At 34.7% G+C, this 72,089-nt stretch overlaps 4 protein-coding genes across 5 annotated transcripts; 1 reads left to right on the forward strand and 3 right to left on the reverse strand.

Moving 5' to 3' along the window:
* Positions 1-1,064: 1,064 nt before the first annotated feature.
* Positions 1,065-3,494, reverse strand: LOC137839049 (uncharacterized). Its single transcript, XM_068648177.2, has 2 exons — positions 3,475-3,494; positions 1,065-1,815 (listed from the first exon to the last, which is right to left on the reverse strand). The coding sequence occupies exons 1-2, from the start codon at positions 3,492-3,494 to the stop codon at positions 1,065-1,067; spliced, it is 771 nt and encodes a 256-aa protein (XP_068504278.2).
* A 21,836-nt stretch (positions 3,495-25,330) lies between these two features.
* LOC137806533 (uncharacterized) lies at positions 25,331-28,951 on the reverse strand. 2 transcript variants are annotated; one of them, XM_068606723.2, is made up of 9 exons: positions 28,820-28,951; positions 28,260-28,317; positions 27,326-28,108; positions 26,662-26,715; positions 26,506-26,534; positions 26,143-26,217; positions 25,965-26,055; positions 25,772-25,858; positions 25,331-25,643 (listed from the first exon to the last, which is right to left on the reverse strand). In XM_068606723.2, exons 2-9 carry the CDS (start codon positions 28,305-28,307, stop codon positions 25,617-25,619), a joined length of 1,194 nt encoding a protein of 397 aa, XP_068462824.1. In that variant the 5' UTR covers positions 28,308-28,317; positions 28,820-28,951; the 3' UTR covers positions 25,331-25,616. The 2 variants fall into 2 exon arrangements, with proteins under 2 accessions (XP_068462824.1, XP_068462823.1); XM_068606722.2 differs by having other exon boundaries at positions 25,345-25,643; positions 28,260-28,332; positions 28,820-28,941.
* A 16,442-nt stretch (positions 28,952-45,393) lies between these two features.
* On the forward strand, positions 45,394-58,658 carry LOC137839050 (uncharacterized). Its single transcript, XM_090300046.1, has 15 exons — positions 45,394-45,446; positions 48,151-48,178; positions 48,547-48,604; positions 49,354-49,464; positions 49,563-49,810; positions 49,903-49,968; positions 50,477-50,645; positions 55,376-55,446; positions 55,607-56,722; positions 57,112-57,165; positions 57,355-57,383; positions 57,527-57,601; positions 57,711-57,801; positions 57,898-57,984; positions 58,081-58,658. Exons 1-15 carry the CDS (start codon positions 45,394-45,396, stop codon positions 58,105-58,107), a joined length of 2,283 nt encoding a protein of 760 aa, XP_090156172.1. The 3' UTR covers positions 58,108-58,658.
* Positions 58,659-65,775: 7,117 nt separating this feature from the next.
* On the reverse strand, positions 65,776-66,495 carry LOC137839051 (uncharacterized). The gene has a single exon (XM_068648179.2). It carries the CDS (start codon positions 66,493-66,495, stop codon positions 65,776-65,778), a length of 720 nt encoding a protein of 239 aa, XP_068504280.2.
* Positions 66,496-72,089: the final 5,594 nt, after the last annotated feature.

Genomic DNA, 72,089 nt, shown 5'->3' on the forward strand with positions numbered 1-72,089 from the left:
AGACTCACTTAAGGGGTGGTTTAACTCTCTCACAGAGTAAGAGAGGCAAGAATACCTTTTTCCATACACAAACAAAAACCCAAAAAAAGATCGCTTACTGCCTACCCCAACATTACCAATTAAAGTGAACAAAAAGATCAAGAACCAACCTCGTCGTCCTATTAGTAACATTAAATCGAATGCATACATATAAGGGATTTTAGACACCATCCAGAGAATGAGAAACTCATTGACGGTACCTTTGAGGAGATCCAAAACCAAATCTTAACTCTGTCAGGGAAAAAACTTCAGAATGATCAATCACTCCTCCTTTAAATAAACAATTATTCACCGGTCTCTAAATCTCGCTAACCAACGTGAGCCAAACATTACCATAATAAGATTAATTGAAGTAGACGCATCAAGAATTTTGAATTGCTCGAAGTGTGATCCAGAGACAAGAAGATCAATCGAACTCACTCCTAACCAATCGTAACAAAGATTCCAAACTAGCCAAGCGATTCTACATCCAAAGAACAAATGACTTGTTGACTCCTCTGACACCCTGCACAAGCAACAAAGGTTGCTCTCGATCCCTACCCCTCGTCTCTCCAGATTTACCTTAGAAGCAATCTTGTTTTCAATCACCCTCCAAGTTGTGACATGAGCTGAAGGGAGAACCTTAATGCTCCAACAAAAATTATATAGTCGCGAAATTTCCTTGACTCCCTCTCCCCTTAATAAACCGTATGTAGACTTGACTGAAAACACTACTGACTCGTTATCCTTCCAAACCCATCTGTCCTTAGTCTCCAACTCAAGCCTCTTACTAGAAATCACCTAAAAAAGCTGGTTTATCTAATTCTCCTCCTAAGCAAAAAGACACCTTCTATTCCAATTTCTGAGAAAAAAAAAAAACCACAGAATTCAGGTGCGACATAGTGTGTCCACAATATAGCTATTGGTCTTTCATTCAATGAAACTTGAGCAAGTCCAAAATCACATATAAAATATTGTTTGGCTTCAAATCACAATGAAACAAACTGTAAGAAAGAATTTGATAATGTTAAAGGCTAAGATCATCATTAGCCAATTATTAGGAATTTTTTGCCAATATGGGTGTCAACTGCAGAACTACCACCATCGTGACTCCCTTTTCCAATTACTTCTAGGATTTCATACCTAATTTCCTTTTCATATCCGATAGAAAAAACTCTATCCTCTACTTGTGATTTCAACAAGCCTCTAATGACCATTTCACGAAGAAATGCCTCAGCCTTATCAGTCTCATTCTTTTCAAAGAGTGCACAAATAATTATTTCAAAAGTTATAGCATTGGGCACACAACCATTGTCTTCCATCATGGACCACAACGTCAATGCCTCATCAAGTAAACCCCTTTTACATAGACCATTAATCATAACATTATATATGGATACATTGAAACAGTAGCCTTTAATCAACAAATCTCGAAAAGTCTCTTGGACATTCTTAATTTTACCCACTTTACACATTCCATCAATAAGTATCATAGAAATGTACATATTCGACATCATTTTATTGAATAATTCAATTGCCTTGTCTAGACGATGGTTTTTGAATAATGCATCCAATAAGATATTGTAAGTGATTACATTTGGTTGTTGATTTCTATCACCCATCTCATCAATCAGAACCCAAACACAAGAGATTCTCCCAAATTTGCATAAACCATCAATAAGAGAATTGCAAGTCGTTGTATCAGGAACCACATTCCTCGTATGCATTTTCTGAAAGAGATTCATAACCTCATCCGCCATTTTACTCTTACATAATCCATTAATCATGATATTGTAGCTGTAATATTTTGTTATATGTATTTTTTTATTTTTAATCTAAAATTATATTTTATAACATATTATCAACATTATAATTCTATCTTACCAAGCTAGTTATAAACATGTCAACTTTTGCAAAATTTGAATTTGTGGCTCTTGATATTATAAAAAAGAATTCTTTATCTTAGATATTAAATTTTGAAATAAATTTATATGTAATATCATTAAATAAATAAAGTATTAGAGATATAAGATTAAAGTTGTGATTTTTCTTTGTTCCATGAAATGTTAAAATTTGAATATCATAGAATAATTTAAAGAAAGATGTTATTACCGGATTTGGCGTTAGGTTTTTTGAAGTGTTGAATCTGAGTTGTTGGTGAAGACCGACTATCTCCTTGTAGGATTGTCGAGCTTTATCACCAAATGTCGAGTGAGAGTCCATTTATTGAAGACTCTACGACGCTCAAGTCAGTAAGAGTATATTGATATCAGAGTAGTAAGTGAATATCAAGTATTAAGTGAGTGAAAGTACTCCCTGGAGTTTGTATTTATAGGTAGAGTTTGACTTCTATAACCGTATAGATAGTATGTCGAGTTTTATGGAGTCATCTTGAGATTTATGATATATCTCTATCTTTAAGTAGTTACAAAGTTTATTATTCTAATATGCAAGTGATTAATATAGGATAAATATTAATAGTCCAGTTTTTACGGGAATAAATATTACCAACCCAACTTTTACGGGTTGGAAGATATCCATGATATTAATTGGATATCAATAACCCAGGTTTCTTGGGTTGGGTAGTACATAAGTCCCCAAACTCAACAATCCAATTAGTAATATGTTTTAAGGTTGAGCTTTGCAATTGTTACAAGTATTCGATTATTCAAACCGAACTTTTCGACTATGTTTCTAAATGCAATAATAATTGGTACTACATAAATATTTGAGCCCATTAATGAAGGGTTTCTAGTTAATGATGGGTTATACCTTTTCGAGGTAGGTCTGACAGTTGGAAACTATGACGTTTCATTTGAAGATTTTCCATTTTTTTAAAAGTTTTAAACCTTATAACCTTTCAATTTTCCTTGATACATGTACTACCTTGTCCAGGAAATCTGGGTTATTGATATCCAGTTAATATCATGTATATCTTTCAACCAGTAATAATCGAGTTATTAATATTTATTCCGTAAAGACATGATCGTTAATATTTATTCTATATTAACCACCTACAGATTAGAATAATAAACATTATAACCACTTAAAGATAGAGATATATCATAAATCTCAAGATGACTCCGTAAAACTCAACATATCTATAGGGTTATAGAGACACATGTCAAATTCTTACCATCTATAAATATAAACCCTAGGGAGTACTTTCACTCATTCAATACTTGATATTCACTTACTACTCTGATATCAATATACTTTTACTGACTTGAGAGTCTTCTGCAGGTGGACTCCCACTCAAAATTTGGTGATAAAGCTCACAATCCTTCAAGGACAAGGACGATTTTCACCAACAACTCGAATTCAACACCTCGGAAGACCTAACGCCAAATTCAGTAAGAACATTTGGTGCCCACCGTGGGGTCCTAGTAAAAAATTCCCAGGACCACCAATCGTATGGTTTTCACTCAAAGACAAACAATAGCTAGTACCACTCACCCTTCAATGGAATCTTCCATCCTTGATGTTATCAAAACTCACATAGATATAATTGTGTAGAAACAAAGGCACGATACAACAAGTCATCAATTTGGTTAAAAATAAAGAAGCCACAATGCAAACGACCCTCATGGGGATATGGAAGGACATGTAGACAATGCAGGCTCTACACCAAACAGAGCTTCAGAATATGCACGAGCAACATCGTGAGGAGATTCATGCTATTCGGCATGAAATTCAAAACAAATCAATACAAAGATCCGAGCATCGACCTATCCCTAAGCAAGAGGGTGCTTTTCATCCTACCAGACAGAATGAACCTAAGAAAATTTCACATGCACCTAGCCCAAATCAACAACATGCCACACTAGGTGCTCGGACGCCCACTTATGGCACCCAACCTCACAGGAAATACCACCAACACAAGGATCATCTGATATATGAGTGTTGAATGCGTTTCACCCTTTCACAAAGGAGATTATGCAAGTTTAGTTCCACGATTATTTGAGATGGTCGAATGTGGAGAAATTTTGATGGAACATCTGATCCAAATGCATATGTGAAAGCTTATTTCACACAGGCCAACCTTCTCACAGGAGATAAGAGAATCCCATGTAGGTTATTCCCACTTCTCTAAAGGGTGCAACTTTGAAATGGTACTATTCACTACCAGCCAACTCAATCAATTCATTTGCCATCTTCTGTGTGAGGTTCATAACTCGATTTTCAAACATCAGACTTGTTGATGCAATCTAAGCTCCAGGTTGGGTGAAGATATGCACCAAATATGAGAGGAAAATGTGAGGTTTGGAGCGAGTTTGAGGTGCAATGAAATGAAGAAGAAAGAGGTGTGACCAACTTTCTTAAGGTTTTACTAGGTCAATAAGGCTCTCTAGCAAGGGAGATTTGGGAGAGAATGAGCTTCAAAATTTGAATACTTCATTCAGTAATGGAAAATCTGAATACATGAGGTTTATTTGAGGTATTTATAGATGAAGAGAGTGAGGGTAGCTTGCTCCTTAAGCTACCATAACCCTAGTTAAGTAGACTTAACTATGGTGCGATTGGTGAGTTAAGGAGGGTCGTGTACGTCCTCTTGAGAATCGCTAAAGACTCTTGCTTGGTGACAACTGAGGGTTTCTAGAGTGTCTTTGATTCCTCTATAAAATACTCTTGAAAGTAAATCAATATATAGTAAAAGTTGATGATGCTTTTGTATAAAATATAACAAGAATGTCATGAATGACACTAAGGATCAAGAACCAGTATCCATTGAAGATTGTCAAAAAGAAATGATTGGGAAATGTGGAAAGATGTAAGTAAAGCAGAACTATATTCACTTACTAAGTGAAAGATTTCTTGACCTATAGTACAAACACCTAAGGACATAAAACCAGTTGGGGGGCATAAATGGGTTTTTGTGCAAAAACAAAATGAGAATGATGAAATTGTTATATACAAAGCAATATTAGACGCTCGAGGTTTTTCACAAAGAAATGACATTGATTTTGAAGAAAAATACTCACCTATATTTGATGACACTATGTTTTGATATTTGATTATATGGTTTCAAAGGAAAATATATGAGTTTACATCTAATGGATATTGTCACAACCTACTTGTATGAACCTCCTGAAAATGATATCTATATGAAACTTCTCGAAGGATTTAATTTTCCCAACAATGCAAATCCTGGAAAGGATTATTCAATCAAATTGAACAAGTCCATTTATGGAATAAAGTAATTAGGACGCATGTGGTGAGCATTTGTTAAAAGAATGGTATAAAAATGATCACATTTACATTTATGTTTTTGTATTTATATGAAAAGATCAGAAAATGAATTTTCCATAATTATTGTTTTTGTAGATGACATAAACATCATCAGAACTTTGAAAAAGCTTACAAAGACAATTGATTGCTTAAAGGATAATGAAAATACTTAAGAAGTTCTACATGGCTGAATCACATATATTATGCACTACAATGGTTGTAAGATCTTTAGATATAAATAAATATCCTTTTACACTTTAAGAGAAGGATGAAGAATTGCTTGGTCTTGAAGTGTCCTATCTTAGTGTTATTGGAGTGACAATATATCTTGCTAGCTATACCCGACCTGATATAACATTTTCTGTAAATTTATTAGAAACATGTAATTCCATGATGATCTATTAAATAGAAAATGACAACAACATTGTCAAATCATGCACAAATCTTAGCATTACACAAGGAAAGTCATGAATGTGTTTGATTGAGATTTGTAATTCAACATTTGTGAGACACTTGTGGTCTATCCTTAGGTAGAATGACATCAACGGTCATATATAAAGACAATATTACATGCATTGTTGAATTGAAAGAATGTTATACTAAAAGGGCTAGAACATAACATATTCTTTCAATATTATTTTTCACTCATTATCTTCGAGAGAATGGTGATATATAAATCTAGAAGGTTCATTCATATACAAATATTTTTCAAGGAATTTTGAGTAGGGATGACAAAACAAGTCGGGTCACCCTGCCATCCTTTAAGCGAGGCGGATTCACCTTTTGAACTCGCCAACCTGTATTGGCCTGACACGCCTAACCTAGTGGGCCACAGGCGGGGAGGGTGCAGACTGACTTTATATTTTTGGCACTTTTAAAGAGGGATCTCATGCCTTGGAATAAAAATTGGTGGTGGTCAATGTTTTATATAGAACTTTATCTACATTAATTTATTTATACATCATTTAATTCATTGAAGTATTGTTGATATTTACTTTATTTTGTTAGGTATTAAACATTCTTTCATTAGAATATTAAAATTTTATTTAATTTTATTGCTCTTTCTTGTAGTTTATTGTCCAAAAAGTGATATAAATTATTATAACCAAGTAAATAGACGGGACGGGTTAACTATTTTCAATCTGCACAATCTTGACGGATTGGGTCAAAATAAGTCTCACTGTCTCATTTTACCACATCTAATTTTGAGCAATTAATTCACAAGATTAAATTTCATTATCTTAATAATGGTACTTTACACTAGGAGAAGAAATAAATACATTTTTCACTTTATTCAATAATGATATAATTTTTTTCCCTTAGTAGATTCTTACCGAAAATTAATGATAATATAAGGAAGACTAATTTGAATGATTTTTATGGTGTTATAAATAATTTTTGTGAATATTCATTAACCTTCAATATCTTGTACTCATTAATATGGAGTATTTTTTTAGTTATATTTTATATTTATAAATAATATATTCTACTATGAGAATAAATATATGAAAATATTTTATATTTTATTATGGTAGTTTTAATTGTTACTCTAATTTAACTAGTTTTTATAAATTATTATTATATATTAGTTAAAAATTACATAAATTAGAATTGTTATTAAAAAATTATCAAATAGAAACTAAATCTTAAAAAAAATATTAATTACTATATGAATTAAATTAGATACTATTTTAGAGATAAAAAATAATTAGTTATTATATTTACCAATAATATTTTAGTTTTTAACATAATATCTAGTTTAATCGATATAATAAGTAATATTTTTTTTCTCTAAAATTAAATTTTTATTTAATAATTCTTTGATAGTGAGTAATTATTTATTTTTTAACGAATTAATATTAATGGATTGAAAAATTATCATATTATTACGTTTTTTAAAATTAAGAAATATGATTAACCTTTTATTAATATTGGAACTAAATAAAATAAATGATAAAAACAGAAAAATAATTAAGATATTTAGATTGACTATGGGTTTAGTCACTTATTTTACCTATTATTTTTTATAGGTTTGATTACGAGGGATTCAACTTGTTCTTTTAATCCTAACCTTATATATGTTTTAGCTCTTAAAATGTAATTATTTTTTATTCTAAAAAAATTATTTATTAATTTCTATATTTAATAAAATACACAATTTTAGTCTTCTATTAAAAACTAAAAAAAAATGTGAGACTAAAATTATATCAATTTATTAAAATAATCAACCAAAAATAGAATAGAAATAAATGAAAAAAATTTATAAAAAAAAATAAAATTCTTTAGTTTGACGTGAAATAAGAGAAGATATTTCTCTTTTTCCTTTTTAGTTTTGAAAAACTAAATAACTTTTTTTATAAAAGATTTTGTATTAGACATTATTATACAACTTAATATCTCATTTCAGCAAACACTTAAAATAATAATAATCATCTTTCATCACATAAAAAATATTATTAAAAAAATAAAAAAAATATGACTAAAATTTATGTTAAAAAAAATATACATAAGTAAACTATTATACCAATGAAATAATTTTCTATAAATAAATTATAAATTAACCAACTTATCAACAGATATTTCCTTCACAGAAAATCCCTAAATCTCATTTTCCCACAATAATTTTAATATCATAAAGTTTTACAAAATTTAATAATTTTATGTTATGAAAAACAATGAAGCAGAATATTAATTTTTGGATTACAAGAATATTCTTCTTTCAGCTCACTTTTTTGGCCTTTTTGGCCTTCCACTTTCACAAAGATACCTCTGCTTAAGCTTTTGTTGGTTCTTCTTTTGTAATCCTTTTTTGTCATGGTGTGGTCTCTTCCATTTTATTCTTCGTTCACAATAATTTTATTTACCTAGTAATTCTGATTTCATGACAAGTTCTAAGATTCAATGGATAATAATATTTTTATTCCTAAAGAAGGAAAAAAATTAACATTGTTTTTTATATAAGGTATCTTTATTACTTCCTGACACATATTTTATAATTTTATCAATACCTAAATGTTTTTAGAATTAACATTATGTAGCAGACACATTATAATTACATTAGTATTTAAAAAACTCATTATTATTTAATCAATAAAATATAAAATATCTTAAATGATTTATTAATAAAACAAATCGTTTTCTAAAAATTTGTATATATTATTATAAATGTTTATTTGAATCAAATTTGTTTGAATTCCTATAAAATCAAATTTTTCGATTGATTTAAATTTAAAGTTTTTTCATGTATAAATTTTAGTTTAATTTTTATATTTATATTTTTTAATAATATTTTTTATATAACGAAAAAAATATCACTCAACTAAATTTCTGTGATCAATGATAAGTAAATTACCATCTATCACGCTATGATACTAAGTAATAGAATTAGCGTTAATTAAAATAAAAAGACTAAACAAAATTAATTAAAGAATTAAAAATCCCAAAATAAAAACATAATTAAGAATTAATAAAATTATATATTTAGAAAATAACTAGCTAAAGTAGAAATGATATATTTTAAACTACACGTGAATATTGTATTATTAAAATAAAAAAAAGTTTATAAATAGTTTCATCTTACAATAATCACTATTTTTCTTAATTTTTTTTTTCTTTTCTTTCACTTCATTTCTTTTTAAAATATTGACATCCTAGCTCGTCAGTTTAACGACCCGATTATGCCATTAAACTTCTTACAACAAAAACTACAAGAATGTCTGATCAAAATCTCTGATAGAGTAAGTTCATTTTTTATCCTCTCTGAGTCAAATTTTGAACTTGTTAAGTTTGTCTCAGTCTAGGTTTTGCATGTGACTTTTTTAGTTTTATGATTAGTTTCTGTTAACTCAAAGTCCTAGTGATATAGTTAGATTTTTATCAGGACTTTATGGTGCAGGTTAAGCCACCCTTGAGCTTTTGGTAGGTTTGGAGCTCTTAGTGAGCATTTACTAAAGTTCAGGAAAGGAAAGCTAGTTTTAAATTTCCAATAGAACCCTAGGCTAGAAGATTTGGATACCAGTCTCAAGTTTTCTTTCAAGATTTCTTCTTTGAGTAGATTAAAATTTGATTGAGATTGGAAATGTGAAATTGTAGATATGGTCGATGTTGTAGAATGTATATGAGTTTGAAATTGAATGAGTCAATGGTGTTGGGTCTATTAGTGTCTAAGTTCAAGAGGGGAGGGGTGAATTGAGCTTATAAAATTTTAGCAAGAACACACAATTTTTCAGTATTCCAGAGGCAAAAAGTGTTGAAGATGGTTGCTGCCCCTTCAAGATTGTGCTTGATGAAGACTTGTATGTTGTGTTTGATGAAGACATTTATGTGCTTTCCATGTATTTGTGCTTTGCTTTAAGAATGTCTTAGTTAGTGCTTAGAGGTTGTCTAAGAGTAGCTTTTTGCTGAGTAACTCACCTCATAACCACTGGCCATGTGTTAAGAACAAGCATAAGTTTTCTAAAACTGTTTTGCACATGTTTTACACAAAAACACGTTTTACTGCATAAAAATAAATTTATTCTTTTCTAAATAAACAGATTCATTTTCTTCACTGATGCCTTGGCTAAAGTCTTGTAAAAATTGGATTTTGTGCATCAGGTATTTTGACTAAGTCTTCTTCTTTTCAAAACGACTGAGTTTCAAATAGTTAAACTTCCTCTGTTTTCGTTTTGAAAAATAAATCTGTTCATCTGTAAATGAATAGATTCTTTTTGCCTCTGGTGCCATGTCAAGCTTAAACGTTTTTCAGTTTTATCTCAGCACCAGAATGGTTGACTAATTCTCCTCACTTAACAGATTCTCTAACTGCTTTTGAAAATAAATCAGTTCATTTTATTTTCAATCTGTTCATTTTATAACAGCTTTAACTGTTTTTCAAAATTCTGTTATAAGCTGGCTTTCTATAAAATGCAAACTTGCTTCTGAGTTAAAAAAAACGATTCAAACAGTTTATACATTTGCAAAAAACAAGTTTTAACAGAAGAGAGTTAAGTGTTTTCAAGGATTAGCATTTGTTCTTCAAAGATTTCAAAAATCACAAAGTGCTTGTTCTTGGTTTGGTTCCAAAAGCTTGGTGTGAGGTGCAGCTACTGTTCTAGCAATCTTGCCTACTGGTTTAAGGCTGATCTTTGTTACCTCAATCAGGTGTAGTCGTTTCATTTCTTATTACTTGTAATAGTTTGGTTGAATCCTCTTCTTGATAGGTGTTCTTGGAGAGTGGATGTGTGTGTATGAGTGCTGAAATAGGTTTTTTCAGCAAGAGTACCTAAGTTCTTGTAGGTTTCAAGAACAGTGGGAAGTGTACTTGATTGTACTGTGTGTTAGTGAATTCCACCTGTTGTTGGTGAAGACTGGATGTAGCTCAGGTTGAGTGAACCAGTATAATTGTTTGTGTTCATTCTCTCCCTCACTCTGCAATTTCGTTTCTGCATAATTGATAAAACAGCAAAGAAATAAATCTGTTCAATTGAAAATAAATCTGTTCTTTCTGGGCACAGTGCATACTGTTCTTGATTTCTGAAAAAACTGTTTTAATCTGATAAGAACATATAAAATCTGCTAAAAGCCACTGGAACAGATTGACTGTGATAGGTTGCTCAAGAAACTGTCAACGCCATTAATTGAACCTTAAACAATTGCTTAAAGTTGTAGCTTGCTGTTCTGTGATTAAGTGTTCTTAATTTCTGGAAAATTGCTTAACATCAAGAAGAACATTCATAGTCTGTTAAAAGCCACTGGAACAGCTTGTTTGCAAAGATCACTCAATTAATTAGCATGCTATCAATTGAACCTTAATTACTTGCTTGAAATTGAAGCTTGCAGTTTTGTGTTTCACTGTTTTTTCAAATCTGATATTTGTGTGTGTGCTGCTGGAAATTTTCACTGCATAATCTTGTGATTAATCTTGCTGAATTAAAAGCTTTTCAAACAAAAACAGTGCTGAAATAAATCTGTTCATTTTCACATAAATCGATTTATTTTCTGTAAAACTGGGTTAAACACTGTTTCTGCGAAGAAGTTTTAAAAGGTCAATTCACCCCCCCTCTTGAACTTTGGCACTATTAAACCCAACAATTGGTATCAAGAGCTAGGACTTGTATTTTAATCAAGTTTGTTTGTAATAATGTCTGAGTTCAATGTGCTTTTTGCTGAAGGTTCTGCTGTTAATAGACCACCTATGTTTAATGGAATGAATTATGCATTTTGGAAAGTTAGAATGAGAATTTTTATGGAATCCATTGATGCATTAATTTGGGAAGCTGTGGTCAATGGACCTTATGTGCCAATGCAGGTTGTCAAGGATGAACAAGTTGAAAAGCCAAGATCAGAATGGAATGAGACCGAAAGGAAGAAGGCTCAACATGATCTTGTGGCCAAGAACATCATAACCTCTGCATTGACCATGGATGAGTTCTTCAGGATATCTCAATGTAAGTCAGCTAAGGAGATGTGGGAAATCTTAGAAGTGACTCATGAAGGTACTGAAGATGTGAAAAGGTCAAGGAAACATGCACTTATCCAAGAATATGAGCTGTTCAGAATGCAACCCGAGGAGAGCATTGCTGATGTGCAGAAGAGATTCACCCACATTGTGAATCACCTCACTGGCTTGGGAAAAGAATTTGACAGAGAAGAGCTCAACACAAAGATATTGAAGTGCCTCGACAGAAGCTGGCAACCAAAGGTGACAGCTATCTCTGAAAGCCGTGATCTGTCAAAACTGGAAACTGCTGCATTGTTTGGAAAGCTGATGGAGCATGAGCTAGAGCTTAAAAGACTTAAAGAGCAGGAAACAACAGAGAGAAAACCCAAAGGTCTTGCACTGAAAGCAACTGAATTGGATGAGATCAAGGAAGAAAAAGAAGATGCTGAAGATGATGATACAATCAGCCTTCTTACAAAAAGATTCAGCAAATTCCTGAGGAAGAAAAGCAAAAACAGGAACCAGCAGAAAAGAAGGTATCCTAAACCCAATGATTCAAATTCCTCTAAATATACTTGCTTTGGATGTGGCAAAACAGGGCATATCAAAACAGATTGTCCAGACAATCAAACAAGGGACAAATCTGCCAGCAAGAAGTTTGAAAGGAAGAAGAGCCTACATCTCATGGGAGGAAAATGAAGTATCCTCAACTAGCAGCTCTTCAACAGAAGATGAGGAGAACAATCTGTGTTTCATGATGAAGGATGAGGAGTCAAGCTCTGAATCAGTAAGTAATTTTTCTGCTGATTCTGATAACTATGATGATTTGCTTGCTGCCTTCAAGGAAACACACGAGGAAGCCAATAGGCTAGCTGTAATATGCAATAAGCTGCAAAAGGTAAATAATGTGCTTGCACCTAAAGTAAAAACACTTGAGGAAGAATTGCATAAGGCCAAAACAGATTTGGTAAGCCTTGAACTGACTTGCTTGCATGCCTCTATTAAATCCTGTGAAAACTGCAAAAAATTGGAAAAACAAGTGGAGTATTTGCTGAAAACCCTTTCCAATTTCACCAAGGGAAGAGAAAACCTTGAGTCTCTCCTTGGATCACAGAATGCTGTTTTCAATAAGAATGGACTTGGTTATACCCCTGGAAATACAACCAATGTCAAAAAGCTTTCAAGTTTTTTTTTTCCAGCAAAATCAGTTTTTTCAGCTTTTAATAGTGGCAAAAAGGCATCTCATGTAACCTGTTTTTACTGCATGAAATCTGGTCATACATCTAGGTCTTGCATTGCTAGAAGACATCTTGTGCCTAAGAACTTAGCTAAATGGCTACCAAAGAGAAGGTGTTAATCTGTGCTGGACCCTATACTGAAAAGGGTACCATTTGTAAATTTTTTATTCTGTTTTGCAGATTGGAAGCAAGAAAAACCAGTGGTACTTGGACAGTGGCTGTTCCAAGCATATGACTGGAGATCTTACAAAGTTCACCAGCTTAAGGCTCAAAGCAGAAGGACATGTGACCTATGGTGACAATAACCGAGGGAGAATTTTGGGCAGAGGAACTGTTGGAACAGGAAATTCAACAACCATTGAGAATGTGTTGTATGTAGAAGGACTTAAGCATAGTCTTCTCAGCATAAGTCAGCTTTGTGACAAAGGATACAAAGTGAATTTTGAGTCAAGTGGCTGCACAATCTCAAGTAATTCATCTAGTAAGGCATTGTTTACTGGTAAGAGAGTGAATAACATTTACTTGTTGAATATCATGGAAACTAACTCTTCAAATGAGTGCTTGCTGTCCAGAAGTGATGAGTCTTGGTTGTGGCACAGGAGGTTAGCTCACATACACACAAATCACTTGAATAAATTGAAATCTAAAGATTTAGTTTCTGGTTTACCTAACATTAAATTTCAGGATAACAGGCTTTGTGATGCTTGTGTGAAAGGTAAACAAATCAAATCCTCTTTCAAGTTAAAGGATATTGTCTCTACAAAAAATCCATTGGATGTGTTGCATATGGACTTATTTGGTCCATCTAGAGTTGCTAGCTTGGTTGGAAATTTGTATGCTTTAGTTGTTGTGGATGATTACTCTAGATTTACATGGACTTTATTTCTTGCACATAAACATGATGCTTATTCTGCCTTTAAGAGATTAGCAAAAATTCTGCAAAATGAAAATGGTTGCTGCATTAAATCAATTCGAAGTGATCATGGGAGAGAGTTTCAAAATGCTAAGTTTGAGAGGTTCTGTGAGAAGCATGGGATAGCTCATACCTTTTCAGACCCTAGGACACCCCAACAAAATGGTGTAGTTGAAAGGAAAAATAGATCACTAGAGGAACTTGCTAGAACTATGTTAAATGAATCTAAGCTTCCTAAGTATTTTTGGGCTGATGCTGTTTATACTGCAGGTTATGTCTTAAATAGGACCTTAATAAGACCAATTCTTAAGAAAACCCCATATGAATTGTATAAGGGCAGAAAACCTAGTGTGAGTCACCTTAGAGTATTTGGGTGTAAATGTTTTGTATTGAATAATGGCAAAGAAAATCTTGGTAAGTTTGATGCTAAATCTGATGAAGGTGTGCACATTGGTTATGCTTTGAATGGTCATGCATATAGAGTCTTCAATAAAAGGTTGCTCATAGTAGAAGAATCAATGCATGTTGTGTTTGATGAAACTGATCATAGTATATCTAAAGCTGCTGATGAACCTGACAGTAATGAATTTAAATCTGTTTTAAATCAAAATGAATCGATTCATTTTGATACTGCTGATACACATGCTATACAAGAATCTACTGCAGCTGCAGGTTTGCCAAAAGAGTGGAAAACCCCAAGAGACTTTACCCTTGATAATGTCATTGGGAACATTGAGAAAGGAGTGTCAACTAGAAAATCCTTGAACAATTTCTGTGAAGCAATGGCCTTTGTATCTCAAGTTGAACCCAAGAATTTGAAGGAAGCTCTCAAGGACAGTAACTGGATTTTAGCTATGCAAGAGGAACTGAATCAGTTTGCTCTTAATGAGGTCTGGACTCTTGTTCCTAGAATACCAGAGATGAATGTAATTGGAACAAAATGGGTATTTAGAAACAAAATGGATGAGCATGGAGTGATCACCAGAAACAAGGCTAGGCTTGTAGCTAAAGGGTACAATCAAGAAGAAGGAATAGACTATGATGAGACATATGCACCAGTGGCTCGGTTAGAAGCTGTTAGACTGCTGCTTGCCTTTTCTTGCATCAAAGGGTTCAAGCTATTCCAAATGGACGTGAAGAGTGCCTTTCTAAATGGCTATATAAATGAAGAGGTATTTGTCTCACAACCACCAGGTTTTGAAGACCATCAACATCCAGAATATGTGTTCAAACTCCAAAAGGCTCTCTATGGACTCAAGCAAGCTCCTAGGCAATGGTATGAGAGGCTAAGTGATTTTCTCACCTCACAAGGCTATGACAGAGGCACATCAGATAAGACCTTGTTCATTAAGAAGAAAGGAGATGACTCAATTCTAGTCCAAGTATATGTGGATGACATCATTTTTGGATCAAACAATGGAGAATTGTGTGAAGCTTTCGTGAAAGTCATGAAGAGTGAGTTTGAAATGTCAATGATGGGTGAGTTGAACTATTTTCTAGGCTTGCAGGTCAAACAACTCAAGGATGGCATTTTCCTAAGTCAAGCTAAGTATTGCAAGGATCTGCTGAAGAAATTTGAAATGGACAAGTGTAAACCAATCAGCACACCCTTCTCAACAAGCTGTCATTTGGATCATGATGAAGCTGGAATTTCTGTTGATGAAACCAAATACAGAGGACTCATAGGATCACTGTTGTATCTTACTGCTAGCAGGCCAGATATAATGTTTGCAGTGTGCATGTGTGCAAGGTTTCAATCTGCTCCTAAAGAATCACACTACAATGCTGTCAAAAGGATTTTGAAGTATTTGCAAGGAACTAAAGAAGTTGGCTTGTGGTATCCAGGTAACATTTCATTAAGCTTAACTGGGTATTCTGATTCAGATTTTGCAGGTTGCAAAATTGATAGGAAGAGCACAAGTGGAACCTGTCATTTGCTTGGATCAAGTTTGATCTCATGGCAATGCAAAAAGCAGGCTTGTGTAGCTCTTTCCACTGCTGAAGCAGAATACATTGCAGCAGGGAGTTGCTGTGCTCAAACTATATGGCTAAGACAACAATTGAATGATTTTGGTATCTTACTTAACCATATACCTCTGCTATGTGATAATACAAGTGCAATCAACTTAACCAAAAATCCTGTCATGCATTCAAGAACCAAACACATTGAAATTAGGCATCATTTTCTAAGAGAACACATATCTAATGGAACATGTGATATTAAGTTCATTGGTACTGATTTACAACTTGCTGATTTGTTCACAAAACCATTAGCCAAAGATAGGTTTAATTTTCTGCTTAATGAATTGGGTATTTTAAATGTAAATTGTACCTAGCAGTGAAAAATTAAATCTGTTTATTCGCAATTAAATGTGTTTATTTTCTGCACTGATACGCATTGATGACTAGGAAAGAGAAATTCTGATCTTTGACTGCTTTACTGACTTAGTGGGCATTAACCTCTGTACCTTTGACGGTTTTGGTCATGGTTATGTAACCGATTTGATGGTTTGGGTGCTCAATAAGAATTTGAGTGTATGCATCGTGACCCTAAAGATTTGGTGCTTATTTTCAAAGATACTCTGCACAAAATTCAGAAGCATAAAATCTTCATGCATATCTTCTCATAACTGCCATACCAATCCATTTATTCTGCTATAAATCTGTGTGAATACTTGCTACCCACATTGGCCATTCTCTTTCTATTCTCACCATTTGAAATCAAGAAAAGAATTCAGGTTACCATGGCTTCGTCTTCAAGACAAAAACAGAAAGGTAAGGGAAATCAAACCACTTCTCAAGGTGTGTTAGAAGGATGGTTCGCTGGAAATGAAGAAGGCATCAATGCCTACATTCATGAAACAAGCAGGAAGCAGATCAACATACCCAAGGTGCTGGATTTCAACAGGCTGAAATCTGAAAAACTGGTAGAAACAAGGGCTGTGTTGAAGCACCAGAAACTGAAAAAGATGCTGGAATTAACGGGTAATGTCTATCCTGACTTGGTTAAGGTGTTTTATACTAACCTCACATTGGATGGGAAGAATGTTGTCTCTTATGTGAAAGGGACAAAGATGAAGATCACAAGTGAGGTGTGGAATTCTGTGGCTGGAATAAAATATGCTGGACTGAAAGTAGGGAAAGGGAACACCAGTGGAATTTCAGAATTCAACAAGCTGCAATATTACAAAAGTTGCATGAGGAATCCTACAGAAAGCATAAACAGATTCCATGCAGGGCATTTGAACCTCACTCCACGTCTAGTTGCATACATCATAGCTTGGCAACTGATTCCTAGAGGGACAAACCATGCTGTCCTACATGAAGAGGATCTCATTCTCCTATATTGCATCATGAACCAGATTAAGGTAAACTGGGTGTTCATTGTCAACGAACACATGCTCAAGTCAAAAAGGTTGGCTGATTACAGATTTCCCTATGCTATTCTTGTTTCCAAATTAATTGATTACTTTGGTATTGATGTTACAAATGAGAGAAATGACCCTATCAAAGCTGTAAGTGAGATTGACACTTCAACTCTCACCAAAATGGGTTTTCACAAAATTGAAAACAAGTGGGTGGTTCTCAAGGAGAAGGACACTCAAGCAGAACATGAAGATGAGGATGAAGCTATTCCTATGGATGATGACTCTCCTGCTGCCCAATCTGAACATGAGGAAGTTGCTGCAAATGCCATAGTTGCCTATCAAAGTCCAGAATACCGTGGAGAACCAATGTCTATGTTTGAGAGGCAAGTGCTGTACCGTCTTGATGTCATGTCTGCAGAACAAAGGGCACACTTTGAGGCTACTCATGCAAGGTTCCAACACCTTGATAATCAGATTGAAGGAGTTCAGGCACAACTTGCAGAGCTTTACTACAAGGATTAGTAGTTTTCTGTTTTTAATGCTTTCTTTATCTGTTTTAAAGTTTCTGTAATGTTGAACAATTTGGTTTTCTGTTTCTGAACTATTATGATTGTGGTTTCTGCTTTATACCCCTGTATTTCCCTATGCTTATATGCTGTTTGATGAATCCAAAGGGGGAGAAAAATAGCTCACCATGCTAGGTGATGCTAGCTGTAACAGGGAGTTAATTTTGCATCTTTAAATCAATTCATATGCTATGCAATACTGCTGTTTTTTTTCTGGTTTAAAATCTGGTGCAGTGCAGGTGCTTTTTTAGTTTAAAATCTGGTGCAGTACAAGTGCTTAAAGCAACAAAGCTATGAGGTTTAGCTATGGGGATTTGTCTCCATCAAACAGGGGGAGATTGTTGAAGATGGTTGCTGCCCCTTCAAGATTGTGCTTGATGAAGACTTGTATGTTGTGTTTGATGAAGACATTTATGTGCTTTCCATGTATTTGTGCTTTGCTTTAAGAATGTCTTAGTTAGTGCTTAGAGGTTGTCTAAGAGTAGCTTTTTGCTGAGTAACTCACCTCATAACCACTGGCCATGTGTTAAGAACAAGCATAAGTTTTCTAAAACTGTTTTGCACATGTTTTACACAAAAACACGTTTTACTGCATAAAAATAAATCTGTTCTTTTCTAAATAAACAGATTCATTTTCTTCACTGATGCCTTGGCTAAAGTCTTGTAAAAATTGGATTTTGTGCATCAGGTATTTTGACTAAGTCTTCTTCTTTTCAAAACGACTGAGTTTCAAATAGTTAAACTTCCTCTGTTTTCGTTTTGAAAAATAAATCTGTTCATCTGTAAATGAATAGATTCTTTTTGCCTCTGGTGCCATGTCAAGCTTAAACGTTTTTCAGTTTTATCTCAGCACCAGAATGGTTGACTAATTCTCCTCACTTAACAGATTCTCTAACTGCTTTTGAAAATAAATCAGTTCATTTTATTTTCAATCTGTTCATTTTATAACAGCTTTAACTGTTTTTCAAAATTCTGTTATAAGCTGGCTTTCTATAAAATGCAAACTTGCTTCTGAGTTAAAAAAAACGATTCAAACAGTTTATACATTTGCAAAAAACAAGTTTTAACAGAAGAGAGTTAAGTGTTTTCAAGGATTAGCATTTGTTCTTCAAAGATTTCAAAAATCACAAAGTGCTTGTTCTTGGTTTGGTTCCAAAAGCTTGGTGTGAGGTGCAGCTACTGTTCTAGCAATCTTGCCTACTGGTTTAAGGCTGATCTTTGTTACCTCAATCAGGTGTAGTCGTTTCATTTCTTATTACTTGTAATAGTTTGGTTGAATCCTCTTCTTGATAGGTGTTCTTGGAGAGTGGATGTGTGTGTATGAGTGCTGAAATAGGTTTTTTCAGCAAGAGTACCTAAGTTCTTGTAGGTTTCAAGAACAGTGGGAAGTGTACTTGATTGTACTGTGTGTTAGTGAATTCCACCTGTTGTTGGTGAAGACTGGATGTAGCTCAGGTTGAGTGAACCAGTATAATTGTTTGTGTTCATTCTCTCCCTCACTCTGCAATTTCGTTTCTGCATAATTGATAAAACAGCAAAGAAATAAATCTGTTCAATTGAAAATAAATCTGTTCTTTCTGGGCACAGTGCATACTGTTCTTGATTTCTGAAAAAACTGTTTTAATCTGATAAGAACATATAAAATCTGCTAAAAGCCACTGGAACAGATTGACTGTGATAGGTTGCTCAAGAAACTGTCAACGCCATTAATTGAACCTTAAACAATTGCTTAAAGTTGTAGCTTGCTGTTCTGTGATTAAGTGTTCTTAATTTCTGGAAAATTGCTTAACATCAAGAAGAACATTCATAGTCTGTTAAAAGCCACTGGAACAGCTTGTTTGCAAAGATCACTCAATTAATTAGCATGCTATCAATTGAACCTTAATTACTTGCTTGAAATTGAAGCTTGCAGTTTTGTGTTTCACTGTTTTTTCAAATCTGATATTTGTGTGTGTGCTGCTGGAAATTTTCACTGCATAATCTTGTGATTAATCTTGCTGAATTAAAAGCTTTTCAAACAAAAACAGTGCTGAAATAAATCTGTTCATTTTCACATAAATCGATTTATTTTCTGTAAAACTGGGTTAAACACTGTTTCTGCGAAGAAGTTTTAAAAGGTCAATTCACCCTCCCTCTTGAACTTTGGCACTATTAAACCCAACAAAAAGAACAGATTGTTTTTACATGAAACAGATTGATTCTTCAGAGCAGTCTTGGCACAATTTGAATTTTGTTCAATTTAAAATTGTGATCAACAGAGAATTATGACAGAACCAGATCAGCTTAATATAGTGAGGATGAAGGATACAGCTGTGCTTAGAAATCAATCAAAAGCTACACAACACAAGATTTCAAGAAGTATGATCCTTTCTCAGGTTTTAATGAATGATCAGTTTGTTCACAATTCACTTAAACCATTATATGCAGCAACCTTGTTTATGATCAGAAAACTTCAACAAATCAGGAAGAACAATTTTCACTTAACCCAGAATTAACAGATTCAATTTAAAAAGAACAGATTTAGTTCTTGACAGAATTAAGCAAAAACCAGAAAAGAGTGCAGGGATGAGAATACAAGATACACACGTTTTTATACTGGTTCACTCATACAGAGCTACATCCAGTCTCACCTTACCCCAAGGTGGAATTCACTAAAAACAGTACCAATCACTTACAAAACCAGCAGTTCTTGAACACTACAAGAACAACACACACAATGCTGAAAAACCCTATTTCAGCACACCTTGCACTCCAAGAAACCCTATCAAGGAGTGACTAACACTTACACCTTTACAAAACAGAATAAAGGAAAGATTACACCTGAAAAGAAGATGCAAGAACTCAAAACCAGTAGTTCAATTTGCTGCAGAAACTGCACCAGCACCTTCACCAAGATTCAAGGTTTCCTAGAACAAGCACACTTGAAAATCTCTTTGGAAAACCTTTCAAAAACTCTTTCAATCCTTCTTCTCACATGGAAATTGTTTGATCTCTGTCAAAAGCGTAATTCCTCAGCACTTGTTCATGTGAGAGAGACATTGTTTATATAGAAAACAGTTTCTAACTTCTTTTCAAAAAACAGTTGAAAAGCAGTTAAGAAAACAACATATTCATTTTTGAACTTAACAGATTTATTTTGTGAAAACTGCCAACTCAGCTTAACAGAAATAACTGTCTGAGTGGTACCTTTGGTGCCCTAACTAACTTGTGAAAAACCTTTCAGCAGACCAAAGAATAAACCTGTTCTTTCACAGTAAAACAGATTAAAGTATCACACACAAGCCAGCTCAGCTTAACTGAAATAACGAACTGAGCTTTCCCTTGGTGCCTTAACAGAAATTTAGAAAAGCCTTTTAACAGAGAAGAAATAAACAGATTCTTTCTCCATAAAACAGATTTATTTGTGTACTGTTTTAAAACTGTTAAAAACATTTTAAAAAGCTTTTCAAAAACTATTTAACGAAAGCCTTTTTAACAGAGAAGAAATAAACAGATTCTTTCTCCATAAAACAGATTTATTTGTGTACTGTTTTAAAACTGTTAAAAACATTTCAAAAGCTTTTCAAAAACCATTTAACCACATCATGTGCTTGATCTAGACTTGGTTAGGCATCTAGGATAGGTTACACAGCAAAAGGCAATCATACACACTTACAAGCCTAATTACAAATGAATCTAAAAACCTATTACACTCTTCAAAGCACTTAAGCCATTTTCTTCATCAAACACACATCAAGCCTTGGTAGGGAAGAAGCTTCCTCCAGCTTCAACAAATGGATGTATTTGAATAGTTTGTTGAATCAATTTAAATGTAATTGTTAGTGAGAATTGGGTGTTTGATTTTACATGATTTTTGTTTAGAGAGCATAAATATGTATAGATTGACATAATAACTCAATGAAAGTGCTTGAATAATTATGAGTAAGAACTGTCATTATAATGTGTAGATTAATAAAATATGTGTTGAATGTAACTTTGGTTCATAAATATAACAGGTTTATGCAGATTTTTCTGCATATCAAACAAGAATATAATAAAAATTGAGGTGCTCTCGAATCTGTTTTCACTCAAACAAGAGAAGAAATCTTGCTCAGGTGAGACCTGAAATGAAATTATGAATGCTCTCGATTTCAATCTCGCTTAAGTAAGATAATTTTTGTTTGGACGAGACCCATTCTCGCTCAAACAAGATGATTTTCACTCAAGCTAGCTTTAAAAAAAACTTAAAAGTGAAAATTTTATCCTTACTTTTAAAATGTTAGTTTATTTCTATTCAATAGTTTTTATTTATAGCTTATGCAAAATTTTGTTTTATGTATACTTAATTGAAAAATCTACTATTATTATTATAAATTACCTGATTTTAGGTTGTCACAGTATGAACTTTACACTTAAGAGTCAAAGTAATTAGTTGGTTCGAATTGCATTCTCATGTTGATATGAACAATATTTCTCATCCAACCTTCCTATTTCATTCTCCTATATTAAAATCATCTTAGTAAACCTCTTCACGTTAATAACCATTTATACATATTAAATTTAAGTTGAGTTAAATTTTAAATCACTTGTAAATTTAGTTATTTTTAAATGAAGTTTATATAAAAAATATTTTATGAAAAATCTAAAACTTTTATATATTTTAATTAAATTTGTATTATTTGATTTTCTCATCAATTTTATTGAGATAGTTATTACTTTGTCTTGTCATTATTTATGAGTCTTCATATAAAACATAAAAAAATAACATAGTTAAATTTTAAGGTCCTCAATTAAGTATCAAAATATTTATATTTTTAATTGAGTTCCTAACATCAACTACTTGATTATTTGATTTTGAAGTCTCAATCATAACACTATATAGACTTTGACAATAAAAAAATGAAACTCTTGAACCTTACTTAAATTTATCAGATGGCATTGTTTCATGTGTTCACATAAATAACTTCATTTTTTATAAAGATAATTAGGATTATGGATACATGTATCTATTGTTGTCCAAATTTACGATGTTGTATTTAAGACTGCAAAATTAAACCCTAAAGTTATTTCACTTAATAGTAAAATTAGATGACAAGACCTGATTAAGAAATATAAAAAATTCGTAATAGAAACTCAAATTGAAAATATTCAAATATGTGAAGTATTTAAAACTTAATTATGTCATTTTTTTAATTTGAAGAAGACACATAAACAATAATGATTTAAGACAATAACTACGTTATTTAAATTAATAGTAAAATTAAATGTCAAGAGTGTTGAGGAGGTGTTGGGATTCCAAAAAGACCCTTGATGTAAAATGCTTGGTGGACCTTGCAAATTACTTTTTTGAATAGACGTGTCTTACACTGATTTCATGATTTCAATGTTTTAGTTTGAGGAGATAGGTCAATGTCAAAAAGGTAACTTAATTTTACTTTGCTCTTTGGTTTAATCCACTTTTATGATCATGTTAGTTTTTTTAATTTTAAAATTAAGTGAAAGTAGGATTCTCATATTAAATAAAAATGGATAACAAAAATAAAATACAATTTATTATAAATCTATTATGTTAAAATTTTGTACACACTTCTCTCATTTGTTTCTCACGAATAAAAGCAACTTTCTTAAATAAATGTAGATAAGGGAGCCCCAGAATTTTACTTCATCACTATTTTTTCTCTCTCGTACAGGTTTTGGTCCCAGTTACCATCATTCACCAGGTAGGGAAACTTAATCCCATAGTCAAATTACTTGTTTTTCTTTCTAATAAAAGTAAAAAAACGACTTAATTATCTAAAATAAATTAATTTTGAAACTTCTTTAAATGAAACATTAAAGATGGATTATTCTAACTAAACTTTGTAAAATCAATATATAAGGTAAGACTTACACACACTTATATATCATAAAAATATTTATCTTTAGTTTATGTGAGATTTTCAACATATCATCACATCTAGACGTGAAACTATATATTATAAGTGGTTTAATACGTGAAACTATATATTATAAGTGATCTAATAAGATAACTCAATAAATTTTTATTATAAAAAATTTAAATAGTTTTGATCCTATTTTAAAAATAAATTTTAAATATAATTTAAATTTATAAAAATAAAGTAAAATTTATATTTACTTATATATTATATTATATGAAAAGTGTTTATTTTAGTGACATGAATTCGAGCATCCTTTAACGTGTACACACTGTTCAACATTTGCATGTTCTTCAGTGAAGAATTATCGTGGTCTTTATGAGGTGAATTTTGTGGACAGTGTTTACCTTAAAGAAACTTTTGTAGATATTGTTAAATATTTTATCCGTTATATGTTGAGAAACGGTGACAAATTATAGTAAGAAACATGGTCTCGTGACTTGATCCCATTTGTCCTTAACTGTTTGTGTTTTGCGGATGTGATGGCATAAAAAATATAGTAAGAAACATTGGTATATACTATATACACAGAACAAAACTATAAAATTTTATGTATTTTAATTAGTCTAATCCCCAACCCAAGTACCAGAATCTTGTTTAATTAGTCAATTTTGAAGGAGAATGTTTCCTTGAATAGTTTTTTTTTCTTTGTTTTTATCTTGTAGTCATTATTTTTTTACAGCTAGTTAAAAATTTGTTTCCTTGTTTATTGTCATGTTTAAAAACATATCGGTTCAGAATTCATACTAAATATTCTGATGGGTTGTCAACTTGTCACAAAATATATATATATGGTTGTTTGTTCTCTTCACTCTCTACTTTTATGTGAGCTTTCTTCCTTATTATCACCACTCATGTAATGAAAGCCCATTATGTAATGTAGGTTAAAATGTGTGATATGATTGGTAGTTATGATTATGTATTAGAGTTAGTTATTGTTTAGCTTGATTGAATTTTTAGTATTTATTAGCAAATTTGAAAATAGATTATAAATGATAAAGTCAATGTAAAAATCATAAATCAATAATTATAAATCAATAGGCATGTAATGAGTGTAGAAAAATGTGTAAAAGCTAGAGAAAAACATGTCAAAAGATCTTCAACTCCAGTTAGACCTAGAGATAATGAAAAAAAGTAGAAATTTACATAAATCCTGCAGAAAAGGGCAGAAAAACAAGCAAATAATGATGAAGCAAAAAGAGTTAATCCTCCCACTGCATAAAGAAAGACTCAACACATTGAGAGTCAGCGAACAAGCCCCAAGAAAACATCTAAAACGCTAAGTGCTTCCATCATACTCTGAGTGGATTGAGGTAAGAGGAATTAAAGAAATCTAGAGTATAAAAGGTTGAACGGATCTATGAGGCTCTGAGTAAAAAAAGTCATTCATGATGAAGAAAGTCCAAATTTTCTCAGAAAAAGGGTTTCAGAGCAAAAAAATATTTTTTCAAAGTTAAAAAAGTCCAAATTAATTTGGGTTAACTTAGAGCTGAAAAGGTTTCTTTAAAGTTAAAAAAAGCCCAAATTAACTTGAATTTGGCTTGGAACGAATTGCGAGCCAAAATAATTCTTCATACTTAAGAAAGATAGATATGCTAGGCCAGACTTAAAGTAAATCTTTGCCAAGCCAAGGATTCCTCTAATGATTTTAAATAGAAAAATAAAACACAAAAAGATAACTAGTTTAACCAACAATAAATTTGTAACTCTTAGTTACGAGTTTAACAAAAGTCCAAGTCATTTTTCTACCAACTGTTACAATAAGTTACTTTCACGGTATTTCTCTCCTATTGTTTGATATTGATGACATGTGATCATATAAAGGAATATTGATTTGTATTTGTCCTCAATTTTATGACAAAATGCAGTTGCATCTTGATAGTTGCCCTTCCAGCGCACAACAGCTCTTTGAACCTTCTCTCCATGAATTGGGAGCCAAAATGCAAACTTAGAGGGGTTGAATAAATACTGTATCCTGCATAATTCACAGTCACTTATTAGTCACAAAAAACCACAAGAAATTAAATCCATCATGTGACTGAACTTGAAATTAAGGACACTTAAATACATATGTGAAATGCTATCTATTGACATCACACTCACCCTTGGAATTATTGTTCCTAAGAAGTGATATTTGCTTTCGGTTGTAGATAAGATTATAATCTCTGAAGGGAGTTCAACTTTTGCGCACTGCATCAAGATGTTTAGTTAAAATGGTTCTCATACACTAAACACACATGAAAATGAAATTCCTTGTACAAAATTTAACATCAGAATCGATTCCTATATGACTCACCAAGTCTTTTTTCTCCAGATGATCGTACAAGTCAAGGTTGTTGAATTCAGTTATGTGAAAGAACACATAATCAATTGCTCCGCCACAAATCCTAAGTTTAAACGTTATTAAAGCATGCATAAGATTTCCTTAGAAAATGTAAATTAGAAATTCAGCAATAGTTTTGTCACAAAATTACTTCAGTGTATAGTTCACAGTCTTTGTGGGTAAGAAGTAGACGATCTGCAGTGTACTCCTCCAATCAGCAACTAGCCTGCGATCACAAAACAAAAAAATCAATAATTGCATTGAAAATAAATGTTCTTAGACCCAAAAAAATAAGTAGATGTAACAGATAATAAATTATGTAATTTGAAACTTCTTGGTATTTGACTTCTTCTCCAATTATGATACATTTCACTATTTATTAATGCATCTGACTTGAGTTGTTCTTTCAATAAATTGAGTTTAAACAATTATATAGTTTTTATTTTCTTTCCTTAAAATTACACTAGAGATTGTTTTTGTAAGTGAAAACAAGGAGAATTATAAATTCACTTACGTGACAGGTGATGTTGGTTTCCTCACTGCCTGTTTCACATGAAAAAAACAGGGTAAAATTTAACTACTCTGTACTTATTTTTCATAATTGTGACAACATTGTTCATGTTACAGTAAAATAGGAACAGACATGCCTAAAAAATTAAGTTTATCGAACCTTTGCCACATTAAGGGATTCACGATTCGAGTAAATTTTTCCGATCAAACATCCCTGGATGCACAAAAAATATATTCATTGTAAAGACATCTCCACCAAGATTACCAAATTTAATATGAATATATTTCTAACTATTTACTCTGTATTTTACTTCCTCACATATTTAATGGCCATATATTATGCACATACTATATATATATCAGACCAACACAACAAAATCTAAACTTAATTTATCTGCAGTGAAGCACATCACAAACATGTTTCTTCAATGCTAAACTGTCAACCATTTAATGTATAAAGTTTACTTAACAGCTGCTGATATAGTATAGCAGCTATGTTCAATCAAATATTTATGAAGATATACATGCACCACACACATATATTTACACCACAAAACTGTGCTTAATGCTATCTATAACACAATTGTAATCTAATTCTTTTTAAGACATTTATATTCAATTGAACCATATCCCATGTGCAATGCTAGATTTGCAATTCATTGACTACAAGTACAATGCAAATCAATTATACATTTTGAAAAGAAAACACTATAAAAATGGGATTAAAGTGACATATATGTATGCAGTTAAATTAGTGCATATAAGGAACAAGGATATGTGTAGCATCCAACCAAGGTTTTGAAATGATCATAGTGTTAGTTTACCTCCCACGCACACACGAAGCTATCAAAATCCCTGAAAGATGGTGGATGAGGCGAAACAAGTCTCTGATTAAATCGATGCTTCATTGAAGGCGTACCCCTTGCAGTGATCCCAACCGATTGGAATTGAATGGTCCTTGGAAATGGTTGGTGAATACTGCTGCTACCACTACCACAAGGAAGCATTGGGAAGCTTGGTGGTTGAAATTGATTGAGTGAGTTTCCTGTTGTATCAGGGAACATCAGATTACCAAATGAAGCATCAACTCCTGCAGGATTTTGTTGATCAATACTTCCTAATCCAACTGTGGTGTTAGTCATACCACTTGGGTGATTCCATGCATTTGGATTGTTTTGAGGGAATGAGAATCTAGAATTTGAACAGTTTTCTGAGGTGAGGATTGGATTCACTACACCCATGTTGCCTCCTAGTTCCTCTTCTACAGTTATGGAAGTGGATGCATTAAGCCTTGGTGAAAATGAAACATTCCCTATCTCAGATGAATTTGAGGCAAATTGCATAGTTGAAGTTGTGTCTTTTGTGCCACTGTGTGATGGAATATCTGCCACCACTTCTCTCAATTCTCCTTCTTCCATTTCCTTAAGAACTCCTAACAGAACATCATCCAGAGGAATTGACTCATATGATTGTAGAAGGCCTTCGAAAACATCATCTCCCAGTGGTAAAATATCATTGTCATTGCATATTTGTGTCATAAAATCATCAAACATCTCATCCGTTGTTGCTTGTGGTGGGGCTACAGGGGATGCATTGTTTGCATTCTCCTGAACACATAAAGTATGTGAAAATACATGAATAATGAACTCATAACAGATTAAATACTGCAACAGAATTTCAACTCCTTCAAAGTGAAAGGGCAATAATGGCTCCAATTATTCTACCAAAAGAACATTTTTGAAAAAAGATAATACTTACATGTCCAACATTTTGAACACCCTCCATGCTTTTTTCTCCGATGGTCATGCTAGTCTAGCTGAGAATAGGTCTTCTAAAATTATTAAAACCAGAGAGAAAAGAGGCACAAAAGAGAATTTCAATAGGCTATAATGTCATTGAGTAATAATAGATAGAAAAACATCCACTCTCTTTGAACATCAAATCAACATCTATTAATTCTCTTTAACTCTTTCTTCTCATCAATCATAACACCTGCAAAACCATTTCCTTCTCTTTATATGTCATTTGGAGGCCAATTGGTATTTATGATGTCTCTATATCTTTTTCCAATGCCAAACAGGAGAAACAGAAATCTAAAACAAAATCCAATCAAAATGGAAAACAAAATAGATGCAACAACTGTTTTCCCCTGCATTACTTATAGCTATATTCATAAATAAATTATTCTCCACTATCTACACTGCGAAAGATGCAAACTAATTAGAGGTGATGTTTTATCAGACTAAAAGGGCAACGAAATTGTCTCACCAGTGATCATAAGCAAAGGATAGACACAAAGTTAAAGAGAGAGAGAGAACCTTGATGATTGTTAATGGAAATTATGGCAAATGCAGTTGTTGAACTGCACTAAAATTCTTCTTCAGGGTGAATATCCATTGTTCCCTTTTTATAAAAGAATTGTGCTTCCCTAAAATTCTACACACATTACATCACTCTTTGGGTAGTTCTGAGGAAACATATGACAAATATTTGACACCATTTAGTTATTAATAAACTCATTAATACTCACAACGAGTACTGCAAAAGGTACACCATCCCCAATAAATAAGATTAGAATAAAATATTATTTAATAAATTTGATTAGAATAAACTTCTATTACTATGAATATCTCGACTAAAATTATTATGAAAACTGTCATCTTAGCCTCACTGACTCGAGTAGGTTTCAACTTTTGAAATAATAAAATTTAACTTTAATTCAAGTTTATAACATTATATTTTATTTATATATTATGATTTCGTTATAAGATATCAAAATGGATGTTAATATTATTTTTAATTTTGAAATATGATATAATAAATTTATAGCGTTTTATATTATTTTATGACTTTTATCAGACACATGGCTTCAAGTTCTAGATGGGTGCATTTCCCTTTTCCTTATTCTTGGAGATATTTTTCAGAATGATGTAAGAGACTAAATTGTTCCATTGAAAAAGTTACTTACTTTATGGATTCGGATGCTTTGCAGCAGGAACTTTCTTCAAATATTTTCTTCTTGATTTTCTCTCTCCATTCTGGTTAAGTTTATTACGTAAATTATAAGTATCACCGTTGAGTGTTCATGCTACAAAGCATAGCTATTGACTTCTTATATTTTACATTAATTATTAATTTAAAATATAAACTAATTAGTATTAATGATTATATCAACCTAAATATTATTTTATAAAAAAATTTTAACAATAAAAATTATTTTACATATTACTAATTTTTTAGTTTATAAAATAATATTTAATTTAATTAATATAATAGTTGTACTAACTGGACCGAATGATGGAAAGGTCGAGAGATCATGCTAGAAGTTAAATTAAATAAATAAATAATAAAATAGAAAAACATTTGTATCAAAGTCCAACAAATAGGTCTAAAATATTTAAAATGTATTTAGTAATTGTAAGGTGTGAAAAGTAAAAGTTCAATCAAATCAAAACCCAACAAAATATAAATAGGTGATATGCTAAATAGGTAATATGCTCACGTAAGTAGAGTGATTTTTATGTAACTTCTTCCTGTACCTCTACAAATTTCTTCCTGCACCTCATCACTTTCTGAAATGACTGTTTTACCCCTTTAAAAAATGACTTCTGGATTGTTCTTTTCGAAATATTTCTAGAATGTCTTTTCCGGAACATGTTTTATGAATTCCAGATTTATAAATCTGGATATAAAAAAAAATGTGTTCAAGGAAAGATGTTGCGGAATGAGTTTTTCTCTTTCGGATTTTCTATTATGGAGATATCCTTTGCTTACGGAACCACTATTCCAGAAATACCTAAAACTGTAAAGGGTAATTTCAGTATTTTTGAAGAATGTAGGGGTGCAGAAAGAAAAGTGTAGAGGTGCAGGAAGAAACCCCCTGATTTTTATCTGATACTTGAACAAATTGATTCTGACTTTATGATCAGAGCTCCTTATAGGTACACATTCACCCGAGAACAATCTTGAGACAAAAAATCGAGAGTTGAACCTGACCAACCCAACAAGTGAAAGCTTATATCCCGTAACAAAGAATCAACCCAAACCCAATATAATGAATCCAGTAGACGAAAGTCCAAAATAAGAATGAGAGCCCGAGAAGTCGAAAGAAGGAGAAAAAGAGAAGAAGAGAAGAAGGTTAAATTGTTTCATAGGCTAAATAAGAAAAATAACTAATTACTTTAATCTCTAAAATTAATTTTTATTTAGTAATATTAATTTATAAAACCTTAGAATAATAAATATAACTGATACGAAGTTAAGAATACTAATATAACCTTCGTTTACATAAGGTTTTTATTTATAATCTCCATTTTATATAATTAATTTTTATTAAAATAACTGATCCTTAGTAAATATATTACATTTATTCTCATCATTTATTAATATTAAGGTAATTTGTGAGAATAAATTAAAAAATAATTAATAATGTCCAATAATTTAAGACGGAGGGAGTAGTTTCATTATCTCTCATCTTATTTATCTTTCCATATTAAATAAAATCATTTATTGAGCTATAATTGCTAGAAGGGTAGAACGGTTATATTTTGTATTGTGCGGGGCTTTTACTGTTTATGTGATATGCTAATTTTAGTCAATAAAATCGAAAAATTCATTAAGTAGGAAATCAACAATTACTGTCAAAAAATGATTTAATTAACGGGTAAAACTATATTAATTGCAAAACTTTAAAACATAAGGCATCAAAGGAGTGCCTTGAAAGAATTTATTTTAGCGAAAATATTTGCAATTGGATTGTTTTCGTTTGGGGGTGGGTCTAGAGAATTATTGAGAGGACTTGTCTTCTTCCTTCTTGTCGGTTATTTGTGCTATTCTTCAACCTCCTTCCTTGCTCGTTCCACACCTTTCCTTCTTAGTCTCGACTCACGGTCGTCTCGTGAACGCTGAATGGGAGTACCTGCAGAAGACACTCAAACGCTCAAGTCAGCAAAGGGGTTCGACACTCGATAACTAGAGCACTGACGTACTTGGTTTATTGAAATGTCTGCTATTTATATCACTATCATGGGCCTTACCTTGTTGGGCTAGATTAGGGAGTTGGACCGTGATTAGGGTTGCATTACCTAACTCCTAATCATGGGTTAGCTTGCCTAATCTTACTTGAGCGTGATTGAATTCATGATATTGATCGGCCTTATAGATACAGCTTGTATGGTCTCGGTCGATCCAATGACGGGGTCCGAGACGTGCTATCGATCGTACGGACCGTACCAATACACTTGCCCCCAAGCTCAAGGATGATTAACCCGAAGAGTTTGATGCATTGGTCGGTTGCCTTGGGGTTTGTGGTGGCGGTTGGATCTCTCGATTGGGCCTGATACGACGGTTGCGTTTTTTGAGATATGATGTGATGTAAAGTGGCGCTTGTGCGCATGACATGACCCTCATTAATGAGGGTTTTTTTTGCGCCAATTGATGTGGACCATTGGATCTGGTGAGATCTAACGATTGAGATATATGTGACCTTTTGCATTTCGAGACCCCCAAGGTTATAAATAAGGGTCCCAATAGTGTTGAGTTATTGCTCTTGCGTTTTCTTGCTCCGACACCCGAGTGATCTCTTGTGTTTTCGACCGCTCTTCAAATCTTCTTTGTCGACCACCCTTTGAGTCTTCTAAAAGGTTAGTCATATCTTCTCTGTCTCGTCCCACGTCCTCCTCTTCAGCTCCCCCTTCTCCTCTTCCATCTCCTCCGTATTTGTCTTTGTCTTCATCGTCTTCTTCTTCCATTTCGTCCAACTCTTCCACGACCGAGGTTCTGTCGGTCGGGGCGATTCAAACGTTGCCCCTCATGGAAACAGTGGTAAGAGGGGATTACCCAACCGGTGCTTTTGATCGGTCGGGTTCCCCTAGACAATCGCCCCCGCAGGGGCTTGACCGGGTGGATCCAAAGGTGACCTGGATCACCTATGTCTTTGCGAAACGGGACCTGGTTGCCAATTTTTTGGACAAGGTCGGTGTTTTGAAGCCTAACGTTAGTATATATGCCATTGGTATCGAACTGTGTGAGATGACCGACGTGGTGTGTTCCGCTCGGTCTCCTACCGAGTCTTTGACCTTCACGTCTTTCTCCCTTTTGATAATTTCACGGTTGGTGTCCTTCGGGCGCTCAACGTGGCTCCTACCCAACTGCATCCAAACACCTGGGCGCCTATTCAAGCTTTCCGCCTCATTTGTGATGTGTTCCACCTGCCTCCTACTCCCTCATCATTTTTGAGTTATTACACCTCCTACCCGACCGAACAGGTTTTGTGGCATTCGTTAGTCGATCGGCGAAAAAATGTACTTTTTGGTCCCTTCTCTTCTTAAAAAAACTTTAAGGAGAAATTCTTTAGAGTCTTCATTCATCCGAAGGGGATGAAGTGCTTCTTTAATGATGTCGGTCTGTCCAAGTTTCCTCTGTTTTGGACCAACAACCCACTCAGTTCAAGGAATGGCCTCGTTCGACCCCGAGTGCTGAGGAGCAAGAGATATACTCTCTCTTCGACGGGCTCCCTCAAAAACTCTTGACGTGGAAGCTGGTTGATTTGTATATGTCGGCCCTGCGCTGGGATGCCTTTGAGGTTATGACAATCCTGCTTGTCTCGGTTGGTCGAGGTCTTTCTTGTGTTGTGATGCTTTAGATGAAAGGGCTCTAACGTTTTCCTTGTTGTCTTTTGCAGAAACCATGAGTCGCGAGGTGTCCTAGGCTAAGAGTCTTGTGAATGCCTTATGGGAGAGGGCTCTTCGATAGGGCAAGGGTCGCCCGAGCATTGACACGGCGGCCGGTGGCATCCACCCAACTGCTGATGTTGGGGCTTCGACTCCTCTTGCAAGAAAGAAAAGACCAAGGGAAGGGGGCAACATCACAACAACCCTTCGATTGCCTGGGTCAATGCCGACACCTCCTCCCCCGCGGCGTTCTCCTATCCAAGTGGATTCATCCCCAACCGACATTGTAGAGCCTGCCCCGCTTGCTGAGCCTTCTTCTGAAGTTGTTATGGCTGTGCCGAAGTCGCGTAAGACCATGCTCGATGCCAACATACGCTTCTCTAAGGGAGTGAAGGTTGACGTTGGCTATTCAGAGCGCACCATGGTGAAGGTCGTCCTAGAGGCGGATCTGCTCGACAGCGGCCTGGAGTTGTTTTGCTGAGGCCTCGTGCTCACGCGTCTAGGTGTTGATGCCTACGTTCTACGTCCTTGCGTCACTCCTCATTCTCCAAACGAGATCTCCCTTTTGAAAGCTTCTTGGTCGGACTTTTGTGTTGTAGCGCCTTGCTGCTCGAAGCTTGCACGTTGCCTCATGAATTTTGCTTTTGTCGCGGAACTCATTGACCAAATCTATGTTGGTCGCGAGACTTTCTTCATTTAGGGTCAGATCGAACATCTTCCTTCAGACGGTAGGCTCGCCTACTTCGATCGGGATCATTGCTTCGGTGTCATACGTTAGGTTGAACGACTGAGGGGTGCAACGATATGCCCACAGGACCTCCAACAATTCTTTAGTCCATCAGCCTTTTGCCTTGCCGAGTCGCTTTTTTAATTCATTTAGGATAACCTTGTTGGCAACCTCGGCTGCCTGTTGGTCTGGGGTGCTCGACCGAGGCTATAACGGACTTAATCTCGAGGTCGTCATAGAAAGACTGAAGTCTTCAGTCTATGAACTGCCAGCCATGAGGACTTTGGCAGCCATTGTTCAGGCGCCCGAGTGGCTTCCGCATACCCCTTCGTGGATTTCCTTGAGGACGTACTTAGCGTGGTCTTGGGTGAGGCACTTAAGTAGTGGCACTGAGTAGCCCTTTCGGTAGACGTCTCAGTTGAGAATGGTATACCTTGAGCATTGTTGCTTCATGGCCTTTTCTTCATCCGACTTGCACATGTCGTGTTCAAGGTACTGGACGATCGGAGTCATCCAAGTCTCGGCCTCGGCCTCAGCGTTGACGACCGCCAGGCATTCGATTGTTGTCATGCTGGGTTTTCTCAGCCATACCTGCATGATAAACCTATGGTGGCTTTTTTTCTTGGTGGTTGATAGCCGAGACAGTGCATCAGCCCGCTTGTTCTCTTGTCGTCTAATGTGCTCCACTATTGCTTTCTGAAATCAAACGAGGTTGTTGCGGGCTGTGTGGTAGTACCTTTGGAGCAAAGGTTCCTTTACCTCAAACTCTCCCTTGATCTGACTGATCATCACTTGGGAGTTGCTTTTACAAGTGATTTCGCGAGCACCCATGTTGTATGCTAGGTTCAGGCCCGTGAGTAGAGCTTCAACTCTGCCTTATTGTTGGTCACCTTGAATCCAAACTTAAGAGCTTGTTCCAAGAGGAGGTCGCCAAGTCCTTCGAGGACGATCCCAGCTCCACACAAGGTCTTGTTCGAGGAGTCGTCGACATGTAACGTCCATTTGACTGAGACGTCAAGTAGATGCATTAGCTCGACGGAGAAGTCAGCCAAGCACTGGGATTTTATAGCGCCTTTTGGCTCGTACCAAATGTCGAATTCTGAGAGCTCGACCGACCATCCTATCATTCGTTCTGCAAGGTCAGATTCAGATAAAATCTTATAGATGGGATAGTTAGTTCGTATAGTGATGGAGTGGTTATGAAAGTAAGGGCGCATCCGCCTCACCGTTAAGACTAGGGTGGGGCTACCTTTTCGATCATCTGGTACCTCGTCTCGGCTGTGTGGAGCGTCCGACTTACGAATTATACCGGTCGTTCCTCCTTCTCCACTTCTGGTACCAACGCGACACTAACCGCTTCCTCTGAAACCGCCAGGTATACCACGATAGGCTGGTCAGGTCTCGGCTTCTGAATGACTGTCAGTGACGATAGGAAATTCTTCAACTGTTGAAAGATTTCTTCACACCTCTCATCCCAACTAAATTTCGTCGCCTTGCGGAGTAGCTGCACCATCGATCGCGTCTTCTCGGCCAAGCGGGGGACGAACCTAGAGAGGGAGGTCAAACGCCCTATGACCTGCTAGACCTCCTTTGTATTATGGGGGCTTCACATCTTGGTGATTGTTCGACACTTGGCCGAGTGTTCCTTGATTCATTGATGGGTTAGCATGAATCCCAAGATTTTTCGTCCTCCAACCCCGAACGTGCACTTTTCGGGATTGAGCCTCATGTTCTTCCCAAGTGATTGAAGTGTTGGTCGCAGGAGTCAGACTTCACTACAATATCGTCGATGTAGACCTCTACACACCGACTGCTAAGGCCTTTGAAGATCTTATCCATCAACCGCTGGTAGGTTACTCCACGTTTTTTAGACCGAACGACATGATTTCGTAGTAATAGTTGGCATCGTCCGTTACGAAGGTCGTATTTTCCTTGTCCCAGGGGTGTATACTAATCTAGTTGTAGCCAGAATAAGCGTCCAGAAAGCTCAGTATCTTGTGACTAGTTGCTCTATCTACGAGTCCACGCGCATCCTTCATTTGTCGTTCGGTGTGGTGATCATGACCACATTGGCCAACCATATCGTATACCGAGCTTCGCGGACGAATCCGGTCGAGAGAAGCTTCTCGGTCTCCTTTTTCGCCGCGAGCCTCTTTTCATCGCCATGATTTCTCTTCTTCTGCGCGACCAAACGTGCTTCCTTGAACACTGACAACTTATGGGTGATGACGTTTGGGGTAACACCTGGCATGTCGGAGTTCGTCCACGCGAAGAGGTCCACCTTCCTCTTCAACGTTGCATGCATGAGCTCAACTTTCGCAGCCGCCATGGCCGTGCTGACACAGGTACTGTGTTCCTCATCGATGAGAGGCACTCGACGCAACTCTTCTCTATCCTCCAACCTATTCTCGATCATGCGGGGATCCAAATCCACCATGGCGACCATGCAGTCTACTAGCATAGGCTGGGCTTCCCTTTATGGAGACTTATGTCTCCTAGAAGATTTGCGTTTAGGGGATTGGTCGTTTCGCATCGATTCCACTCTAAGGCTTTCATTGTAACATTCTCGTGCAACCTTCAAGTTCACGTGCACTGTGAGGATGTCGTTCGACGTTGAAGGGAACTTCATCGTAAGATGAGGCGTTGATATGATCGTCCCTAGTCGATTGATGAACGGTCGACCTAGGAGGATGTTGTAGGATGTGTTGACATCGATCACCAGGTATTAGATCCTGATGATCTTAATGGTCTTTACTTCGTCGAAGGTGGTATAAAGCTCAATGTAGCCTTTAGTGCCGACCTTTTCGCCCCCGAAGCTGACCACATGGTTGTCATATGGTACCATCTCCACTTCTGGTATCCTCATTGCTTTGAAGGTCTTCTAGTAGAGAATGTCTACTGAACTGCCTTGATCAACCAACGTCTTCATAATGGTGAACTTGTTGATATCGATCGATACAACCATCAGATCATCCTGTCGACAATCCACGCCTTTGAAGTTATCATCGGTGAAGGTAATTGGCGGCATCCTCGGCCGGTATGATACTGCGTTCACCTGATGTGCCGCCCGGAGGTTCTTTTTCCTCGCACTGTTGGAGTTTCCTCCTTCGACAAACCCATCGACGATGGTGTTGATGACCTCTCGGTCTCCCCTTCTGTTCTCTCTTGGCGGGTCTTCTCTTTTTGGAGGGTCCTCCATCCTCGTCCAATGCTTGGGTCGACAGTCGTCCCTTGCTTTAGAAAGAAAGCAATTTCTTCGCTTTGGGGGTTCGTCCCTCTGGGGGGAACGCCTCATCCCTCGGCCGCCATGGATGAAACGCTGCAGATGTCAAGCATGGATAAGGTCTTCAATCTTATACTTGAGGGTTGACATTCCTCAGTGGAATGCCCACTAATCTTGTGGTACCGACATTGTTTCCTTCGATCGGAATTTTCGAGGCTTGATGCCTTTTTAGGAGGGATCAACTCAGTGCTGAGAGTCTCGTCCAGGGTCCTCCCCCTCTGAGTTGTTAGGGGGGTATACCTTGAGAACTGACTGCCCCGGTTGTCCCTCCTTCTATTTTCTCGGTTAGTCGATCGACCCTAATGCTCCTTCTCATCCTTCCCCTTCTATTTGCCAGTTTCTGCACGGGCTTGGTTGCGGAACTCCCTTAGTTCCTTCAATTGCATGTACTTGGTAACCCTCTTTCTGAGCTTATCCAAGCATTCGGTCGGTTGTCGAATGCTCATCGCTACCTTGCTGAACCTGTGAACAAAGGTTCTCAAAGACTCCCCCTTTTCTTGGCGGATACTAACCAGGGCGATGGAGGTTAGATAGTGCGGGTGGCTTGTGGCGAACTGTGTCTCAGACTTATACATCAGCGTCGCGAAGCTATTGACGGAGAAGGGAGGGAGCTTCGTGAACCAACTAAGAGCTCCTTCCTTTAGGAATGCGGGGAACACTTGGCACATAACCACATCGTCAGCGGTATATAAGCTCATGTGCGTGGTGTATGCATCCATGTGTTCATCTGGGTCGGTTGTGTCGTCGTAGCGGTCCCTCTTGAATCCCTTCCACCTGTCCGACAGTGGGACCCCAATGATGGAATCGGTGAACGGGTGTCAGCGCACAAAATCCACTGTGTCGATTGTTGGGGCAGGACTCGCCATCTATCTCCTGAGTTGGGTCCATGTCCTTAGTCTCCTTGACTGCCTTTGGGTTAGGAGGGGAGGTGATCGACTTACCGACAAGATTGGTCGACGCGATGGACGGTCCTCCCTCGACCAACTCCTTCTTCATGTCTTCGTTCTCCATGCGGAGAGCTTCAATCTCTTGTTCGTTCTTCTTACTCACCTCTTTGTTCCTCCTTTTCAACTCAACCATCTCTCTCTTGAAAGATAACAACAACGCGGTCTGGTCAGCTTCAAACATCCTCTCACTTGTCATGCTTAAGATTGATACCATCTACTGTCGTTCAAAACTCGATCTTCTCTCGGCCCCACGGTGGGCGCCAATTGTTCTCGTTTGAGGATGCGACCCAGAGAACTATTGAGAGGACTCGCCTGCTTCCTTCCTGTCGATTGGTCGTGCTACTCTTCAACCTCCTTCCTTGCTCATTCCACACCTTTCCTTCTTAGCCTCGGCTCACGACCGTCTTGTGGGCGCTGAATGGGAGGGTACTTATAGAAGGCACTCCAACGCTCAAGTCAACAAAGGGGTTAGACACTCGATAGCTAGAGCACTGTAGATAATGGTGTACCTGGTTTCTTGAAATGTTCCAAGCAAGCTTAAGAAGATATGCTTTATTTTCATGATGAAGATTAATAATCTTCAAACCTCCATTCTCAAGAGGAGAACAAATTGTATCCCAATTCACGGTAACTATGCCTTATTTTTTCAGAATATCACCAGTCCAAATAAAATTTCGACACCACTACTCAACTTGTTTAAGAAGTGAAACATGTCATTTATACATATTAAAGATATAAGCTAGAAATCCAATAATCATTGTATTGACCAACTGAATCTGACCCATCATGCTAAGAGATTTACCTTTCCAAGATGTTAGCTTCAATTTGACTTTATCAACCAAAGGTTGAAGAAATCGACACTTTGGAGCACTAATAAAGATAAACACTCCTAAATAATTGAAAGGCAAACAACCATGACTACAAGATAAAATACGTTGAATTTTGGTGACAAATCTTGCAGAATTATCCATGGTGAAAAAACTACTCTTAGAATTATTAACATATTGACCATAAAAATCACCATATGTTTTAAGAAAAATACTCAAATTTCTAAGAGACTTATTATCCCCCATACAGAAAACAAATATGTCATTAGCATATAAAATATGAGAAGGAGTGGGATAACCTAGCGGACTAGCCATATGTAGAATTTTCGTATCATTCACAAGCTCAGAGATACCTCTACTAAGAACTTCCTCTGCAAGATAGAAAAGTAAAGGATACAAAGGATCACTTTGTCTAACACCTCTACTGCAAGAAAAAAAACCCCACCAAACTGCTATTTATTCTGATAGAAAGCATAGTTGAGTGGAGAATTGTATTAATCCAACCGAAAAACAAGGGGTGAAAACCAAAGCATGTTAAAAGTAATAATAAGAACTTCCATCTCAAAGTGTCAAAGCTTTATAAATATAAACTTTGTAAGTCACATTACCTCCTCTAACCATTTTAGAAAGCATGTTAATAACTTCAGAAGCAATACCAATGCAATCCTAAATTTGTCTACCCTGCACAAACCCATATTGATTAGGAGAAATGATTCTAGTAGCCACAAGTGCAAGCCTATCCGCCATTATCTTGGAAATAATCTTAAATTTGAAATTAGCATCAGCAACTGACCTGTAATCTTTAATTGAGTCAGCATCCTGAATCTTAGGAATAAGAGATACCACATTATTGTACATTCCAGGGAGAACCTAGTTTTGTTTAAAAAACTGTTGAACAACATTGCAAACATTTGTCCCAATAATTTCCTAACAAGAATGACAGAAAATACCACCAAAACCATCAGAATCAGAAGCACTATTACCATTAAGATTAAAAACAACATTCTTGATTTCCAAAAAATTAGGACATTTAATCAACATCATATTCTCCTAAGAGGAAACTAGCTTAGGAATATAAGTACTAATAAAATCTTCCATATTACTTGTATTCGAAACATTAAAAATAGACTCAAGATTTTTATAAAATTCCAAAATATGATCCTCAATGAGTTTAGGATCCTCAATAACCTCATTTTCAATCCGTAAATGATGAATCCTACTAGAATTATTTCTCCTTTTGACCACAACATGAAAAAAAAACAGTATTTCGATCCCCATCTTTAAACCATAACTTCTTAGCCATTTCTTTCCAAAACAAATATTGACAGTGAAGAACATGATCAATCTCCTCCTTAGCAATCTTTTCTTGATAGAGAAGCCCATCAATATCAGACAAACTAGCAGTCTTTAAGTTTTGTTGAATACTAAGGAGGAGACCCTACTTAAGAAGAACTGCATTGTGAACATTACCAAAAGAATTTTTATTCTAGTCTCGGAGCTCAATTTTCAACTTTTTTAACTTATGTTGCAAAATAAACATAGGACAACCAACAACCTTATTAACCCAAGAATCATGAATAAGCTTCATACATGAAGTGTCCCGATGCCACATAAAAAAGAAACGAAAATTGCTAACCTTCCTTAAAGAATTACTAGCAAGACTAGCAAGAATAAGGGAATGATCAAAACAATTTTTAGCAAGAACCTAATAAGTACAAGAATCTCATTCATTCTGACACACTCCATTACATAAAGTCCAATCCAGACTTCTATGAGTTCTATGCAACCCTCTCCTTCCATTACACCAAGTATAACAAGATCCAGTAAAAGGCATACAAGAAACATCATTAGTATTAATCCAATTAAGGAATTAATTACAAGAAACCCAATTAGGAGCCACCCCCCTTTGCAGTCATCCGTCGAGAGCACAACATTAAAATCTCACAGAATACACCAAGGCCCTGTGAAGAAACTAAGATCCCTCCACAAAAATTGTCTAACCAAGTATGTGTTAGCACCATAAATACTTGCAAAGCTAAAGCATTCATGCAAAAGGCAAGTTACATAAATAAACTGATCATTGACCAAGAAATTTTGAACAAGATTAGAAACCGAAAAACACCAAAGCTCGACAACTTTATTAACAATAGGAGACGTAGCCCCCAAATGCATATTAACAAATTTGAAAAGGACATCGAAAGCATTAATGTACAACATCATAGTTCAGCAAGAAAAATCAGGAGGGATTTATGTAGTTTAAGTAAACTAATCAACATCTCCAAAGTTTTGTGGTTTCCCAGTCCTCTAACATTCCAGAAAAATGAAGAGACCTTCATTGTGACGTTGTTGAGAGAATTGCCTTAGCAGTTTTTTTTTTAATTTACCAGCCCCCTTATGTGGTCTCCCTGATTTTCTTTTAGTGCGAACTATTTCCTCCCAGGTATCACTGGCATGCTCCTCCATCCCATTAGGATCAACCCAAATTTGGAGACGACCCAATTTTCAACAGTGATATGGTCATACTTAAATTCAACAATGGCAGTTGGAATAATTGACGCACCAATATGAGGATCTCCTCCCACAATTGTAGTTTCCAAACCATCAAAAAAGGAAAAGTGATTTTGCAGGACCAATGTATCATTATCAGGGAGTAGTGCTTTAACATCCCTAAGAGATTTAGTCTTTCGAGGGGAGGTATGACGTGAAGGAGATGGTACAATCACAATAGCAGAGACCTCCACGTGATGACCATCAATAAGAGTCTTAATTGGTGCTTTAGCATTCCCAGGTGATTTAGCCCTCTGAGGAGAGGTAGAACGTGGTGGAAATCGTACAACCACAGGAGTAGAGACCTCCACATGATGATCATCAATAAGAGTCATAGTTAAATGTACTACAAGTTGTGACTCTGAGCCCTTGGCTTGCATAAAAGCAGGTGAATTCCTTACCATTCCCGGTTCTGAAATATCCAAAGTGGGAGTGAACAACCTCTGCTTGGGTGAGGACCTATCATGATCTGAGGCATCCTCAAGAGAAGACATATCTGCAAAATCATCCTCCCCTCCATATTTTTTATCAGAAGCAAGGTGACCCAAAAGTGACTCTGCATTAGTCCCGCCAGGAGCATCAATTGTCAATTTATCAATAGGGCATTCCTCTAATATGTTTTATGTGATAAAAAAATGATAGATAAAGTCTAATGTGTTCGTCTGGTTAAAATATCAAATTTCATAATAATGACTAATATGAGTTTTATAAAAAAATATTAAACTAACATATTTTAAACTTTGATCATAAATTTCTAGATAAAAAAAATAATATTTTGAAATGAACTTGTTTTTGAAAGGTAATATAATAATTAGAAATGAATACATTTTTATAATTAGAAAAAAATGAGTAAAAGCAAAATAATAAATACCAGCTGGTTATACAATTTTTTTGGGTGTCAACATATTTTTTTTTCGCAATAATAATAATGTTGACTTCTGTACTCTACTTAAGTTATAACTGCCATGAATTGTTAACTTAAATTTATTTTTTCTACCTCATCTAGTTATCGTCTTTCAATATTTTATTAACAAAAAAATAACTGATATTGTTTAATTTGATGGTACTAACATAGATTTTAAAAATATATTTGTATCGATGGTGAGTGAATGTCTAAACACAAACGAAAATGAGAAGTGAATTTTAATATAATGGAGGTTTTTGTATGATAGTATATATTTTGCAAAACAAGTAACTAAAGAGTTTTAGAAGTATTTGTAAAGTGAAGCAAGAATAATATAATTATTATTTTTTTAAATTAATGTTTTGCTATATATTTTCTATCTATTATAAAAGAGAGGAATTATTTATTATGTAAATTAAGAAAGAAATTATATGTTTGCATTTAATCTACATACACCTTTTGATAAGTGATGACATTCTGTTGAACGAATGTAATTATATTAATGTTATTGTTCATCAATATTTATGAAATTTCTTATATAAAGTTTATACTTTTACCTTATTAATTTCTTTTGCTAATTAATTAATTTCTTGGATAATTATTTTTATTTTGTGATCACTTGATTTTTTTTAGATAATTGATATATAGCGATCATGATCTTCATTAAACTTTTATTTAAGTCGTTTTATGCATTATTTTGGTTTTACACTAAATTTCTCTGTTGAGATGTACTTAGAACTGCTTTCAAATTTTAATGTGATAATTTACTTTCCTCACTACTTTTTTTTTCATCAAATCTCTTTAATTTAAAGTTATATTTAAAGATTTTCTTTAATGTACAAGTCTTATTACATTAATTTTTATTTTAAAGATTGAATAAATTCTATAAAACTCTATAACTATATATAAAGCGGTATGTTGTTTCAGTGTAAGTATTTTTATTTTTATTGCTATAATATATATATATATATATATATTTATGCTCTATTTTACTTTCATAATTACTATTATTATTTTTCTTATAATTTTTTTTATACATTTTAATAACACAACATATTAAAATTCATCATTTATAATCTAACTACAATAATTATTTTTATATTTTTAAAATACACTGTGGGGCGGGGCTTATAAGGGTGGGGCTTGTTTCATATTATTTTTCTTATCAACAATAAAAATTAAATTGAAAGTAAAAAAAAAGAGAGTATATTATTCATATTATTTGTTCACGTGTAAGGTAATTGTAATTGTGACACAGTACGTAGAAAAGGAAGATAAATTTGTCGAGTTACCTTCTGATTGATAGATAATGAACTCTAGTAACTCTGTATATAGATTAGGTATATTAAATTATATTTAGTTTAAAAAAAAATTATATATTGATTAAATTAAATATTATTTTATAAATTAAAAAATTAGTAATATATAAAGTAATTTTTATTATTAATAAAAATTTATAAATTAGTTTTTAAATTGGTATCTAATATATATTAAAGTAGTTAGTAGTTAAAACTTTAATAACTAATAATGTATGTGAATTTAGAAACTACTTTATAAATTTTAATTAATAATAAAAATTAATTTTGATATTAATAATATTTTAATTTATAAAATAATATTTAATGTAATTAATATAATAATTAATTATTTTTTTTAAAATTAATTGTTATTTAATAATTTTGTTATATTGAACTCGATTACTATTCGTAACTTACAAATTATTATTTTTTAATAAAATATATAATTAAGGTAATACTATTACAACTAAATTATTTTATCGTCTTCAAGCTTTTGATTGAATAATATCAAGGATAAGAAAATGTTTGGTTTGTAACGTGTTCCGACCTCAAGTCGTTGGACAACATCGCTAGGGTCAATCACCGCATCCGAGGTATTGTCCGCTTTGGAGATCGGTGCTCCGTCACGGTTTTGTCCTTAAAAGGCGCCTCGAAGGGTGAAGGGAGTATATAAACTGCCCTTGACCTCGATTCCTGAGCGATATGGGACTATATTGGCATACGAGAACAAGCCCCCCAGTCGAGGTTTAAGGAGAGTGGATCCCCTTAGTTGAGGGGCGAAGGAGCCTCTTCGGTCCCACGGTGGGCGCCATTGTACCGACCTCAAGTCGTTGGACAACATCACTAGGGTCAATCATCGCATCCGAGGTATTGTCCGCTTTGGAGGTCGGTGCTCCGTCACGATTTTGTCCTTAAAAGGCGCCTCGAAGGGTGAAGGGAGGAGGGAGTATATAAACTGTCTTAGCCTCGATTCCTGAGCGATGTGAGATTGTATTGGCATACGGGAACATAACGTTAATCCATTTAAATTAAAACCATTTTAAGTTGATAGTTATAATAATAAGAGTTTGCAAATGAAGTGCTTACAATTGGACTAAACGTTTATGAGATTGGTAAGTAAATGAAGTGCGTATAATTTGACTAAACGTTTATCACTGATAAAGATAATTAATTAATAACATCTTTAATGTTTGACTAATTACCATTTATTACACTAAACTGATCCCAAGGCCAATACATGGTGCAATCTGTCAGAACAAGTCAAACTATTTAATCTGTGACAAGAAATACAATACAATGTGCAATTCGTTACATCAGTTACTTCAACGCTACAACCCTAAAACACTCAATTTTAAATCATCATTTCTTACATGTGTCATCCATGAGTAAGCCTAACCGAAACCAATTCATACTATATTATATATTTCTCCAAACCTACATGTTAATCAAAATTATAACCATCATCATCATTATTATTATTATTATTATTATTATTATTATTATTAATAATAATATTATTATTATTACTCTTATATAAAAACTCAAGAGTCCCTCTTGTTTATTCTCACTTTCATCTGTTACCTCTTGAGTCATCTTGTTCCTTTTGTCTCTTGTTTTGTGTAGCTTTCAACAGAGAATTCATGGCAGCTAGAAGATGGTTGAGCATTGTGGTGGATGGAAGCACAGCCATGGGTTCTTATTGGCCTAAAATTGTTTCAGAGTATTTGGTAAACATTGTCAGGTATGAAAGTTCTTGCTCTACATTTATCATGCACACTATTTTTCTTTCTTTCAACTATTATTTGTTTTATGCTATATGCAAATGTTTGTGACTAATTCACCATCTTTTGTACTTGATTTGTAGATTTGTTATTCTTTTAGGAACATTGCCTTTTATGGGTCCAAAAATAACTTTTCATACAAAAATAAGGTGAATTTTTCAGATATGGGAGGACAAAATTTTCAAAAGGTGAAAAAATGATAAAGACTTTATTTTGTGGTTTCATAAACATTTTAGATTTTGTAGATTTGTTATTCTATTAGGAACATTGGCTTTTATGGGTCCAAAAATAACTTTTCATACAAAAATTAGGTGAATTTTTCAGATATGGGGTGGACAAAATTTTGAAAAGGTGAAAAAATGATAAAGACTTTATTTTGTGGTTTCATAAAACTAGATCATACATTTTAAGATTTGTTAAAGGCTAGATCTATAAACTTGTGAATAATTCTTTTCTGGGTTGTAAGCTAAAGTTCTACTTGTGAGCATAAATCCAATCCAACTATTTTTTTTTCTTTTTTTTTCAAAATAAGTTTTTTGGAATATTTTATATCATTAATAATATAATTTTTTTAATAAAAAATATTTTGTATAAAATGATATTATATTAATAATATTTTTTTTTTAATTTTGAAAGAAGATAAATTAATTTAAGTTTTATATTTTTTAATAATAAAATTAAATTATTCTATCTTCGTTTCACTAATTTGAAATTCAAATCAATCGGATTTGTACTTAAATTAAATAAGAGAAGGGGCGGTGCAGGGACGGAGAATAAGGGGGAAAGTTTAAGGCTTTTTGAGAAAACGTTTTTTTTTTTAATTTTTAATTATGGAATTGTCTTTTTTAAATTTTATTTTACTTCTACAAAAAGGAAAACAAATAAAAGGAATTTGTGAGAAAAATAGTGAAAACAATAAAATTTTTACCTTTTACTATTTTATAAAAAAAATATTGTGACATTTTTTGAAATTAAAATTATTCGATTTTAGAAGTAGATTTCGCTTGGATTCTTTTTAAAACATAACATCATTAAAGGATTGACGATTGTAAAATAATATTTTTTATTTGTTATGTTGAAGATGAGTTGAAGTTATGATAAACTCTATATAGTAGAAACTTTGCATGCAAGTTTTTGCTTAAAAATAATTAAAATAGCATTAAAGGTAAATAGTTAAAGTATTTCAAACTATGATGTGATTTAGCACCAATGTAGAGTTTTATTTCTAAACATATTCTAGTGTGAAGTGATTTGAGTGCATGCAATTGATAAGAGAATTCCAAATCTCTCACTTAGTTTTCTTTTTGTGCTACACCAAACAAAATTGAATTGTGATAAGTATAGATTTACTTTTAATTTCATAAAATCAATTGTCTCTCCTTTAAGTTTTTTTTTTCTTAACAAAAAATAAATAAATTAAAATAGGACACCTTGAAGTTATTCTTATCTTCAAACAGTTACCTCTTTTGAACTTTTTTAATCTTATTTTTTTCTACTTTATGGCGTTACACTACTTTTTTTTCCATTGAAATAACTTATACAAGTTTGATTGTGAATTGTACTTTTCACCGAAAGAGAACTAGTAAGATATCAAGAAAGAGAGAAAGTTTATCAATAGATACTTAAATAGTCTGAACGTTTTTTAATATGTAATTTTGTACTAATTAATATATATATATATGTAAAATTAGAAAATATTTTATAAGAAAAACTCTCAACTTATGAGAACTATGGATAAGACCAAAAAACTATTTTACTTAAGTAGAAGCGAATTTTTTTTGGTAGAAAGGTTGAGACACCCTTTAGTCTCATCTTATTTATAAATTTTTTACTCAGAAAAAAAATAAAAATTAAGGTATCTCTAAATATAAGAATGGTCTATGTAGCACAAACACTAATATTGACACTGATACGGAGATACGTATAATATATAAAATGTAGGACACATTAACACATATCTATATATTATATAATTATAAATTATATAAATTGACAATAAAGATTTATGTCCATGTTTCAGATTATTTTTTAGAGCAGAAAAATGTTTTTCAAAAGGATTTATTTCTTATTTCTGACACTGACACGTCATTTAAGAGAAGTATATGAGTTTCATCTATTTGTGAATTAAGAGTTACAATTTTAGAATACATTTATATATATATATATATATAAATATAAATGATGAAGCATGTTATTGATGCATGATAGAAAATTTTCTAATTTCCAACCAACAAGCTCATATATTCCTATGCCTAAAAACTTACAGCAAATAATTTTTCCCTTTTTGAGTTTCTTTTGCCACAAAAGTGACTTTATCTGGGTATCACATGATCAATTATTCAATGTTATAATGCAAAAGAAGAGGATATACTCACTTTTTATACATAGTAAATAATTACTTAATAACAACTCCAGAGTGATAAATGTTAATAAAGAAACTGGTGTCAAAGAGTCTTTATTCTATAGTTATTATTTATAGTAAATTTATCTCAAAATTAAAAATTTCAAACCTAATTAAAAAAAAATGTGGGCAATCTCATCCACTGTTTTGTTTTTCTACCAAAAACCCACTGTTAGTTTATACATGGCTAATTTAATTTTCTCAATCTAACATTTAAATAAGTAACCCTTTGTGAATTGAATGTACTGTTATTGATTATGCAGCTCCTTCTTTGGAAATTCAAGAGGAGAGGTAATTTACACTTTCCCTGTATTTATAAATTTTCTATAAACTTGTACATGTTACAGAAACTAGTTTCAGCACAAAAACTTAAGGTTTTTTGTTTCCTTTATACACCTTCTCACTACTTCACTATAATTAAAATATTTCCAATCACATAAACTTAAATACTCTAATTTATTTTATTATTTTTCTGCCAATAAAAAAATACTAGAGCAAAAAAAATGTAGAGTATAAGGTTTGATTTTTAGAGGAACTAAGAGCCTATTAGATCTTTATAATTGTTTTCATGTTATTGATATGCTAGTAGTTCTAATTGTTTTATTAATAAAAGTGAAAATATTTTACCTTGCCATGTACGTACTTTTTATTGTTTACAGGGAGGTTATCCTACTTGTGAGGTTGGATTAATAATGTACAACCCCAATCCAAGCCTAGGTACTTTTTCACCTTCTGCATTTTTTTTATTCTTCTGATAATGCAATATATACAAGTTTTATACATCATTATTCCCTTTGATTCTATAAGACAACACAATGCCAATTATTTAAACCATTAATTTTAGGAAACACATTATATACATGATGTAGGCTTTTTATACGTAGAGTTATATAAATATATCTCATTATTTGAACTTTTTGTTTATAAAATTTTAAGTAACTCGTATAATCTAGGTTTTTTCATTCTTACATCTTAACATTAAAGTATCATATTATATACATAGAGAAAAATTTATTTTATCAGAAAAAATAAAAAATAAATATGAATCATTTTAGGAGTGATCCAACCTTTTTACCTTTTTATATAACAACTTCTAACAAAAGAAAGACTTCATAACTTACCAAAAATTGTCAACTCAAAACCAAATAAATAAATATGAACCACTTCAGGAGTGATCCAACCTTTATATAACAACTCCTAACAAAAGAGAGACTTCATAACTTACCAAAAGCTGTCAACTCAAAATCAATAAAGACAACTAAAAAAACACACACAAATCCACCTACTCAAATGTTATCATAAACAAATTCACGGATCAAGACACCAATCAGAAGAAAAAATCAAAACAGAATCACATTTAGATGTTAACCAATACCAAACTTTTAATTGAACCAAGAAAAAAAATCTCAGAATGAACCATGACTCATCCTTTAAAGATGTTTATTCCTATGAGTTTATTTTCACAGGTAGGAACGTCCACTTTATCAATTGGACAAGCAATGTGGATCAGTTTTTAGCCTTGCTGCCGTATTTATCTTTCAGAGGACATAATAGTAATAGTCATACCGCAGCAGAAGGTTTGGCAGAAGCTTTAGGGGTATGTTAGCATATATATATATATATATATATATAGCTGTTGTTGTATTGATCATCTTACATATGATATGAGATGTAGATGAAATTACTGTGACAATGGAAATAACAATGTATGAACCTTGGACTAAGCAGATGTTCCCAAGAGATAGAATGACAGAAAAAGAATACTTCGAGTGTGAAAGGCATTGTATTTTTGTGGCAACGGGTGAACCTGTTGCTGAGAGAATGTTAGTGCCTTTGCCTAGGGTTCATGAAGGAAAATTTGTTCATGGACAAATCAAGATTTTACTTGCCAACTTTTTAGAGGTCGCAAGAATGTTTGTCCCGGTTGTTTCTTTAACTCCATTCTTAACTTTTTTTTCCATTTAATCGTCACATTTTACTCATTACTTACTATATATGTTTGTTACCACATGCAGCTAAGGATAAGCCTTTCTGTCATAACTCCAACTCTACGTCCACTTCTTGTATCCATTTTCAATGAGGTAAAGATTTATATCACATGCATAACTTCCTTTCACTTTGGTTTCCATAAGATATTTATCTTTCTACTGAGCTTCAAAAACCAGAAGCTATATACCTGCATAATTATGCAGTAAGCTTGAAAACACATCTAAACATAGAATCAAGCATAAAACCAGCTATGGCAGAGCAAGTGGTGCGGCATAGTTGCTAAATACATGAAGCTTTTAACAAGTTTCTGTACACACATGAACAAAATTAATCTCATTAAAACTAGCTTTCAAATTGGATGATAATTTATCTAGCAATTTTTTTGTTGTTGGTATACTTCAACCCTTTTATAATATATGTAAAAAAGAAAATACCAAGTAATTACATATACCTCAATTAACTAGACTGCATTGTATCTATCTTTGATTTTGGATAGTAATTAAGAATATAAAGAGGTATTTCACTGAAAAAAAAAAATACTATAACTATTGTTATATATGTCTTGGTTAATATATACGTTTTTTACCCTTCTTTTTGTAGGGAAATTCTCTGGATAAAAGCACCCCCATCATGGACTATGGAAATGGTCAGATTACTGTTTTATTATCAAATAATTTTAAGGATGCAAAGAACGTCTACTGCAACAAAGGAATAGAATCAATGAAAACCACAACTTCTATTCCCATAAATTTCAGTAACAGTCATCAAGGTTCTCTCCTTCGCTCTCTCTATAATATGTGTGTTTGTCATCAATTTTCATCTGTTTCTTATCATTGTGTTTCTCTACTGATCTTCCCATTATAAATATGATTGTATTTATCATCAATTTTTATCTTTTTCTTCTCATCATGTTTTCCTATAGGGTATAGCATGTGTTGCTCCTTTACTCTTGTTAAACCGTACCTCTCATAAGTTTTTTTCTTTTCTTGAAAAACCCTCAAGAATTATTATTATGAACGAAATTAGCACAATGAGTGATAATGTTAGAGTTAAAGAAAATACTATTCACTTACTTACTATACCGATAACCTTATCCATTGATATACCCCCACAAAATAACATACAAATACTTGTCCTCTAGCCTGTCAAAACAAAACACAACCCTCCAAATATATGTAAACCAAAATAACTCTATTGGAGATCTCTCATCGATTAGAGATTAGAGCATTTTATTGTATATAAGTGGTGCAAACCTCACCTTATAAACCGGTTTTATGAGATTGAATTAGGTTTAAGTCCACTTCATAATATGGTATCAGAGTCATTTAAAACCTATCATAGCGAGTGTTTGTTGGGCCTATTAGACTGTTATCGGACCATCCATATATGTTGTCTCACGCACGAGCTGTCACTTTCGGGAATTAGGCTTAAAATCCATTTCATAATATGGTATTAGATGAGTGAAAACTTATAAGCCGATTTTATGAGATTAAGTTAAATTTAAAGTCCACTTCATAATAACCTCCAATAAAGGATCAGAATGAGTCACTACACAGCCCAAAACCCAACCAAAAAGCAAAGTTTTTTAGTATCACTCTTTACATCATCCTCATGTTCATATTTTGAGCAGTAAACAACAACTACATGTTTGCTGGTGTATTCTCTGTAAGTTCTTGGAGCAGTACACTTTGAGGGCTTCAATAGGGTGATCCCTCACATGTGACTTGTGGCTTTATGTAATTCCGCGTATGTATGTGTATTCCTTGTGAAACTACTTTCCCATTTAGAGTGATATCTTTGTATTTTTGGATGTATAGGAGTTGGAAGATCTTAAATGTTACTATTTAATATATTCTTTGCTGATAAAAGCAATCACAATAACAACCAAAACAAAATAATATAACCTCCTCCCATAATGTAGAATATTTTTCATAACATAAATTATCTTCAATTCATTCTAAAGTATACATCATCAACCACATATACATGGAATTGCAGAAACCATTTCCCTTGACTTTAACCATTTCCATACCATAACTTTTACAACTCCAAAAATCTCATTACTCTGCCCCCTCATTTCTAAACCATCCTATTTCGTCCCATCGATATCTCTCAAAGTTGAAAACAGAGACTGCCACACCTCTCTAGCCTTCCTAGATCCATCCAACAAAACTTTGAATGTATATGATATCCGACATGTTGTTGTGTACCACCGAAACTAACGAACCCAATTCATGCACATGTACCAAACACCTGCGAATTTATCACATTCATAAAATGAATGCCTAACTGTTTATACTTCTTTATTAAAGCTAATACATAAACCTTGTTCTTGTTGCAAGATACCTCTTTTCATGAGATTTTCTTTTGAAGACATGGCCTGTCAGGCTCAAATCTCAATCTTTGAGGGGAACGGTTTATTCCAAACAAATCTCCATGGTGTATTTGGAAGTTCCCATATTCAAAAAGGACTTCACATGCTATTGACACAAAATATTTACCATCCATCTCCACAAATACTCCACCATACAACAACCATCCCTACATACTTTCACTGCCTCCTCCATACTTTTAACAACTTCCACCTACCACACGTCTCCACTTCCAATCCCAAACTCATCTCCCTCTCCCAGAAACCTAACCCCCTCACTTTAGCCTCCTTATTATGAGATGCTGCAAAAGCCTTCGAAATTTTTCACCCCTTTCACCAATTTTCCACTTTCATAAAATTCCTCTACAAAGTCTATAAAATCATTTTTTATATCCTCCAAAAATTCCTAATATAACCATTATTGTTGTATGCAACCGCGCCAGAGCTCTTCTCACTCCCATAGTCCTAAACTGCAAAATCTCATCTTTTGAAATAGTGTGTATTAACTTGGTTGCCTTTTTGAAATTAGTGGTCTTAAAAAAAAAAACCATCCCCTATTGGTGAAAAAAAATATAAATTACCAAATCTAATTCATAATTATCTAAATTCATATTATTTTTAAGTTGAATAAATTTATCTCAAATCTTAATTCATATTTTTTAGATTTTAAGTCGAATCCATTTATTTGGATTTGGATTAGATATAAATTGGTTATATTTTTTATTATCCAAATTGACATTGGGTTGGATTTTGAGTTGACCTAGGTCCAAGTCGAATTGAATCAACCCAAAGCCAGGTTAAGCAAAGTCGGTCCGAGCTCAGGTCCAGCTGAGTCAACTCAGGCCTAGGTTAAGCCAAAATGACTCGTCCTAGATCGACCAAAATGACATGGGATCAAGTCCAATCGAGTCAACCCGGACCCAAGTCGAGCTAAGACGACCTGGCCCCAGATTGATTCAAGTCGATCTAGGCCCAAGTCAATATGAGTCAGTTAGGGTCGCGGTTGAGCCGAGTCAGTCCCATCCTAGGTCGAGTCGAGTCGGCCAAGGCCCATGTCGAGTCGACCCGAGCCCATGCTGAAAAAATTTGGCCCGGGTCAGGGTCGAGTTGGCCTAAGCAAGGTCAGCCTGGGACCATGTCGAGTCGAATCGACCAGGGTCCATGTCGAGGCGACCTGGGCCCATGTCGAGTTGAGACAGCCTGGGCCCATGTTGAGTCGAGACAGCCCAGGCCTAGGTCAAGCCAAGTCGGCCTAAGGCCATGTCGAGTCGAGTCGTCCCGGGCTCAAGTCGAGTTGAGTTTGCCTGGTACCAAGTCGACTTAGCCCTGGTCCAGGACGAGCTAAGAGCCCGGGCCCATGTCGAACTGAGTCGTCTCGGGCCCAAGTCGAGTTGAGTCGGTTTGGTACAAGGTCGAGTCAGTCTGGTACAAGGTCGAGTTAGCCTGGTTCTAGGATTTGCCGAGTCGGCTTGGGCCCATGTCGAACCGAGTTTTCCCAGGCCTTGGTCAAGCCAAGTCTGTCCCGATTCAAGTCAAGCCGAGTCGAGCTAGGTCAGCTTGGACCCATCTCGAGCCAAGTCATCCTGAGCCCAAGTCGAGCTGAGTCAACCTAAGTACTAGGTCGAGTTGGCCCGGATCTAGATCAAGCCGAGTCAGCCCGGGTCCAGGTCCAATCGAGTTGGCCTAGAGATCAGTTGAATTAGACTCAGTCGAGCCGAGTCAGTCCAGGCCCATGTCTAGCAAAGTCGGCCTCGACAAGGTATAGTTGACTCGGTTGAGGAACATATCAAGCCGAGTTGGCCCAGGCCTAGGTCGAACTGAGTCAACCCGGGTCATACCAGATCGACCTTGGCCCAGTTGAGTCAAGTTGGCCTGCTTCCGTGTCAGGCAAAGTTGGCCCGGGCCCAGGTCAAGCTAAGTCGACTTGGGTCCAGGTTAAGCCGAGTGGACTTGGGCCCAGGTAGAGCAAAGTTTGTCTGGTACCAAATTGAGCCGATTCGATCGGGCTCATGTCGAGCTGAGTTGGCCTGGGCGTCGGTCCAAGTCTGGTCAACCTGTGTCCAAGTCGGGTCAACCTGTGTCCAAGTCGAGTAGAGTCGGTTAGGGTCATGTCGAGGCGAGTTGGTCGAGCCTAGTTCGAGCCGATTCATTTTGGTATCAAGTTGAGTCGGCTCAGGTCTAGGTCGAGGCGAGTCAGCTTTAGCCTAGGTCAAGCAGGGTCAACCCGAGTTTAGGTCAAGCCGAATCGGCTTGGGCCTGATTTGAGCTTAGTCCATTTGAGCCAGGCTAAGCCAAGTCGTTCTGGACCAAGTCGAGTTGAGTCGAAACAGGATAGGTCTAGTTGAGTCAACTAAGCCAAGTCAAGTCAATCAATGTTGAGTTGAATTGATCTAACATCAGGTCGATCTCATATGAAATTTAATCTAATTTGATGCTATATGGAATTTAATCTAATTGACAAAGTGAATTTAATCCAAATTTAATATATATTTAATCTATTTTAAATGAATTTGAAAAAAACAAAATAAATTTAATCCAGTTAAAATAATATAGATTTTAAATCCAATCTATGGCCACCTTACCACCGACTTCTTACTAAATTCTTTTCCTCCCTACCTCAAAGTTGACCTTTCCACTTGCATTTCTATCATGGTTTTCTATACTCCTAGCATTTTAGTTACTTCTCATCTTTCTCCTCTCAACAAACCCCCATTACCTTCCCCACTTCCTACAGATTTTCAGCAAGTATTTTTCTGCATTAAGAATCTCCGGAACTCCACTTTGTTGTATCAACTATGTTGTCATTATACCCCAAAATTTCCCTTCGCATGTATTTTTCAGTTTTTGTGACCTCTGCATAGTTTGTATCTCTTGCCTTATAGATATTAATACACTAAGGAATTAATATACTAAAACTAACTGCTGGTAACAGCATTCTTCTGATAATCAAAAGTTGCATCTCATGTTTAGATTTCTATTTCCCTTATATATATTACATTAGTGAGTGACTACTAGGAAAATCTCAGCTATTCTTGCTGGACAAGCCTGATAATATTTAATTTAAATTTACGCCAATTGTTTAAGAAATTTCTTTTATTGTTCATATTCTATTTTTGTTTAATATTCAGGAAACCAATACTCGGCAAGTAGCATGAACATCAGACAGCCAAGCATTCAGGGTTTCCAAAATGTTAGACGTGTACGTATAACCTTTTCCTTTTCTTTTTTATTTCTTTAAAGTTTACTTGCTGGAATAACCTTCCAGGAGTTAAAAATTCTTGTGGTGTTTTCCATCTATTTTGTGTTCGTTATTTATTTATCATTTACTTTGTCTGAACATGAAACACTTTGTTGTTCAGGAGTCTGCAAGCAAACTACCCCTGGTTGCCTCACAGGCAACAACAAATGAGGTGCATGCTCCTTCCCCTGGCTGCTTCGTGCCTAGGACTTCCTATGAAGAAATAATGTCAATACTAAGTGATGACAATAATAATTCTCAAGAAGATCAGCCAAGGAAAAAGTCCAAGACATTTGTACCAACTTCGGAAGAGGAGGACTCCTTGGCTTATCTTTTTCAACTTGATCAGCCGGTTTCCTTAGATGAGATTCTTGGTGAAGGGCGAACAATGTCTTCTGAGACACAAGTGGGTGGAGAATCATCAGAAGTTCTCAGGGACATTGTACCACAAACTGTAACAAGAGACACAACCTCAACTATTCAACTGACCTCAAATTCATCTGAGATAGTAGTACATAATGCAAGCAATTCCTCAGTAGGAGAAGGGTCCTCAAATGGACTAGCTCAGGAACTAGGAGGCAACATGAGCGTAGTAAACCCTATGTTCAGCTCAGAAAACTGTTGGAATTATAGTTTGTCATTGCCACAAAATAATCAAAATTTTTGGCCTGCGGGATCAAATGCATTGTATCCTCCACAAGCTGCTGCTTCATTTGGTGATTCCACCTTCCTTAATACAATAGGGAACTCAAACACTCAGTTTGAATCACCAAGCTTCCCGATGCATCCATATGGTTGTGCTAGCGCTGGTTTTGGTACCAGTTCTCATTTTGGAAATTCACTAGCTCAATTTCAATCACCAAACTCCACAGTGAATCCTTATGATTGTGCTAGTGTTGGTGCCAGTAATCTTGTTGGAAACTCAATCTCTCAATATCAACCACCAAGCTTCTCTGTGAATCCTTATGGTGGTATTGCTTGTGCTAGTGCAAGTACTGATGCTATTGCTGTTGCTTCTGCTGCGAATGCTAATGCTAGTCCTTATGGTAGTCGTCAACAATTTACAAGACCCCTTCAGTTCGAAATGGGTGGGATCGATCAACAATATGTACCTTCTGCAATGGTAGCAAACCCTTTGGCTTCTCCTGTGCCAATGATGCCTCAATATAATCAGACACAACTTTTGCCTCGCCAACCATTTCTACCAGGTTTTAAAGACTTCGTGCCAATATGGGAGGTAAACTAAGTTCTCTCATTCATTCATAAATGTCCAACATAATATATGCTCTGATAATTTCAAAATATATTTGGAAGATATATCTTTTACCTTTCTATGCACTTCAACTGAATTTATGTGGCCATTTATTTGTTTCACAGTTCCTTGATCCAAACCCAGTTTGATATTTCTTCAGAAAACCAATTTAAGACATCAACCATAAACCATCTCTTTCTTTAACTTCACTTTAACTTCACTCTAGATAACAAGCTCTTTACACTGTTAACACTAATTATACTTCTTGTTAGGTCACAGATAGAATTAAGTGGTTCGAAATATATATTACTTTAATATTAAATTTGATAATATCGGTTTATATATATATACATATATATTCTTTTTGTATATAGGGATATCTGGTTGGAAGTATTGACCCGTATTGCGCATTCTTTAATCAAGCAAAGGTACGGTATAGTTGATTTTTTGAAGAGTAAATCTTTCATAATCAGTTAGAATGTCTAATTTGTTAAAAGAGACATACCAGAAGAAGCTTATATTTTTATATTTTATTTATCTAAGAAACCTGCATTATAACACTTATGAGAATTGAGTAGAAAGTAGCTGAAGATTCTCCCTCTTTTCCCTATGAACAGGCCTGGAGGAAAAAAACATCACCAGTCACGTAAGTGGATCTTCTTTCGTATAAACCTAAATTTTCTTTATTGTCATTGGTGTTATATATTACAAAACCAAACATTTGCCAATGCTAATGGAAAAAAAATTATATATAAGAATACACAAATTAATTTTATAAAACACTTGCAGGGTTACATATCAGTGGTCGACTACGCTGGAGATCGGTTTCTACTTACCTAAAAAGGCTGTCATGCATACCATAAGGTAATTTATGGCATGATGTTAGTGTTCTTCTTTTTGAAAAAAAAAGAAGTTATAAGCATTATCTATTGTAAGGAAATCTTATACATTTTTTAATAACCTTTAAACTTAGGACTTATGGTGGAGTCCTTGATAAGGTGTTATTTGAAGTAACTCAATTCGACAACCTCGATCTGTACCACCATCTCACAAGTAAAAAAGTGGTTAGTCATATGTTAAATTTTTACAGAAGAAAATCTTACTGAATGGATAAATTTAGCTGCATTTAAGATTCATTTTAACGTTTCATCTCTGTGCAGTGTGCACAAATTGCTCTCCCTTCTCTTACTTTAATGTTATCTACAACTGAAAACAAGCACTGCTACATGGGGTGGATTTTCCCAGAGGTGAGTGTGATGCCAATATGACTTCGCATTATCATTTGCTTTTTTGTTAGTTTCAAGTTGTGTTTTGATACAACGTTTAGCTATTTAACGTTATAGGATGCAGTATTTGTTGAACCTCTCTAAAGTATGCTTTTGGCTCTCAAGAGCCAAAGCAGCCCCGAGTCATGGAGAAAAGGTTCAAAGAGCTGCTATAAGCGAGAACGGTATGTTATCAGAGGAAGAGACAAATCGTGATCGTGCTGCAACTTCACTGGTTATTTCATAGGCTGTTTTCAGCATTAATGCCAACACATCATATTGAGTCTGCAGAAAATGAACGCACCAGTTGAACAAAGTTTTCAATTCCTAGAATAAAAATGTACTTGTGACTGAGGGTTCCATGTTGTTGTTGATGGAAATTGTCGTTGGTGAGAGTGTGGCAGGAGAAGAAGAGTGAAGCAGATGAAGAAAATGATGGCACCTGATGCTGTGGCAAGGACGTGTAGAGGTAGCAACTTTGCATAACCAATTTCTATGATTCTGGGTGGCTTGTGACTCTAAGCATGACTGTGATTTTTATGGTTTTGTTTCAGACATATTTATAACTTGGTACTATGGATTATTTCAAAGTTTATCTAAACTTGGTTATGTTTTCTTGACTTATATTATTTTCTATAAATCGGTTTGGACGTATAAATCGGTTTTATTGATTTATTTTTTCTGTTCACGAATTAAAATTAGGGTGTCTCACATTAAAAATACAAATTTAATAATTCATTAAATTAATGTTTTTATTTTAATTATTTTTATTTTTTATATAAAATATTATTATATTATTTTTAGGAATTTTCAAATGAAAGTGTTTTACTGCTTAGTTGAGTGTCAAAGAGTATTTTTCCATAAAATTATGACATTTTCACATGACGGGTTATTGTTTATTGAGAATATTATTTATATATAACTAGGTTTACTTATAAAGCTACATACAAATTGATAAAAAATAGTATATTTTAAAAAAGAATTAAATTCTTATTTTGAAAAAAAAAATATAGTTAAATTGAATTAATAAGGGAGGAAATGAATTTACAGATAAATTTCATTATGAAATATTAATACTCAGGTGGATGAAGCTGATATGATATGAATTATTTATATTTAGAATTCAGTTCCATATATATGACAATGTTTACTACACCCATATTTTAAAATTGTCCGTCTGAATTAAAAATTCAGTTCCAAACAATTATTTAAAATTCATGTATAAATATGATGGTAAAAAGTATGTAAAATTGTTCATATATAATTAGAACTATAAATTTAGTGTATTATTACTATAAGATTAGTGTGTGAGCATATATTATCAATAATAAGTTAAGAAAAAAATAAACATTTAATACTATATATACACAAAACATAATATATATTTTTAAAAAAATTTACTTTCCTTTAAGAAAAAAAAAGTAACCAAGGGAAAAACGTTAGAAAAAAAAAGGTCTACTCAAGCTTAGGGAAAAAAATATTCTTACTTTATATATGACATGAAATTTGTAAGATCATGTACGTTATTCATTATACAAAATCTTTGGTTCATTTGTCTTCCAGAGGAAGCCTTAAATTTGTCTATCCCTTAGAATTTAAAATGCATAGATGAAACTTTTAGTTCGTTTATCTTCCAACATACATAATGTCTTTAAATTGGTAAACCAAAAGTCATAATCTCAAATTGTTATGAAAAATTCAATCAAAATTAGTTTTAAAATTATAAAGTCAGGTATAAGTTTAAATAAATAATAATAATAATAATTCATGTTAGTTTAAAAAATTATGTGTTATGTGTTTCCTTTATAATTAAGTTTTTATTAGTGAAATTTTTTAAGTTTACAGTATAAATTAATATATTATTACTACTTTTTTTTATTACTACTTGATTCTAACATTTTGGGCAAAAATAATTTTATAATTTTATTCCATCTTTCTTATTAATGTTTGTCTTCTACTCGAATGAATAATAAATTTTTTATTGACAATAAAAAATATAATAAATGAGAGTATTTAAGAATATTTCAATTTTATTACATAAAAAAATAAAACTATAAGAATCCTATAAACAGGTTTTTATTACAAAAAAAATTAGTATTATCTACTAATTTTTACTTATGAATTTAAATTCGTAGGTAAATTTAGTATTATCTACGAATATTACTCACAGATTTGAATTCGTAGGTAAATTGAACATTACCTACAAATATTCATATATCCTCTTCCCAAACTCTTAATTGACCTATGAACATACCCTTTTGGTTTGAATTGACATATAGTATCGGAACCCAAAACGTGATTTTATGTCCGTTTCCAAATTTTCAATCAAAACTAATTTTTTTATGTCTCTCCACCACGAAATCAAATTTACTCTTCGTATCCTCAAATAAAACTCTCCAAATTTTTTACCTGAACCCTAAATGAATGATCTTCATAATCTAAGACATATTATTTTTTTTAAAAAAAGTCATTTATTTATTTACACATGTAATTAAGAATTAAGCCATAAATTTATAATATTTTTGGCTTAATTGGAATTTTGGTTCCAATGTCTTACAAAATCTCCAAGTTTAGTCTCTAAATTTATTTTATGCACTTTGTAATTCCTTAATTTTTAATTATTTGTATTTTTTGTCACAAAATTTATTCTAATACAACTTTTTTTCTCTTAATTTTTAATTATTCAAAAATGAATTCAATTTATCGGTAGTTCTTTTGTTATTTTGTACATGACTCAATGACATTGGAAAAGCGTAAATCTTATATACATTGTTTTTATTATTAAAGGCGGTAATAAGTGCAAAATTGAAGAACACATGTCTCATGGGCCCCACAAATCAAAATGTACACGTGGATTTTAAAAAATCACACTTTCTTTAAGAAGTTATAGAATTATTTTGTGAGAAAATATTGTATTAATTGTACTAAAGAGAAAGAGAAATTATGTGTCTTTATATTGTTTTTAAAAGATTAATAGTAATAATTATATATTATTATATCGTGTTTTAAAAAATGTGAGTAGTTAATAGTGTATTATATTTTTTTATGTGTATGAGATTGGTTATTTGAATCGAATTGAATGACAAAATTTTTTAAACCAAAAATTAAATGAAGCAACATATTATAAAATAAAAGACAAAAATTTATTAAGGAAGAATTTAATATTTTATGATTTTGATAGTAAGTGTCAAAAACATTCAAGCTCAAAGATCATGTTTGAAAAATAATTAGTGTTCAACTGATAGACCAAACAACGTTCATTACAAGAAAATTATTAAAAAATTAATTTTAAAAATTAAAATAATTATTATATTAATTAAATTAAAGACTATTTTATAAATTAAAAAATTAATGATATTTAAAATAGTTTTTATTATTAATAAAAATTTATAAAGTAATTTCTAAATTATTATCTGATAATTAGTCATGAGTCTCCAGTCTCCTCCATTGGAAGGCGAACTTCTGTCCACCTTTTCTTTTAACCTTGTTATGATTGGTTTTAAATACTAATTACTTTATATTAAAAATTAGTCTTTTAGAGACTAATTTAGAATATAAAATATTAGTAGATAAAACCTTGGTAGAAAAATTAAATATCAAATTAGAAATCATTTTATAAATTTTTATTAATAATATAAACTACTTTAGATACATGACAAGTGCCTAATTTCAGCAATATTTTATATTAAAATGTAGGCACTTATGAGTATTAATTGCTAAAATACATATAAAATAATCCCTAATTTATGAATTCATATCTTTTTACATATTTCATAATCTTTAATTGAATAAGAACATTTTATTCCCAAATTTGGTGTTCTTTTTTTATCAGCAATGAATAAATAAAATTAAAGGGATACTTCAGGGGTATCCCAACCCATATACAGTAATCACAAGTGGACTTCCTATATCATCCACAAAAGAAACTCTCCTTTATGGTTGGAGCAGAACAACCATAAAGTGAGAAAAACATACCCAAAAATAGAACCAACAAGTTACCTCAAAGCAACATTCAACTTTACCGAAACGCCCAGAACCGAGGCCACCTACATTCACCTCGCCACGCGACAAGTTACCCATGCAGGGAATAACTCGCCATGTAGCTTACTCTGGTGAGCACTAAGTGCCACGAGGAGCACAATCTCTGCAAAATCGCCTGCCGCCAATGCTACTCGCCATGTATGCTCTGACCTAAGGAAACCCCGCTCTCGACGAGGATCCACTCGGGAAATCTCCTCGTCCACGGGCGAGCTGTTCCCTTCATCTCATTGCTCATGTTGAGGTTTAACAGACATCTTTATCGAACCAACACATATGGACTTACTCACCTAAATCTCCAACAGCTTCAAATAAGCTTTCTGGAGAACCCGGCGATGTGTCTACCTCGGAGATTTCCAGTTATCTGATCTTCTGTTCTTCGGATACGGCAATGATGCACAACTTCAGCGACCACCGACTACACACGCATGGAGAACGCCGCTTCATCGACCGGCGATCATGTTGACCTTTGCATAACTTCGACGACCACCGACTACACACGCATGGAGAACGCTGCTTCCTCGACCGGCGATCATGTTGGCATTTGCATAACTTCGGCGACCATCGACTAGGCACGCATGGAGAACGCCGCTTCATCGACCGGCGATCATGTTGACCTTTGCATAACTTCGGCGAGCACCGACTACGCACGCATGAAGAGCGCCGCTTCATCGACCGATGATCATGTTGGCCTTTGCATACCTGCTGATATGACTTTACCACTGTAATGTCACCTTCCATCCCAACAAAAGTTATCTCTTCCGTCTGCAGACCTTACTTATAACTATTAATGCATATCAAAGGGTTTAGAATCCAGTCTACAAAGGAGTAATTGAAAGAATGCACCTTATGCTTCATCCAAAGCCAAGATTTGAGTTGAGCCCTTTGTAGAATCTCTTTTGCGTCAACTACACCTTGCTTGAAGACAATTAAATTTCTTTGATCCCAGATGCCTCTTATAATATTAACCCAGACTCCTTTCCAAACCAGGTTTTGCTTAGAACTAGCTTGGTTCAAAACAAAACTTTCGAAGTGCACCTTTATATCATTGTGTTGGACAGAAGATATTCCTATCCATCTGAAGCACAAGGTCCAAATACGTTGTGCATGTTTACACTCTAGGAACAGGTGTTGGCATGTCTCATCATCTACCTGACAAAGGGGGCATAACATTGTACTTATCATAACCCCTCTTCTATTCAAACTTTGCCTTGTTGGGATTCTGCCCAACAATACTCTCCAGGCAGTTGTCGTTGCATTCGGGAATGCCTTTGCCTTCCAAAGATGTTTAAACACCTCCTGTTGAGAGTCTATGTCTGGCTTTACCAGACATTCATAAGCAGATTTCACAGTGTACGTCCCCGACTCCTCCTTCCCCCATACCTGAACATCCATGTTGTTCTTCTTCAAAACAGCCCTGGATAACACCGAGGTGAGCCCTACCTCCATCAGAGATTCCCATTCAAACCTAGTTCTCCTCCACCTAAGACACCATCTCCACTCTGATTCCACCCAATCACCAACCTCTCCCACTGTATGCCCCTGGTTTAAAGACAGAGAGAACAATCTTGGGAATAGAGTTTTGAGATCTGAGTTTCCTACCAAAACATCTTCCCAAAACTTTGCTTTATCTCCACCTCCTAGTTCCCACCTTATTTCTTCTTAGAACCATTTTCCTCTTCCTCCCTCTCCACACACCTTTGCAAGGTCTCTCCACCACCACGACTGGAGCCTGACTGGTGTATTGAGATTATCGGACATTAATCCATATTTTGAGTTCAAAAGTTCCTTCCATCTACCACTCTCTTGTGATAAGCACCTCCATCTCCATTTAGCTAGAAATGCACGGTTGAACATACGTATGTCTCTAATTCCCAGTCCTCCCTCCTCTCTAGGTCTACATACATCCTTCCATCCTACCCACGCAATTGGCTTATTCTCTTTCCCCCATCCCCACAAGAATCTCCGTTGAATACTAATGATGCTTTTACACACTGTTTCCGGTGCTCTGTAGAGTGATAGATAATATAAGGGAATGGCCGATATGACTGAGTTAATAAGACATATTCTCCCTGCCATGGATAAGAATCTCCATTTCCACACGCTGAGTCTTGCTTTTAGCTTTGTTATGACCGGCTCCCAGAAAAGTTTCTTCCTTGGGTTTCCTCCTACTTCAAGACCCAGATACTTAAAAGGTACCACCATTTGAGTGCAGTTCAAGGTCTTAGAGTAGACTACCACTTCATTACTTAATACATTGATACCTGCTAGTTTTGACTTTTGGAAGTTTATTTTCAGACCTGATGCTAGCTCGAACCCCCTCAAGATAGCCTTCAGGGTTACCACATTACTAAAGGTGCTTTCACACAGAAAAAGAGTATCATCTGCATACTGGAGAATGCACACCTCTAGCTCATTCTTGCCTATCTTGAGGCCTGTTAGAAGTTTGTTTTGCATAGCTTGTCTCACTAGCCCAGACAGTCCTTCTGCAACTACTAGGAAAAGGAAAGGTGTAAGGGGATCACCTTGTCTCAACCCCCTTGAAGGCTTAAATTCCTCCGTCGGACACCCATTGACTAGCACTGATACTGTGGCGGATTCCAAGCAACCTCGGATCCACACGATCCACTTATTGCTAAACCCCATCCTATGAAGAATATCATAGAGAAAGTCCCACCTTACCGAGTCATATGCTTTCTCAAAGTCCAGTTTTAGACATAACCCGCTTCTCCCCTTCCTCTTAAGTTCCTCTATCACTTCATTAGCCATAAGCACGCTATTCAGAATCCCTCTGCCCTTTAAGAAAGCGGATTGGCTTTCGTCAATAACAGAGGGCAACACCTTCTTCAATCTTCCTGCCAGTACCTTCGAGATGATTTTGTATATGGCTCCTACCAGTGAGATGGGTCGATACTGTTTAAGCTTTATAGGGTCTCTAACTTTCGGGACAAGAGCAATGAAGGATGCATTACACCCCTTTGGGAGACTCCCAGTCTCATGGAATAAAGACAGCGCTCCCACAATATCATCTTTTATAGTCTCCCAACTGTGCTTAAGAAAATTGAAATTGAATCCATCTGGTCCTGGACTCTCTGAGCCTTCACATTGCCACACAGCATCCCTAATCTCTTCCTCAGTGAAATTGGCAAGAAGGCTGTCATTTTCAGACACATTAATAGTCTTAAAATCAACTTCGTCCAGTCTTACCCCAAGGTCCTTTGTTGCTTTGAACCTTGCCTCGAAAAGGTTCTTCGCCTCTAGACGCACTGTACTTGGCTCCTCACACCATTGATCCCCCACTGTAACACCCTTCACTTCATTCCTGATTCTTCGCCACCTCACAAATGAGTGAAAGTACCTAGTACAGGAGTCCCCAAACTTGAACCAGTTTGTTCTAGCCTTTTGACAGATAAGGGACTCCATCTTAATTTCATTCTCTTTTAGTCTACTTGTCAACTCCATCCTTTTCCGCCTCTCAAAATCCACTAAGCCCCCTTCGCAATCTAAGCAGTCGAGTGCCTCTATTTCTTGCAGAATCTTCCTCTTGGCAGTATCAAGGTTACCAAACACGTCCTTATTCCAAGATTTGAGATCAGACTTAAGAAGCTTCAACTTTTCCTTTAGCCTTACTATCTCGTTTCCTTGGACTAAGTAGGACTGCCACTTATCCTTTACCATCTTGTTAAAGCCCCTTTCCATGTTCCAAGCATCAATTGTTCTGAAAGGTTTAGGGCCTCAATCCTTCTCCACTGACTTTACTACAATCGCACAATGATCTGACACTTCCCTCCTTAAGACATATTGTTTACTCATAGGCCATAATCGAAGCCACTCTTCAGAGACAAGCACTCTATCAATTCTACTCTTTGCTGAGCCATCATGTTTGAACCACGTGAATTTCTTTCCTACAATAGGCAACTCCATCAGTAAGTTAGAGTCAATGAAGGAATTGAAGTCATTCCTCTCACTTACTTGCCCACCCCTTTCCTTGACCCCTTTTCTTTCACTTCTAATTCTGACAGCATTAAAGTCTCCACACATACACCAAATACGATCACGAGACACCGACTTGGTGTTGGAGAGATCATCCCACAAGGTCTTCTTACCACTCAAAGAGCATGGAGAGTATATATTGGCCACAACACACCTAGATGAAGATTTTATATGTTGTGCAATGATAATAATAAAACCTTTCCCCATCACATGACTCTCATAAGTAAAGGATTTTGTATTCCACAAAGATAAAAGACTACCACTTCCATTATCTCCTTTATTATGAACCCAGCCAACTTTGTTGTCCCCCCACAGGTTGTAACATCTAGCATCCGAGAGTTCACTTGTTTTCGTTTCTTGCAGACAAACAAATTCTGCTTCCTCACGCCCTATTATGCTCCTCAAGTACCTAGCTTTTGTTCCTCCCCCCAAGCCTCTTATATTTAGATTGACAATTAACATGGGAGACCCTTCTTTTTACCTGCCTCTGCACTTTTCATAATCTCTAAGTCTCTCTCTTCCAGGCAAATATATTCTTTAACTACCTCCTGCTCATCCCCACGACATATAGTCCCTGCTTTTCTACTAATCTCCCATAGCTTACACGGTGTCACTGCTAATTCAGAGTTCCTCCACCGCTCATTACAATTAACAATATCCCTATTTGATATAGAGGTTGTCGATGTGCCTTGTATAATGGGGGAAATAATTTCGGATTGTGGCAATCATGAACTCAGCCTTACTGATCTCCTCGGTTGTGTAGAGGATACCCCCAATTCCACTAGGACTTTGGGTTTTCCACCTCGCGTTAGCGTTTTCGGTGCACTGTCCCCTGTCATTCCTTCGTCTTCTGCATGAGGTAAGTCATCACAGCTTGTGCAGGGAACCTCTTCTTCTGATAAGCCTTCATGTCCTTCAATTTGTTTTTGTCTCCGACTGTGCTGTTGCCCTTCATTCTTCCCGAGCTTCTTCGTTGTGGTTGACACTCTCGCAGAATCTGGAGAGGCAGGTGGGTTTGACTCAGTTTCAACGTTCTCCTTCGAACCACACGACAACTCACCGTTTTCTTCATGGGTTTTTCCTTCCTCTAAAACCAATTCGGGACCCTTATGATTTGGCCCAGACCCGAGTCCAACTTCAGCCGTTAACTCCTGCCCATCCTCCAATTGGGCCTCTATCTTCCCTTCTTGGCCCAGCTTCACTTTGGATTCCACATGGCACAGACTACCTTTTACGTCATTCTCTTTTTCCTTTATACCTACGTAAGTAGTATGGCTATTAAGAGTAACCCTATCTACTTTGTCAGATTGATTGACAAAACCAGATTCTACAAATATATTCTGGCCCTGCTTTCCTTCCTTTGTGTATAACTTTTCACCTTTCCTCTGACACGCTCCGATTTCTGAGGATGAAGCCCCAAAGTAGACTTTTGGCGTCTGTACCATCCATTCCCCACCTAACTCCTCTCTTCCTCCCACCGGCTTTCCACGTGACCGGATTTCCTCCCTTTCCCGTTGATTGTTCTCCTCCTCGCCACTATTTTCGGAGAAAGAGGATTCTTCCACATAGGTTTCAGAGGAAGAAATACTGTCTGTAGAATCATTATTAAAGAAGTGACCTTTGTAATAATCAGCAGCGGTGTATGGAAGATCCTCTTCAAGAAGGATACACAACTTATGTTCATTAATCCTCATCTTTTTTACCAATCTTACATACCGATGAGTCTCAATACGAACTTGTAATCGAGCAAATTCTAAGTTTTCCCACGTCAACGTAGATTTGTCTATTGACATCAACTTTGCCGCTTCACCAATCACTCTTCTAAAGCATTCTTCGTTCCAAAGGGATATCGGAAGACCATAACACTTCACCCATACTACTTTGTGACTTGCTACCGCCATTTTCGTCTAAGGCTTTATGCTAACAAAAAGGCTATCGAACCAACCTCTGTTCATCTTTATTAACTCCTCCATATTCACCCCTTCTATTGGTGTTAGAAGTGCTAGGTTGTCCCCCATGTACCTCAATCTTATCATGTTCATGCCCCCTTTTACGAATTCTTCACTCAGCTTGTCGAAGTCCAACCCTTCATCATATTGACCTACTACACTCTTTATCATCCATGGCAGGGACTGCTGAAGAATTTTGGACTCTTGTTGAGTAGAGTCTTCACTCTTCCTTTCCCGTCTTGTATGACCTTTAACTACATCTGCGTAGGTATTATTCCCCTTCTTTTCCATCCAGACTTCCTTACCTTTCTTGAGAGCATTTCCACATCTTCCTCCACCTTGTTCTTCCCACGTTCCAACATCCTGGCCTTGTTCACACTCCCAGCCTCCTTTCTCTCCATTCTGTTTGGTTCCACAAGATGGCGACGGTACTTTGGGATATTCACATATAACTTCCTATTCCCTATGTACACTTGGTCAAGTTCCCACTCCAGATTTCCGGCATTTCTAACTTCAAAAAATCTCACAAACCCAAATCTTCTACCCCACTTGTTTAGCCGGCGTGAAATGAAGACTTCTTTCACTCGTGCCCACTTTTGGAAGATTTTGAGCATGTCCATCTCACCATAGTCATTTGGAAAGTTGGAGAAGAAGAATGTTGTATAATCCAAGGAACTCTAATGTGTTTTACGAGAAAAACAACGCCCCTGAGGGGTGTATGGATCCCTGTGTTCCCTCCGCATTATTCTTCCTGTTGGAGCAACTTTTGTAAAGGTAAGAAAAATAAATGAGTAAAATGGAGGTTTGAAGGGGTTTGCGTAAAAGCCACGAGATTCAACACGGAAGACAGCAAATGCCTACGTTAATTGAGAACTCCCAAATTTGGTGTTAATTTCAGGTTTCTAGGGAAAAATGAAGATAACTGGACTAAAGAAGAATAATATAACCTAAAAGGAGAAAGTTGGAAGGCCACGAAACGCACAAGCGCACAAAAAAGCCCAATTCAGCCTTAGAGCAACTCGCTCAAGCGAGCCCATTCTTGCTTGAGCGAGAATGCTCCAGTAGCATTGGACAAAATCGATGCTTAGTTCGCTGAAGCGAGCTATACCTCGCTTGAGTGATATAGCACAAGAGGTATTGAGCCTTTTTATGTTTTACTCTACCAAATTAGCCCATCAGCGCCACACAAGAAGTCACTTAACCCTAGGAAATTAGGTTAAATAGGGGGTTGGGCTGGAGACACAATCCCGGTGTGCAGATTGAAAGGAAAACACCATTGAGTGACTTGTAATCCAATTGGGAGAATAGAAGGTGTAGGAAACATTAGAGGAGGCAACCGCCAAGGAGAAACATCTTGGATCTTCTTTTCATGTCATCCTTGCGTGTAATAGTCATCACGAGTGGCTAATTCTACCATTTGGGATTGAGAGTAATCGATTCGAACTCTTATGTATTGAGGTGATATTTGAATATAATATTCTGTTCTTGATTGATTATTAGTATTGTTGTTTTGTTTCTAATTCTTGATTTAGAATCTTAAATCTGACTAGAAAGTATTTTTATGATTTTGAGCTAAACAATAATACTTAACATATTTGAGTGCTAGGAATAGACTTGAAATGTTAATTGCTATCAACGTCTGAGCTTGATTCTAAGTTATTTGTATAAATATACAAGGAATTGATATTTAGGAAGCATCTTAATAATGTTATATGAGAGGAATCAATATAAATGAATTTTACACGGGCATCAATATGAATCAAATAACATAATATTACCATGCTAATTAAAATACATAAGAGTGAGAAAGATGAAAACTAATTCCTATTTTTTTTAACTTGAAGCAACCAATTTTTTGCCTGTTTTCTAATTAATCATTGTCATCACAACCACTTTCAACACACTTTTATTGTTGTGTTTTATATTTAGTGAACATTTTACCTGATTATTCAATTGTTCCTCGTGGGTTCGATATCCGTTCTCAGGGACACATTATTACTTATGACAACACGGTGCACTTGCCGTAAAAAGTCATCAATATCAATAATTTTTTAGTTTCTAAAATAGTATCTAATTTAGTCAATTTAGTAACTAATTATTTTTAGTCTCTAAATTTGGTTACTATTTAATGATTTTCTTGTTTTTTTTTATCAGAAAAAATAAATAAATAAATACGAACCACTTCAGGGGTAATCCAACCCTATTACAAATCAAAACAGGAACAACCAGTTACTCCACTCAACCAAACTAAAGCTACTAAGCAGAGAAACATAATAACACCACTCAAGCGTCCTACTCAAACTAAAAGCTTGTAAAGTCAAGGGCTTTTAATCATAAACAAACACGTCAACGGGTCTAGACACCATATGATTGTGCAACCTTTCTTTACATATGATATAGTGTTTATATGACCGGAACATACACTTATAGGATTAGATGATACACACAAGTAACAATATGTCTCTTTCCAACTTTTAGACCTTAGTAAGGAGTGTCTGTTTGTCAAATAATACTCAAGGGAGTAGCAAAAGTGTCTATTTGAAATATAATACTCAATGGAGTAGTCCTGAGTGGCTAGGTGTCCAAAGAATACTTGTTGAGCTAGACTTACTTGAGAAATAATACTTGTTGAGTCATGAGTGGCTTGGGAAGGAATACTCACTGAGTCAAGATTGACTTGGGAAAAAAATACACTTTGAGATAGGAGTAGCTTGGGAAAAAAATACTCAAGGGATTAGTCAGGAGGGACTATAAGACCAAAGAACATTCTTGTGTACTTCGCAACATTAGTTTGCCTAGTTGAATTTGACTTGTTGATCAAGAACTGAATGTAGTTTGTTGCAACAAATGAACTAGTATAAATTATTGTGGGCATTTTATCTCTTCCTTATCTCCTTCATTTTTCCTGTTATCACCATCTGCCCTAACCCAAATATGAGAGTTATTGTGATAATGTGAATATACGTGTTTTTATGAAACCATATTTAACACTTAGTATTTGATTTACATTTGTATTGATTGGTTAGAAGAAAAAAAGTATGATCTGATCACTTGGTAAAGGAAACACACAAATATGTTAATCAAGTGATTCAGTTGAGTTACAAAATTTGCATTTGATGTGATTGGTTAGACTAAAATAATTGAGAATGAAACAACCTTTCAAATAAGTTTGTGGGACCATTATTGTTATGAGATGTTGAAGATATATCTTTTGTATCTTATCGAACTTGCATCAAATGTAATATATTATTCACAAAAATTATAATTTGATCATCAGTCAGAGATATTACAAACTTCAACAAAATTAACTTGTTGTGTTTGACACATCAGATAGGGGTTACCGTTTTATTATCTGATAAACTAAACACTACAAATAAACCATTAAATGAAAACTAATTTTAGAGACAAAAAAATAATTAAGTACTATATTCCTTAAATTATATATTATTTTATAAACTAAAAAACTATTGGTATTTAAAGTAATTTCTATTATTAATAAAAATTTATAAACTAGTTTTCAATTTGGTATCTAATTTGCCATCAATTCATTTAGATTCTAAAGTTGGTAGTTAAAACATTGATAGGTAAAACATTGATAACTAATTAGATACCAATTTAAAAACTAGTTTATAAATTTTTATTAATAATAAAAATTACTTTAAATACTAATAACTTGTTTTAGTTTATAAAATAATATATAATTTAGTTAATATAGTAACTAATTATTTTTTTCCTAAAACTAATTTTTATTTAATGATTTTCTTGTACGGAAAACATTGTCTTCTAAAGAATACCTAAGAGAAAAATTAAATTAAATTACAATTCAACTACCCCTTCTAGTAATTATTTTTCTTCCTAAAACTGTAGATAACTATGAAATAAAAGATTAAAAATACAAAACAATTAATGACTAAAATTACAAGTGCTATAAAATATAGAAACAAAAATGTTACAGTGAAATAAAAGTCATACATGCAATTTAATTGTTGTCAGTTATTTATATTATCATGAATTTGGATTATTTTCCCCCCCTATTCTCCGGGTTATCTTTGTCCTATTAAAGTAAAAGTATTAATTATCCCTTATAAAATATTAGTATTAAGTAAC

This window comes from Phaseolus vulgaris, chromosome 3, assembly GCF_051622355.1.
Source record: "Phaseolus vulgaris cultivar YP4 chromosome 3, ASM5162235v1, whole genome shotgun sequence".
Classification (NCBI taxonomy): domain Eukaryota; kingdom Viridiplantae; phylum Streptophyta; class Magnoliopsida; order Fabales; family Fabaceae; genus Phaseolus; species Phaseolus vulgaris.

Excerpts from the sequence above, each read along its gene's own strand:
- LOC137839050 (XM_090300046.1), top strand. The coding sequence starts at position 45,394 with ATGGGTTCTTATTGGCCTAAAATTGTTTCAGAGTATTTGGTAAACATT. Across the intron at positions 50,646-55,375 it reads TTTCAGTAACAGTCATCAAG|GAAACCAATACTCGGCAAGT; the intron begins GTTCTCTCCTTC and ends TTTAATATTCAG. Across the intron at positions 57,985-58,080 it reads TGGGGTGGATTTTCCCAGAG|GATGCAGTATTTGTTGAACC; the intron begins GTGAGTGTGATG and ends TTAACGTTATAG.
- LOC137839049 (XM_068648177.2), bottom strand. The coding sequence starts at position 3,494 with ATGGAAGATTCCATTGAAGG. Across the intron at positions 1,816-3,474 it reads ATGGAAGATTCCATTGAAGG|CTACAATATCATGATTAATG; the intron begins GTGAGTGGTACT and ends AAAATATTACAG.
- LOC137839051 (XM_068648179.2), bottom strand. The coding sequence starts at position 66,495 with ATGTTAATTGTCAATCTAAATATAAGAGGCTTGGGGGGAGGAACAAAA.
- LOC137806533 (XM_068606723.2), bottom strand. The coding sequence starts at position 28,307 with ATGACCATCGGAGAAAAAAGCATGGAGGGTGTTCAAAATGTTGGACAT. Across the intron at positions 28,109-28,259 it reads GTGTTCAAAATGTTGGACAT|GAGAATGCAAACAATGCATC; the intron begins GTAAGTATTATC and ends TTATGTGTTCAG. Across the intron at positions 25,859-25,964 it reads ATCTGGAGAAAAAAGACTTG|TGCGCAAAAGTTGAACTCCC; the intron begins GTGAGTCATATA and ends ATCTTGATGCAG.